We start from the raw sequence: 72,089 nt of genomic DNA on the forward strand, positions 1-72,089 counted from the left end.
GGAGAGGGTACCCCCAACTACCCCAGCGATCCGCTCGGCAGGACCACCAAGAGGGTCAGCGTCGCCGCAGCGGGAGGCAAACGGCCTCCCACCTTCGCCTTCCACCACCAGCTCGGCTGCGGCGCTACCCCTGGCTACCAACAGCGCAGCGGAGATGATCCATCAAACGGACCTAGGGCCTGCATCCCAGAGGTCCATAGCAGCGGCCCATCGAACTGGGCTGCCTTTTTCCTCAAAGCTAGCTAAGTATAGAAACCCTGTAATCAAAAGACATCGATCCTTAAAAATATTTCGTACACTAAATCAAGCAAGGACAATTTGGGACCCTGTATGTAAAAAGGGGGGGTTGTTTGGGGGGCATCTAAATGCCCGTAGCATGCTACCTAAACGGGAGCAATTAGAACACCTGCTATGTAACTCTAACATTGATTTTCTGGGGATATCTGAAACTTGGCTAACTAGCTCCTCACCAGAAGCTGCTATCTCACTACCTGGATATACTAGTTTTAGAAGGGATAGGGGGGGTCAGGGGAAGGGTGGGGGGGTAATTTTATATGTTAGGGAACATCTGAAATGCAACCAGATAATATGGCCCAATGATTTTAGTCTAGAATGTGTTGGTGTAAATATCTCTCTGTCCGATGAAATGTCGCTGGTGATTGTCTGCATCTATCGCAAGCCTTCGGCTAAAATTGATTTTTATGATCATCTCAAGACGCTCCTCAATTCATGTGACCACAAAAAAGAAATTATTTTGATTGGAGACTGGAATATAAATTGGGACGTGAAAAAAGATAGAAAAAGCCTGAAATCAATTATGGATTATTTTAATTTTACTCAGTTAATTGACCAACCCACTAGAATCACTCATCGATCTCAATCAAAAATTGACTTAATTTTCTCGAACAAACCTAGAAGTGTTACTAAAATACACAACCTGTTAACAGGAATCTCGGACCATAATGCGATTTTCTTTTCCAGAAAACGTAATAAATCCCGCTTCCAAAACCCATTCTCTAGTACTTCTGATAACCGTACAAACACTTTGACTGTCCCTAAAAACGAAGAACAAAATCTGGCAAGAGCTCTAAAAGATATTGAGTGGGATAATCTCACCACGTGTGATGATGCAGACATCAGTAGTGATATGTTTCACTCTAGGTTGAAGGATGTAATCCTCAGTTTCTCCAGACGAGGGAGCCACAGGAGGAGGAAATCCACCTCCCTCCCCTGGCTCAACTCGTCGTGTTTGAAACTGATGAAAGTCAGGGACTTGTTGCTTAAAAAGTAAATTACAACTGGGCTAGGTACTGACCGACAATTGTTTGTTTCAGCTCGAAATAAGGTGATTGCTGAATTAAGGAAGGCTAAAGCCAACTTTTTTATCACTGTTATGGAAAGTGCAAGGGGGAACAGCAAAAAAATCTGGCAAAATATTAATAAACTGACAGGTAAACAACTGAAACAGGACACTAAAGCTATGGAATTAAAGGTCGACAACCGGCTGGTGAGCAACCCTGTCACCTTGGCAGAAAAACTCAACACCTTCTTTATAAAATCTATTGATGACATCTCGAAACAGTTTAGCGTATCCACATGCCCTGTAAATATGGTGAATAACCCTACAGTCAATGGAGTACCAATTTTCACCATCCAGGAAATTTCTGTACCTGAGGTCATTGATATAATTAGTGCTCTGAACAGCTCTAAGGCTAAAGATGTTTATGGTCTTAACACCAGCTTCTTGAAGTTAAATAAAGAGACATTAGCGCCACCTATTATGCACTTAGTTAATTTATCCATCAAGCACTCAACCGTCCCAAAGGCATGGAAACTGGCCTCAGTTACCCCAATCTACAAAGCTGGTGATAAATCTGACATGAACAACTTTAGACCCATCAGTATTTTACCAATAATTTCTAAAATCATTGAAAAATGGGTTGCTAAACAACTTATAGAATTTCTTGAGACGAGCCAGACCCCCTTGCACCCCATGCAGTTTGGTTTTCGTCCACATCACTCAACTGACTCTGCTTTGGTCCTGCTCTTGGAGAAAATAAAAGGCTCCTTGGACAGGGATGGTTGTGTGGGAGCTGTGTTCCTCGACCTTAAGAGGGCGTTTGACACCGTCAACCACAGTGTGCTCCTCTCTAAATTGTCCAGCTTCAATTTTTCTGTTGCGGCCATTAAATGGGTTGAATCATATCTGTCTCACCGGGAGCAGTGCACTGTGGTTGGCGGTGTCAGCTCCCCTTACCTGAGCTGTCCAGTAGGGGTCCCCCAAGGGTCAATTTTGGGGCCAATTTTCTTTTCTTTGTACATTAATGATCTTCCTGATTACTGTTTTAATGTAGATGTCCAGCTTTATGCTGACGACACAGTTATCTTCACAAGGGCTAAAAACCCAGGGGAGGCGGCACGTGTCTTATCTTCAGCTCTCTCTCATATCCAGGCATGGCTAACTAAATCTTGTCTCATGCTGAATGCAAAGAAAACAGTTTGCATGTTCTTTTCTAAAAGAAACATTGCACCTGCGCGCTCCAATGTCTTCTTGGGGTCAGAGGAATTATCTGTGGTTAACGAGTTTAAATACTTAGGCGTGATGTTGGATTCCAACCTAACGTTCAGCAACCACATCAAAATGATCTCCAAAAAAATTAAATTCCACTTGTATAACTTCAGACAAATAAGGAGCTGTCTGTCCACAGACGCTGCGTTTTTATTTTTACACTCGATGATCCTCTCGCATCTGAATTATTGTATAAATAGCTGGTCGTTGACAGGAGTAACTACTCTCAAACCAGCCGAATTACTTTATAAAAAAGCCCTGAAAATACTAGATAAAAAACCCTTTTCTCATCACCACTGTCATGTCATACGTAAATATGACATGCTAAGTTTTGAGAACTTTAGAAATTTCACCTCTGCCTGTTTAATATACAAAGTTCTACATGGACTGGCGCCGCCTCCTCTAGCTGACTTCATCAAATATCGTTCGACCGCCAACTCGACCCGTGTCACTCGGGCCATTACAAACAAGGTCTGTGAGGTCCCCTTTAGAAAAACTTGCTTTAGCCAGAGGACCTTATCCTACATGGGAAGCACCCTCTGGAATAATCTACCTCTCTTTATTAGAGAATGCCCTAGTCTCGCCACCTTTAAAGGCCAATTGAAATTGTGGCTCAGATCAAACCAACAATGTGATCATTTTTAGCATATTGTCTGTCATGTTTTGCTGCATGCTCTGTGTGTTTTACTCACCTTGTGTTTTACTAACCTTTTATACTATTCATTTTTTGTATTATTAATTTTTTTTTTCTTTTCAAGATTGCATCAACCTGCCATGGGACTACAGGTGGAAACTAGCCCTTGGGCTAAAACCTGGCATATTTACTGTACGGCTGTACTGTCCATTAATGTGCAATGTCCCATCTTCTAAATAAATGAAACCCTGTCCAACACCTGACGGATCAGGGGGATCGGTGGAAACGCATAGAGCCCCTCCCGTGGCCACGCGTTCGCTAACGCGTCGCGTCCTAACTGGGGACTGTCCTCCTGGATCGAGAACCACAATGGGCAGTGCGTTGCGCGCCGCGATGTGAAGAGATCGACGTGGGCACGACCGAACCTGGCCCAAATCTGTTCCACCACCTGAGGGTGGAGGCACCACTCCGTATGACGGGGGTAGCCTCGAGACAGCAGGTCGGCGCCGTAATTCAGCCGTCCCGGCAGATAGACCGCCGACACCGACAGGAGACGGGGATACGCCCACAGGTGAATCTCCGCCGCTAACTGGTTCAGCGCCTTCGACCGCACACCGTCCTGTTGTTCAGGTGGGCGATCGCCGCCATATTGTCCGAGCGAATCAGCACATGGCGTCCATGTATGATCCGCTGGAAGTGAAGCAGAGCCAGGCGAATCGCCTCCAGCTCTACCACGTTTATGTGGCGAAGCTCCTGAGCCTCCCACCGGCCGTTTGCCAACAAATGCCCGCACACCGCACCCCAACCCCAGATGGAGGCGTCGGTGCGAATCACTAACCTGAGCGGGACCGGGCCCAATCGAGTGCCCCTCGAGAGGTAACGGGGGTCTGCCCATATGGCCAGCGCCTGGCGGGCCTGACCTGTCAGAGGAACCCTGCAATGATGGTCCCTGGCCGGATCCATGCGCAACCCGAGGAACCAGATTTGGAACGGACGCATGTGTAGCCTCCCCAGAGGGAGCACATGCAGTGCCGAGGCCATCAGGCCCAACATGACTGTGCACTGATGCACTGACACCGAGGAGTAAAGACTTAATGTCCTCGCTGTCCGCACCGTGCGAGCCTGTCGCTCCGGCGAAAGGCGGGCTCGCATGGCCCGGGAATTTAACTCGAGCCCCAGGAAGGTCGCCGTCTGCTCTGGGGCGAGGCAGCTCTTTTTCCATCTCACCAAAAACCCTATGGTTTGTAGGTGATCGGTCACCACCTTGGTATGTTTCGTGGCACCAACCCTCGAGTCGGCCACAATAAGAGCGTCGTCGAGATAAAGGAAGATGCGAATCCCCCTCGCGCGGAGGGGGGCCAAGGCCGTCTCCACGCATGCCGTGAAGGTTTGCGGGCTCAAAGACATGCCGAAAGGCAAGACACAGAACTCGTAAGCCTTCCCTAGGAAGGAGAACCTCAGGTATTTCCTGTGCCTCTTGACCACGTGGACATGGAAGAATGCATCTTTCAGATCCATGGAAGTAAAGAAGTCCCCCTGTCTCAACGCGTTGAACAGGTGGGAAAAGGAGAGCATTCGGAACGGGAACTTCCTCAGCGTCTTGTTGAGATGCCGAAGGTCCAGAATTGGACGCCTGGAGCCGTCCTTTTTGGGCACGACAAAGTACCTGTGGTAGAAACCCGAGCGCACCTCTGCCTCGGGAACCGAGCGGATCGCCCCTTTGGCGAGGAGCGAAATAACCTCCTTGTGGAGTATGTCCATGGACTCCCCTTCCATGGCCGTATCGTGGGTCCCGTCGAACCTGGGCGGGGGCCTGGCAAATTGCAGGGCGTATCCCTTTTGGAGGGTGCGCCGCAACCATGGGGACGGGGAACACAGACGTTCCCAGGCATCGAGCCTGCTGGACAGAGATGGTCTCTTGTGGCCGAAGGGGTCGGAACCCGCCCCCTTGGTCATGAGTAAATTGTTGGGTACCGGGTTCTGACCCGGTATCTTGGTTGGGGAAGAAAATGGGGGGGGCAGGACAGAAGAGGCAATGCCCCCCTGCCGGTTTTTTACTCGGGCTCCGCCTGTGAGCGTGTTGAACCGGCATAGCCCCCCCCGCCGTGCGGCTTTCGCAGGCTGGGGGGGCCAAGGAGGCAAGGCTCTCTTTCGACCGCCGCGCGCGGACCAACAATGTGCCCATGGCACCATTGATGGTGGGCTTGTCCCGGGGGCCTCTTGACGGTGGGTATGAGACCCTGGGAGAGCTCCCGACCGAACTCGGGCCCGTGGGCACCGAGGACGGTGGGCTTGTCCTTAGAGCTACAAGCCGAAGGCTGGCCCTGAAGCCAAGCCTTGGCGAGCTGCCGTCCCCGCCGGGCGTAACGCACCGGCGAGTGACGGTCTGGGTAGGCCCCTGCTGAGTCCCGGCCCGAAGTTGAGCGCTGAGCTCCAACGACGGTGGGCTCATAGCCCCCCCCCCCTTCCCCCGGGAGGAGACTAAGTATGGGACTGGTCACCCGCTCCCCGGGCACCCCCCCCGCTTTGGGGGGCGGGGGCCGCGCACCCTGGCCTGCCGTGGGACCCAGGACGAGCCCACTGCGGCTGGGTGGGGTGCCTCCAGCAGAGGTGCCCTAGGTGGGGCCCGTACCCGCGGGCGTGGGGTGGCTCGCGGCGCTGGAGGGCCCGGAGGGCGACTCTGTGAGCGCGCTTGCACCTGGAACCGGCGGTCCTCCCCTCTTCGCCTAGGCATGAGGGTACTGACCGCCACGGAGTCCCGCTGCCGCTTCTCCAACCGCTGTGCCAAATCCTCCACGGAAGGACCGAACAGTCCCTCCGGAGAGATCTGGACCCCTAGCAGCCTCCTCTTATCCTGCTCCGGGAGCTGGGTGAGGTTCAGCCACAGGTGACGGTGAGTCATAACGGAGAAGGCCATGACCTTCCCGCTGTTCTGCGCTAAGCAGTCGACCATACGCAGGGCGTAGTCCGTGGCCATCAGGGCTACCTGCCATGTGTCAGACAGGCCCACAATTTCGAATCGGCCCAATTTTTCGAGCTCGCGCTCGCATGGGTTGGGGATTTACTTATAAAGCCACATGTTATGACCCGGTCTAGGGGTTTTAGGTGTAATGATGTTGCAGCATTGAATAAACGTGCCCAGTGAGAACTCAACGTTTACTTATTAAATAGACATAAGTACAGTACTGTTGTTGAGGCTATAATAAAGGACTGTATGATACTATAACTTGCTGGTTCTGATTGGATTTAAACTTCGCTCCAGGTGTGTCTGTTAAAACACGGAATCAGACAACTTATCTCCTTTCAAGACTTTTACTTGACTGAGCAATGGTCAGACATGGGCGTGGTTTACATGTGTATGTGGTTCTGTAAAGAAATAAAATATATATATACATTATTATAATTACAGTAATAAACTAGTCCACCACAAAGCCTATAGCATCAGTTATACATATATCCATCTATGCATACATACACACAGTATATACACTATATACTGACATAAACTATTGTATGTTCACTACATACATAGCCAGCATATCAGCCTCCATATCAACATACATGTACATATATCGTGGAAATAACAATCACTAATAATTACTATTACTTGCCTAAGCTTGATACAATAAAACTATTTAAATGTGCACCAAACCACAAACCACTATGAATTATACAATACTAATGCAGGGCAAACATCTATTTCTAATATAATCTTAGTCATAGCATAGTCTCCACAATGCACCCGACAGGCACGGAGTATGGCATTCCATCAATTATTCAATTAACAGCCACGTGTACTAGGAGCGGAATCCATCACGCATCCTTCGGGTAACCAAATCTCCAACATGAATATAAACTTATGCTTTACATTAACTGCAATTAACTGATAACTTAAACAGTGACATGACTTACAGGTCTCAGGGACGCACGCACACAGTACTAACTGAGATCAGTCTCTGAACCGCGGACATGAACCATGCTCCTCACTCGCTTTCTTCTCTCTGTCCGCTCGCACTTCACCTCTCCAGCGCGTGCCCGCTACACTACAGCGCGTGCCCGCTACAGCACGAGTCCGTTCCAATCCCCAGAGCGTACCTGATCTGCATCCTCAGCAAACGGCGCTGATAGACGGCCTTTTGAACAAGTACTAAACATAACACTGATTTTTTTAAAGTGCAGACATTTCAGTCGCACACTGTGCGTCTCAGCAGCGCAGCATGTCAGCATGTGTGTGCGCTGCTCTCAGCAGGGTGTGTGCGTTGTGCACCCGCCTATACAGAGACACATAGCCTATTACTATCTTGCACATTGTGGAGTTAGAGGGAGCACCAACAACATCTTTGAACAACACGTCTGTTAGCAGAGTGGGTTAATGCAGCAGTTCTCGCGTGCACTCCCAGAGCAGCAGCAAGACGGAGCAAATAAATATAACACGAGGAACAGTTTCTCTTTCTCTCTCTGTGGTCAGAGACACACACAAACATACATACGTTTTCCGTGCATGTCATTGGCTGTCACCACCTGTGTTGCCTTCAGGTAACATCCTAAATTACAATGCTATACATTAGCATTGGTTAGAGGGCCACTCCAGAGACCAGAATCATTCATTATTGACACCTGAATGGGCCGCTACCGGCCCAATCAAATACATAATACATACTTTTTCACCAACCTGACCGGCCCACTTACCAGCGGCCCAGCGGCCATCGCACCGGTAAGAATACATTGCAGTCCAGCCGTGGTGGCCATCCTGAGCTCTGTAAATAGCTCGGGGGCAGGGTCACCCTGCATCTCCCGCAAGAGTACTGCCTGGTAACCCTGCAGGATAGCCAGGTTGTTGGACATGGCGGCAGACTGGCGGGGTTGGGGGCCAGGTGTCTGGCCACCATTTCCTCGAGGGGAGGCATCGCGGAAAACGCGAGCTTATCCCCCCCTTCTAACGCTGACCACGGAGCCATGCCTGCGCAGAGCGGCTTGGCCTCCTGAGGCTTCTCCCATCCCATCTGCACCGCGCGAACCACGTCTATACAGACGGGTAAGAGGGGCTTCGGGTGGGGCGCCTGTGGTGCCTGGCGTGGCTGGAAGTAACATCCCAGCAGCACTGACTCGGGGGGCGGGGGTGGTTCGGCCCGAGCGATGCCGAGCTTCGCTGCGGCCCTAGCCATCACCCCTTGAAACTGCCTCTGGTAGGGCTCGTTGACGCTCGTCTCCGAGCGGGCCCCTACCAGAGAGGTGACAGTGGTTACACCGTCCCAGTCCTCCCCGCCTGACATCTCCTCTTGGGGGGTGTCTAGGGGGGGGACGACTATGGGGTCGTACGGGAAGAGCCCACCCCGTTCTAACACGGGATCGATGGGCTCATCCGCCCAACTCAGAACGGAGTTTCGCTGCGTCTGCTGCTCAGGTTGGACCGGAGAGACCTGCTCGTCAGGTAGCTCCCCTTCGACCGAGTGGTCTGAGCCAGCAGTAGCTGGCTGAGGGTTGGTCCCACCTGGACAAAGAGCAAAGCTCTCTCCCGCAGCTCGCCCAGGGCGAAGCCGTTGCAGGTCTGACAAAAGTCAGCCTTCAGCAAGGCATCTGTAGCATGGTTGTGCCCGAGGCAAAACACACACTCCCTGTGACGGTCGAAACTCGCCAGAGTAGCATCACAACTAACACAGCTCCTAGCTGTCCCCCCCTTTCTCATGGTCGCCGCCCCGTCCATGCGCGAGTTCAGCGAAGCTAACTCGCAACAAGCCCCACCGACTGTAACCAGGAATTAGCGGGAGTACACCGCGTAAGCTTTAACTTTTAACAGTAGCTTACAACGGTGAAGATAGCTGGAGTGCTACAAGCTAGTCCAAGCTAACTGCACTAAGCAACTAGCTAACTATCTGTCTAACGCTACTCCAGCCGGAGTAACGCGCGCGCTCTGACAATATAGCCGGCGCCTAAATAACAAGCACACGGACGCTAACCACAATCCGCAACAATTGGGCTAACTAGCCTATTGTTCTAGTGCTACACTGTAAGCTAACAGCACGTATGCAACCTAGCCTAACAGTTTTGAGCGCAGACCTAAGTCAGCCCTCAATCGATAACGCTGCCCCAGCCGGGGGAACGTTAGCACAGCTACACGGCGGTAGCAATAAAAGTGTTAACTAAAAGAAGATACTCTTAGCTTTTAGATGACTTGATCCGACGCCGCCGGTGGAGAGAACAGGATCGGGTCCCCGAAGCCTGTTTTACCCCGTTCCACGCAAACCTCTTAAGGTGGGCAAATAAGATGGAACGAGCCTAGTATCTGAAGCTATGTAAGAGCGCTAACTCAGAGTTAACCACGGAGCTTTTGAAAACACGTCTTCTCAGTGGCTGGAAGAAACGTAGAGTGGCGGACCCTGGGGCTGACAGGACGTGACGTAGTCACGTGGGTGAGGTGGGTGGCCACGTCAGCCCCAGGGGGGCACCACGCCACCTACGGGTGGGTGGTCGGTTTTAATGAAAAGTAATTTTGGAGCAAAATGACAGTCTTCCATAGTGCTGCGTACGCAGCGTTGTAGGCACTAGTGAGAGCTTGAGTTCGAAACGAAGTAAAACATGACGCTATCTCCCCGAGTCATGGGTAGGCAGGTGCAAAGCGTGTTTTTTTGCCTTTAACGCCAGTTTAGCGCCTAAGGCCAGGAGGAAGATAGAGCCCCATGTCTAAATACGACTAAAAGCATTCATGTTTAGAATATTTTTAGTCCTATTTAGAACACTAGCAATCGCAATTTCTAGGGTGGAGATGATCTAGCAATCTTGCGCACTCGATTTCCATGGTGGAGACTCTGGAGACAATGTGCCATGGGTGCAACATGTTGTGGGATTTATGACATCACTGATGATGTCACTGATGATACAATGTTCCTTCACGAAAACGTGACCAAAATCGTGACTAACAGGCGAAGAATAAATAAATAAATAAATAAATAAATAGAAATCCTGGCAAAACACCTTTTTTCACCTGTTCTTAAGCCATACACAGGGAAAACAATTTAGATAAGAGTTTTTTTCCTCACTTGCCTCTCAGGGCTTCTGTAGCTTCGTCAGCGTCATTCAGCCAATCAGACGCTTTCCTACGTTTGTTTTGGGAAAACTAGCAGTGAACACAACACAGAGACGACCCAAAACAAGGATAAAGCAGAAAGCCTGGTGGAGCGTTGGGATGACCAGATGAGATGTTGGTCAGGATCGATCGGTATGATGAAAAGACGTTTGTGAAGTTTGTGACCTAATCATTATCAATCCTTCATGTTGTTCCTCATCTCCTCTCCTGTCCCCTTCTCTCCTCTCCTCTGTCCTTCTCTCCTCTCTCCTAGGGGACCCCAGGAGCCCCAGGGGCCACCGGGACCTCCGGTCCTCCAGGAAAACACGGGGAACTGGGACCGCCGGTGAGTCTGTCAGTCCATGAAGCAGACAGAGACAAAGCAGCAGCCTTCAGTGTGTTATGCCTACACTGATCCACAGGGAGAGGGCTCAGCCATGCTTGCTGTCTCTCTTCAGTTGATCTCCTTTTTCCTCCTTGTTCCTGCTCAAATCCCTGTTTTGTTGCAACCATTTCACTGTTACTGTATTATTCAGGGAGCAGATTTTTTTTCAAATCTTCATTTCAGTTTTTAAAGACCCATTAAAGTCCCCATAACTCATTCTTTTTCTATTTGGCGATTTATTTATTTATTTTTTGCATGTGTTTAGATGGGGGGTCCTATCTGGAGGAAACCCCAGGGGAGTGCAGCTGTGGTCCATACAGGAGCACTACAGCTTCTTCTGGGCTCGCAACACAGTAGCTCATCAAGCTGTTTCTACTGAGATTAATCCATTCAAAATGTCAAAGTGAACCGTCCATTGTGATTAAATACTTCAATTTTAGACATTTTAGACCGCGACTTACTGTGAGTTCAGAGGTGGAATAGTGTTTTTGTTTGTTTGTTTGCGTTTGTATTTGTTTTTTAATTGAGGCATGTAGCTGGGTCCCTAAAAGCCGAGCAGGTTGTCTCAGGGTTAAGTCCTCATGTTGTTCGTCTCCTCTGTTGCAGGGCGTTACAGGAGGCAAGGGGGATAAAGGAGAACGGGTAAGTACAGTAGCTCCGTCTCTCAAGAAGGTGAAACTATTAATTTTGTCACCAACATCTTGTCTTGCCTTGATAAAAGCACACAAGTCGACCAAAGCATCTTGGTGAGAGAACTCTCTGGGCACCCAGAGTCCATCAGTCTGATAAGTAAATAGACTCTGGGACAGACGGCTGATATTTCGGGGGTGGTAGAGCGGACAGAAAGAACTGGAAATGGAAGCGATGCAGCGCTAACGGTCACGGAAGCGTTGAGCAGGAGCCTGGTCATTCACACCATAGCTCTGTTTTACTCCGCGCCGCTCACAACCAGAGCATGTGAGCGGAGCGGAGCGGTGATAATTACCGCTCCTCGCTCCCGGAGCGGCCCTTTCCACGCGCTCCAGACCGCTCCCCGCTCCATACAGATTTCCCCCACTCACACTCACCGCTCCACTCCGCTCAGAAGAAGAAAAAAGAAAAAGAGGCCAGGGTGTTTTTATTTGCGTTTAAATGCCTGGGCAATGGACATTGCTCACTACAAATAACATGAGCTCAGCAGAGTCGGCTGCATGTTCATTTCTCTTCCTTCTCGTCTCGCCGCAGCTGGCAAGAAAATAGTGGTCGTGCACATGGCCACGCACCGATGCATTCTGGTTCGAACATGTTGTGATCGAAACTGGAGCGGGACTGAGCGGGTTGATCGGTGCCGCTCCAACTTTCGCTCCGGTACCGCTCTGGTCCCCGCTCACCGCTCAAGCCAAAATCCCCCCGCTCCGCTCCGCTCCCCGCTCGCTTCACGCTCCGCTCCGCTAATATGCTCTGCTCACAACTTGCACTGACTTTATACCTGGCTGCAGGATGCGACTCAGACGAAACATGGCGGGTGTGATCGGTCTAAACTGTTAACACATTCACTGCTAGCCGTTTTTTCAATACTGTAGGTAGGTTCTGCCAAGGTTTTTTTTTGAGGATTCTGGCTCATCTTTCAAGAGCCGAGGATTCTTTTCTGCTAAGATTTTGTGAACACAAATGATCTCAAAAGAACTAATAGAATGTGTGCTTTCTCTGTCTAAAAGAGTTAGTTTGTAGAGTTAGTAGTTATGTAGGCATTAGCAGTAGAATACAGCATGGTTTCAGCGTCTGAAAATTTATTCTGAGATAAATGGCTTTTTGTGAAATTCGATAGAACAGTCACTTTAACCATTTATTTTTGGCGTAAGACGTCAGACATCTAAACAATAGTTTTGAACAGTAATTTCCTCCATAGCAGCAGGAAACCCCCCTCTCCTTCAAACTCCTCCCTCCGTGGGTGTGTCTCTGGTGGCTTTGCAGCGTTTGTCACAAGCGAGGCTCTGCCTGTCTGTGCTGCCTGGCTGCTGGCGGCTGCTCTTTGGGCGAGTCTGCATGAGTCGTTTCGGTTGTGAGCTCAGCTGCAATGAAGCTGCATGCGATTGTGGGCTTGTGCCGGTGTTTCAAAGTGTGTTGCACGCATAATCTATTATGCAAATTTGCAATCCCCCACCGCCAGCTCCCAGCGTGATAATGCGCGAAAGCGAAAGCGTTTTCGCCAATCCATTTTACAGTATGAGAATGGTTTCCTCGCGCGTTCCCCTGCAGTTTTGGCTCGGCTTTTTCTAGTCTGGAGAGCACTGTCGCCACTTAGTGGGTCGGTGGAATGGGTTGTACACGTTCGGTGGCTCCAATATTTTTATAGGAGACGTGGGGGGCGTTGATCCACGTCCCACCGTCAAATTATTATTATTATTATTTTTTTGACGAGTCAACTCGTCATTGGCAGTCAACCGTTGGATTTTTTTTGACGAGTCAACTCGTCATTGGCAGTGAACGTGTTAACAAGGAGGACGGAATGAAACTGCCTCCAAGTCGCGTCGCTTCCGTGTCAGACACACATTTGAAAACATTTGAATGTCAGGTGTAAAGGGAGGCATCCTTTATGGTTCTGATTGTTTTGGGGTTAAGAATGGAACCCGCCTCTCTCGCTTGCTCTCTCAGTTGAAAGACGAGCACGCTGCCACAGGTCCCCCCCCAACCCACCTCTACGCCCTTACATGTCAGCAGCCTAGTTCAATATCAGGCTCGTTAAGTTCAGTTAAGTCGTTAAGTTAAAGACCACCAGAGGCCGCTGCTACTTCCTGGTTACAGCTCCCGACGCTGCCATATGCACTGCATGCATGCAGATGACCACAAGAGGTCACAAACGACAACATTTGTTGTTTTAACACTGTGGAAAATAGACCATGTTGCCATTTTCCTTGTGAGGATGGTCTGGTTCAGAGTCCTGCACAGGTCCAATTTTGCAAACCCGTCAATATAAGAACCGTGGCCCGCCCCGTTACCCGCGATTATCTCAAAATCAAAACCGGCCCCGCCCAGACCCGTTAATATAAGACCCGTGGCCCGCCCCGTTACCCGCGATCAATGAATCACACAGTCGCTCACTTTGAACCAAACTGCCACCGTTTCACACAGGAGGCGAATAATTAGCAGTCTCTAGCTGAGACTCATCACCTCACCTGTAACGTTAGCAGTAGCACTTAGCAGCAGCAGCTAACGTTAGTTCAGTCACCAGCTGCTCAGCACTATCTGTTTACCCATGCCCGTGAATTTATAGAAGTATTTTTTTTACCCGTTACACAAGCTTTTTGCGGGTAACCCGCGGGTACCCACGGGTACCCGACCCGTTGCAGGACTCTGGGTCTGGTTTCCACATGTGTGCGTACAGTAGATATATCTGAATAATGTGAATGTGAATGTGTGTGTGTGTGTGTGTGTGTGTGTGTGTGTGTGTGCGCGCTGTGCCCTGTGTGTGTGTGTGTGTGTGTGTCTCCAGGGTGACCTCCAGTCAACAGCATCAGTCCAGGCCATCGCCAGGCAGGTGTGTGAGCAGCTGATCCAGAGTAAGTACACTGTGTCTGTGTGCGTGTGCGTGTGCGTGTGCGTGTGCGTGTGCGTGTGCGTGTGTGTGTGTGTGTGTGTGTGTGTGTGTGTGTGTGTGTGTGTGTGTGTGTGTGTGCGTGCGTGCGTGCGTGCGTGCGTGCGTGCGTGCGTGTGTGTGCAAAGCCTCTCATCCAGACCTAGACATTTTCTCCGGGGTTGCCAACAGACTTGAAACAACTTGAAATCTTTGATTTTATTTTTATTTTTATAGTAGGAAATAGGTTTAACACAGCACAGTATGACACATCCAAACCTCTCTCTCTTTCTAATAGTTACTTTACATCATAGATTGACTACAGATGCCATTTTAGGCTTTACACACAAAGCTGCTGTGTGTATTATTGATACGTATCAATACTAAACAAATATGGATACAATATGGATACAATATGGACACCAGTGTTTTTAGTATCAAAGGTTCATTTTGGCTGCCAAAGTGTACAAAGAAAATTATCAAACTGTTAATTGTGGTTTGAATGCTGTGATGCCCCCTAACAAGACAAATGGGCTGGTGCCCCGATGCAATACACAGTATATGAGTATATATATGAGTACAATACACAGTATATGAGTATATATATGAGTACAATACACAGTATATGAGTATTTATAAAACGGCTCTCTCAAATCAAGCAATCTGATTGGTTCACAGCCATTGTATAAATACCGTAACCCACTCTCGCCATGGCAACTCTCTTACTAAAAGGCTTTGGTTACCTCAAATAACAATGAAGGAAAAACAAAATGGCGGAGACAGCTGTCAGATCCTTGTGAATCGATCTTCGCTTATAACTTTACTAATACTTCGCAGAAAATTATGTTTTATCCAAGAATAGACGCGGGCTAATGTCTTCTTTGCAAAAAAAAGGCTGTTAACCCCGCATTTAACCCCGTAACGTTAGTTGGTGTCGGGCTTTGCAGAAAGCTCTCAGCTTCTCAGCAAGCGCTGAGAATGCAGCGCTGCGCTCGAGCTGCGTGTCGGGCTTTCCAGAAAGCTCTCAGCTTCTCAGCAAGTGCCAGGATTGGCCAATGTCAACTTCAGTCTCCAGAACGATCCAATCAAATCACCCGCACGTCTATCTTCTTGCTAGAGGTCCCGCCTTACAGTAGTGTTTCAACTGACTCTATCAGAATGCCATGCCAGTCGGACTTATAGTATTATTATTATTATTATATTATCATACTTGGAAACCGTTTTATAAAAGCAATATAGCACTCGAGCTGCGTGTGTTGTGGCATATATCCCGCTGCTCAGCAGTTATCGCACTCGGCCTGCGGCCTCGTGGGATAACAGCTGATCAGCGGGATATATTTGCCACAACACACTGGCTCTCATGCTATATTGCTTAAATATATGAGTACAATACACAGTATATGAGTATATATATGAGTACAATACACAGTATATGAGTATATATATGAGTACCATACACAGTATATGAGTATATATATGAGTACAATACACAGTATATGAGTATATGAGTACAATAGACAGTATATGAGTATATATATGAGTACAATACACAGTATATGAGTATATATATGAGTATATATATGAGTAAAATACACAGTATATAAGTATATATATGAGTAAAATACACAGAATAGGAGTATATATATGAGTACAATACACAGTATATGAGTATATATATGAGTACAATACACAGTATATGAGTATATGAGTACAATACATATATGAGTACAATACACAGTATTTGAGTAATCTGGCCCAGCATGTTGGGTCCTTGAATTTGAGGGGATTGGGCCCGGAAAGTCCTTGAAAAGTCCTTGAATGTGATGTTTAACTCATTCATGGCCAATTTAGGACTGCCAATATTTAGCTCAGGCCAAAGATTTTCATAATTGTTGGTCATCATTCAAGACCCACAGTAAATGATCTATTAGCACCAAAGTGATTTGCAATACCTCAAAATGAAGATGTACGTCTTTGGGTTCACCAGAAAAAAAAAAGTGAGCTTTTAGCATGTTCTGTACTCTACTTATAGCCATTTATATACACCCTGTTTTCACCAAAAAGGTCTCTCTGAGAAGAGAAATAGGAGAAAAGGGCATTTTTGTAAAGGACACAATCTCAGGCAGAACTCGCTCTCAATTCTTTTATTTTGAACTGTATTGACATCAGACATGTAAATACTATTCGTTATGACACAAATGACAAAAATATATATATATATATCTATATACATGAAGTGCTTTTTTTACATTCAACAATACAGTTTACTTAGTGTGAGTGAGTGTGAATGTGTGTGTGTGTGCGCGGGGCCCATGTGTGTCTCTTTACATTACATTACATTTCGTCATTTAGCAGACACTTTTATCCAAAGCGACTTACAATGTCACATTCTGTCAACATTAGTGGAATCAACTGTGGAACATCATCTACACCCTTGCAGCAGTAGAGTAACTGAAAACTAAAATAAAAAGTTGAAAAAAAAAAAAAAATGAGTTTTCAATCTTCGGCGAAAGATGGGCAGGGATTCGGCCGTCCTGACCTCATTCTGAGATGTGGGCTCACAATCGGCTCCTCATCTGAAATAAAAGCAACATATCCTCAGTAAACTATATAATCACATTTAGTACAGAGACAGTGTAGTGTACTAGTGTCTCAGTAAACTATACGATCATAGAATGCAGAGAGACAGTGTAGTCTCTCTCTCACACACACACACACACACACACACACACACACACACAAATTACTCCTTACCGCGAGATCATCCGGGTCCTGTCGCATTCAAGATTTATTAAGTGTCCCAAAAGGGCAAATTGGATTGCAGAAAGTGTAGTACGAAGTACATACATAAAAACAAATAAGACAAAAAAAACATTGTAAAAACAGTCTAGAGCAGCAGTTTAAAGTGCAACACAATAGTTAAAGTGCAAATGACAACAGTAGCAACGATCTAAAGTGCACAGTAGAGATATAAAGTGCATAGTAGCAAAGTGCAGTTCGCTCACAGCAGCACATTTATATCACGAGAAAGAGCTACAATGTATCATTGTATTAAAGCACAAAAGAAAAACCTCAGTCCAGACCAAAGGGCAGACAAAGTATATAATACAGATATACTGTACTGTACCCCTAAGAATAAATAAAGATAAAAGAATAAAAGAATAAAAGGATAAAATAAATAAATAACAAAATAACAGCAACGGCAGATGGGGAGACATTACATTTGTACCCCAGCAGCGTTCAACGCTCTGATAGAGACAGGCACAAAGGAATTTCTGTATCTGTTCTTTTTAACTATGGGGGCACGAAGGCGGAGCCCGGAAGGAAGCAGCTCATATTCGAACCTCAGAGGGTGGGCATCATCTGATCGGATGGACACTGCTTTTTTCAGAACCTGGTTATTACAGATCTGGTCCAGGCTTCTGAACTGGGTTCCGGCTATTTTCGAAGCCACCTTCACTATTCTCCCCAGGGAGTTCTTGTCTTTAGTACAAAGATTACCATACCAGCAGATTATGGAAAATGAAATGACAGACTCCACAAAAGCACTATAGAAGTCCATTGGAGTCCAGTCTTCCTCGCATTCGACATGGAAAGTGGCCGTGCTGCTTGGCTCTGTGTGAAAGCAATTTCTGTGGCGAGGCTGCTCGTTCTCCTCCTCCTCACAAAGTTGTGACTCCGTCTCGTCTCTTTCGGGCTGGCACACAGGAACGGGGTCCCCGGCTTGGGTTTGAGACCAGGATCGATCATGTTGGTCACGGGTTTGACTACCGCGAACAACTGATCCATGTTCGCTGCCCTGCAGCAAGGCGACCAGCTCGGGCAGCGCGCCGAGGGGCGTTTCAATGGCGTTTCTCCTCTCTGCAACAGGCAGCGTTTCTCCGTTTTCTGTTCTTTCCTCCTGCTCCATTTCAAAACAACAGCTGCGGTAGTTGTTTGTTCACGTGTTGTCGGCTTGACTTTGAGGCCAGGGACCTGATACCATGTCACAGGCTGGGGAAGTCTTTGAACTACGCTAAACAGTAAACACTAATAAAAACAAAAACACGTCAAACACGTATTTGGCGGGGAGGCACATTCCTGATAAGACGTTAAAGACGTATTTGGCCATGAATGAGTTAATGTTTAAGGGAACCTGTGTTTCTCCTCCAGGCCACATGGCGCGCTACAACTCCATCCTGAACCACGTGCCCAGCCAGCCGGTGTCCGTCCGCACGGTGCCCGGACCCCCCGGAGAGGCCGGCCGACAGGGATCTGCGGGGCCCCAGGGAGAGCAGGGGTCTCCGGGCAGACCTGGCTTCCCCGGATCCAACGGAGAGAACGGCCAACCAGGAATCAGTGGTAAGACAGTACAGAGATAGGAGGAGTTATATCAACCAGGAGTCAGAGGTAAGACAGTACACAGATAGGAGTTATATCAACCAGGAGTCAGAGGTAAGACAGTACACAGATAGGAGGAGAGTTATATCAACCAGGAGTCAGTGGTAAGACAGTACACAGATAGGAGGAGAGTTATATCAACCAGGAGTCAGTGGTAAGACAGTACACAGATAGGAGGAGAGTTATATCAACCAGGAGTCAGTGGTAAGACAGTACAGAGATAGGAGGAGTTATATCAACCAGGAGTCAGTGGTAAGACAGTACAGAGATAGGAGGAGTTATATCAACCAGGAGTCAGAGGTAAGACAGTACACAGATAGGAGGAGAGTTATATCAACCAGGAGTCAGTGGTAAGACAGTACACAGATAGGAGGAGAGTTATATCAACCAGGAGTCAGTGGTAAGACAGTACACAGATAGGAGGAGAGTTATATCAACCAGGAGTCAGTGGTAAGACAGTACACATATAGGAAGAGAGTTATATCAACCAGGAGTCAGTGGTAAGACAGTACACAGATAGGAGGAGTGTTATATCAACCAGGAGTCAGTGGTAAGACAGTACACAGATAGGAGGAGAGTTATATCAACCAGGAGTCAGTGGTAAGACAGTACACAGATAGGAGGAGAGTTATATCAACCAGGAGTCAGTGGTAAGACAGTACAGAGATAGGAGGAGTTATATCAACCAGGAGTCAGTGGTAAGACAGTACAGAGATAGGAGGAGTTATATCAACCAGGAGTCAGTGGTAAGACAGTACACAGATAGGAGGAGTTATATCAACCAGGGGTCAGTGGTAAGACAGTACACAGATAGGAGGAGAGTTATATCAACCAGGAGTCAGTGGTAAGACAGTACAGAGATAGGAGGAGTTATATCAACAAGGAGTCAGTGGTAAGACAGTACACAGATAGGAGGAGAGTTATATCAACCAGGAGTCAGTGGTAAGACAGTACACAGATAGGAGGAGAGTTATATCAACCAGGAGTCAGTGGTAGTACACAGATAGGAGTTTATCAACCAGGAGTCAGTGGTAAGACAGTACACAGATAGGAGGAGAGTTATATCAACCAGGAGTCAGAGGTAAGACAGTACACAGATAGGAGGAGTTATATCAACCAGGAGCCAGTGGTAAGACAGTACACAGATAGGAGGAGAGTTATATCAACCAGGGGTCAGTGGTAAGACAGTACACAGATAGGAGTTATATCAACCAGGAGTCAGAGGTAAGACAGTACACAGATAGGAGGAGAGTTATATCAACCAGGAGTCAGAGGTAAGACAGTACACATATAGGAAGAGAGTTATATCAACCAGGAGTCAGTGGTAAGACAGTACACAGATAGGAGGAGAGTTATATCAACCAGGAGTCAGTGGTAAGACAGTACACATATAGGAAGAGAGTTATATCAACCAGGAGTCAGTGGTAAGACAGTACACAGATAGGAGGAGTTATATCAACCAGGAGTCAGTGGTAAGACAGTACACAGATAGGAGGAGTTATATCAACCAGGGGTCAGTGGTAAGACAGTACACAGATAGGAGGAGAGTTATATCAACCAGGAGTCAGTGGTAAGACAGTACAGAGATAGGAGGAGTTATATCAACAAGGAGTCAGTGGTAAGACAGTACACAGATAGGAGGAGAGTTATATCAACCAGGAGTCAGTGGTAAGACAGTACACAGATAGGAGGAGAGTTATATCAACCAGGAGTCAGTGGTAGTACACAGATAGGAGTTTATCAACCAGGAGTCAGTGGTAAGACAGTACACAGATAGGAGGAGAGTTATATCAACCAGGAGTCAGAGGTAAGACAGTACACAGATAGGAGGAGTTATATCAACCAGGAGCCAGTGGTAAGACAGTACACAGATAGGAGGAGAGTTATATCAACCAGGGGTCAGTGGTAAGACAGTACACAGATAGGAGTTATATCAACCAGGAGTCAGAGGTAAGACAGTACACAGATAGGAGGAGAGTTATATCAACCAGGAGTCAGTGGTAAGACAGTACACAGATAGGAGTTATATCAACCAGGAGTCAGAGGTAAGACAGTACACAGATAGGAGGAGAGTTATATCAACCAGGAGTCAGAGGTAAGACAGTACACAGATAGGAGGAGTTATATCAACCAGGAGTCAGTGGTAAGACAGTACACATATAGGAGTTATATCAACCAGGAGTCAGTGGTAAGACAGTACACAGATAGGAGGAGAGTTATATCAACCAGGAGTCAGTGGTAAGACAGTACACAGATAGGAGGAGAGTTATATCAACCAGGAGTCAGTGGTAAGACAGTACACAGATAGGAGGAGAGTTATATCAACCAGGAGTCAGTGGTAAGACAGTACACAGATAGGAGTTATATCAACCAGGAGTCAGAGGTAAGACAGTACACAGATAAGAGTTATATCAACCAGGAGTCAGTGGTAAGACAGTACACAGATAGGAGGAGAGTTATATCAACCAGGAGTCAGTGGTAAGACAGTACACAGATAGGAGGAGAGTTATATCAACCAGGAGTCAGTGGTAAGACAGTACACAGATAGGAGTTATATCAACCAGGAGTCAGAGGTAAGACAGTACACAGATAAGAGTTATATCAACCAGGAGTCAGTGGTAAGACAGTACACAGATAGGAGGAGAGTTATATCAACCAGGAGTCAGTGGTAAGATAGTACACAGATAGGAGTTATATCAACCAGGAGTCAGAGGTAAGACAGTACACAGATAGGAGGAGAGTTATATCAACCAGGAGTCAGTGGTAAGACAGTACACAGATAGGAGGAGAGTTATATCAACCAGGAGTCAGTGGTAGGATAAATATTGCATAATTACACCTCAAATTAGGTCAACAAACACTTTGATGACGTCAACTCGGACAAACCAGAGATCTGAAATTATACCCAAATTTCCGACCGGTAATTCGAGTCAAAAGAAAAGCACAAATGGATCTGCTGTTCCTGCACAATGGATTCAGTTGGAATGTGGAAGTGCCTTAAAACTGCATTCTTTCTAATGGCCAGCAGGGGGCAACTCCACTGGCTGCAAAAAGAAGTCTGATTGTATAGAAGTCAATGGGAAAATGACCCTACCTCTCACTTGATTTATGACCTCAGTAAACACTTTCCTAATGAGTTGATGGTCTCAATCACTAGTTTCAAGTCTTCTTCAAAACAACATGATGCTCATTTAGTCAATTATGGTCCCATTTACAGTCAGATGGATGATAAAGCAGACTATATTTTGGGGTGTGATTGACAGGTGGGGTGTGATTGCCTGTCCAGTGATCACAGACTACCTATGTATCTATCTATGTTTCTGTTAATATGACACCGTAGATTGTATCTATCTATGTTTCTATTAATATGACACAGTAGATTGTATCTATCTATGTTTCTATTAATATGACACAGTAGATTGTATCTATCTATGTTTCTATTAATCATCATACGTCATAAAGGTCAAGCAGGAAATGAAAGAGAAAATAACTGTATATGCTTCCCACATGCTGTGTGTGTGTGTGTGTGTGTGTGTGTGTGTGTGTGTGTGTGTGTGCGTGCGTGTGCGTGCGTGTCTCTGTGTGTGTGTGCCTGCTTGCGTGCGTGTGTGTGTGTGTGTGTGTGTGTGTGTGTGTGTGTGTGTGTGTGTGTGTGTGCGCGCGTGCGTGTCTCTGTGTGTGTGTGTGTGTGTGTGTGTGTGTGTGTGTGCGCGTGTGTGCGTGCGTGTGTCTGTGTGTCCAGGTACACCAGGAGAGAAAGGTGAGAAGGGAGGACAAGGTGCTGGAGTCCAAGGCCCAAGAGGACCTCATGGATCCCCTGGTAAACGACACTACACCATTCATGGAATTTGAAAAAATGTATTCCTAAGATATAAATGTATTATCATGCTTACTTGTGGCTCCATCCTTCATTCAGTAACTAACAGGGTTCCCACGAGTCCTTGAAATCCTTGAAGGTTTGTGAATTTGAGCGAAAAAAGAATCAAGGCCTTCAAAGTTTTTGAAAATAGACATAAATAGACTCATACAATGGAGTGACAATACAAATCTTGAATCTTGGAATCTTGAATCTTGAACCCTGAACTAATGAAGTAAAATAGCCATAAGTTTCCATCTAAATTCCCTTCCTCCCCTCCCCTCCCCTCCCCTCCCCTCCCAGGTGCCCCGGGGCAGGGCAGGACTGGCAGCCAGGGTTCGTCAGGGCGACCCGGTAACCCCGGTTCCCCCGGTCGACCCGGGGTCCCGGGCCCCGTGGGCTCGGCTGGGCCTCCTGGCTACTGCGACCAGAACTCCTGTGTGGGCTACAATGTGGGAGGTACGTAGGTCCCTATGGAAACTAGCCAATCAGATCCTCTAGTCAGCTATCACAGTATAACATGTTGTACTCTATCAGTTCGCCTAAGCCTATCAGTGTTAGTCACATGGAGCTGATCCCAAGTTATGAGCTGTCGCAGTTCAGAACTCTGTGATCATTTATCAGTTTGATAACTCAAAATGATTCAAATTATGTTCTTCAAATTATTGAAATTATGTAATTGAATAGCAATCCAAGTGATCGACAATAACAAGCAGAAAACTCTAGATTTTTCTGTTTGTTATTGATCACTTTGATTGCTATTCAATTACAACCACACCTTGTAGAGATTGTAAACAAAAACAAAAATAGAGACACAAACCTAAAGTAAGCGAGGAAAGTCCATTTATTTGAATTGTAATCTGTAACCTTTTAGATTATGGCTTTCATTGTCAATATCAAATTCCCTATTGAAATATCTAACTTGTTAACTGTTTAAACACATGTGTCTGAATATGAAGGCATTATATTTCTGAATATCTTCTCTCTATATATGTGTGTGGATATATACACATGCATATATATATACACATGCATATATATATACACACATGCATATATATATACACATGCATATATATATATACACATGCATATATATATACACACATGCATATTATACTGTATATACACATGCATATATATATGTAAAGTGCATGGTGAGCGACTGCATGGTAACCAAACCTCTGATCGAATGCTGCATCATAACATGTTCTGTTTGATCGTGATCGAATCACTGTGACGTGCTAACAACAACAGTCACTTCGTCACTTCCAGGTAGACAACTGTCGATTTATTTGAATTACAGAGATATTGGCAAACATGTTTATTGCTTATTTCTGTTGTCATTTCCAGCCGTAACTGTAACGCTTGGAGATATATACCGTAGTTAATCACGGTGGTCTGACCTATGTGAAGTTTCTGCTGTGCTCATAGCCTACTGTGTTAACGTCTTTAATAAACCAAATCAACCCAACAGTGACAGCTTACCACCGGTCAGACTAACTGCTACTTTTGGGTGAACTCGAGCTGTAATTTCCTCAGTCTGTTGGTAAATGACGTCTCCAAACTAACGTTAGTGAAAGTGTTGAAATTGATAAGATATGAAAGCATCAAACATGCATTTTAGACGTAACCATTTTATCTTTATCTCGGTTGTTCTTTGTCCCGTTTGTGTCGAGCCAGTAACTTGGACGTGATGCAGGAGTTTTCTACCTGGAAGATCTTGTAAACAAACACTGTGATTCGGTCTATAAATACTGTGGGTTTAATTGGTCATGGTAAAGATGCTGCATGAAGGGTTTTTCTCATGGATATATATCACTATGAAATATGCCTGTACACAGTAAAAGAACAAGAAATCAGTGTCAGATCAAAGGCTGGAGACATGAATGTCAGCTGTGTTGTCAGCAGCTTTGTATCTGCTGCTGGTTAATCTGTTAATTGTCTCTCCAGCGTCCAAACAGCAGAACTGATGTTTTCTCAGCCTTCCACTGACAGGCCAGAACTGAAAGTTCAATAGTTTGGCAGTCAGCATTGGAGAAGACATCACATTTATGCACTGTGTTTAGACATACACAGGTGACATATTGTATTAGCTCTCACTACATATAGAAAGTAGCCAACATTAAAGTCCCTGGAAACCAGATTTGTTTTTTATTATTTAGCATTTTGAGTTCATCACATCACAGGAACCTATGTTAATAAGCCACCAGCCAAATTTGAACGATGATGAACGTCGCAAAGTATATAAATTTAGGTTTGACAGTCATGACAAAAGTCATGAGAATCAATTCGATTTTAGACTGTCTTTTCTCCCGCGGACTGTGTGGGCGTGTCCCGTGTGTGTGCGTGCAGGACTGCAGGTCTCCTCCGAGAGAGAGAGAGAGAGAGAGAGAGAGAGAGAGAGCGAGGGTAACGGAGAGAGAGAGAGAAGGAGAGAGAGAGAGAAGGAAAGAGAGATGGAGTGTGTGTGTGTGTGTGTGTGTGTGTGTGTGTGTGTTCGTGTGTGTTCGCTCGTTGCTCGGCGCATACTGACAGAGAGGAAGAGAGACTCTGCCGCTGCGAGTGCACAGCGCTACTGTGTGTGTGTGTGTGTGTGTGTGTGTGTGTGTGTGTGTGTGTGTGCGCGGTTGCGTGCGTGTGTGTGATTCGATTAAATCTTATGACGTAATAAGATCATTCATTTTAGCACCGCTCTCTTCAATGAGGAAGTGGAAATCCAGACCTTGTAGAAAAGTGGCGATTTTGGGGGTTAGGGTTGAAACTAATGTCTCCTACTTTCTGAGGCACACAATTACTCACATAAGACCCTACATTTAATAGTTAGAAGGTTTTTGTGGATTTTGGTTTCCAGGGACTTTAAGCTAAAAACACATTCCTATACGTTCTGACAGTGATATATTGAGAGAAAACCCTGCATGTCATCTTTAAACCTTAAATGCATGATTGTGGTTGTGGTGATAATCCACCCAGTCTGTCTCTACCGTGTTATTATGGATAGCAAAGACTGGACCCGCCCTATTCCGCCTCAGAACGCCCTACTCTGCCTCTGATTGGCTTAGCCTGATATTCTTACCCTGACCAACCAATCATCACTCCTCATGCCTAAATTGAGGTGGACCACCATTGAGGTGGTGCAGAAGTACCAAAAACAGCAGTTCCTCGAATGGCCACTTGAGGCTGGCGCCAAAAGGGAGTCATTCCCCATTCACCTCCATTTTAAAATGCCCGACTTAACAGAAGTGAAGAAATAAATGTGCTTACAGCCTGGTACAAAAACATCTCTATAGATATTTCCACATTTCATGACAACTGTATGAGGGGTGAATTTTTATATCCATAACTCACCCGTTTAGAATCAAATAGATCAGTGGTTCCCAACCTTTTTACACCAAGTACCACCTGAGAAAGTAGTTGGCTCTCCAAGTACCACCATATGACCGACGTTAAAATACAGTCTATTCAGCTATGCACAGTTCACGCAGGAGGCAAATTTATTCCAACCTGCAGCCTATGTGCAACCTGCAGCAGCTGCACATGTGCTGGGTTGACTGCTGTCTTCACCTCCTTGTGCTTCATCGTTGCTGCTCTCCTCTACTACAGCTCTTTTACGATTCCCTCCCATTTTGATCCACTTTAGCATCCCTCCTCGTCTTTGTTCACCACTTGTGTAACCATGCAGGGTGGGCAGGTAATTATGCGCAACAGGTATAGTGTCCGTCAGAAACAAATATTTGTTTCTAAATCTCAAGACAACAAAATAAACCTCAATTTCAATGATCACAAGTTTATTTTCATTCGTAGTATTATTTTGATAGATAAACATGTTTTACAATTGATTTTAAAGTTGGGTTTATTTCATAATTTAAACATTGGGATTCCAGGGATCAAGTACCACCAGCAGGGGGGGGGCGCAAGTACCACCTACCTTCAGAAACACTGCCAATAATATTAATAATAATTATTATTATTTCACTTTCACATGTTTGAAAACTACTACTAATGACCACCATGGATTTTGCACAAAAACTAAAAAAAAAAAAAAAAAAAAAAAAAATTCACAGAGCCTTCCAAGTACCACCAGCAGGGGGCGCAAGTACCACCTACGGTACGCGTACCGTAGGTTGGGAACCACTGAAATAGATGATACAAAAAAGACCAATAGCAGGCGGCTCTGGGGCGCCCCCTCTCATCCAAACATGGCTACAAATATGTCACCTCTGGCTCAAAAAAGAAAGAAAGTGGGAGTGGCCTAAATGCTAAACCCAAGGCTTCAAAACAAACCAACGGGTGCTGTACCACTCACTACATCCATATGTTTTACTGTCTATGAACTCAACCCAATCAGAGGCAGAGAAGGGAGGGTCTTGCCAAGAAATGTGATCATGATATCCATAATAACGTGTCTCTACCACCTGTTGAGGTCAAAGGTTACAGTAGCCTGTCCATGCTACAGCTAGTAGCCTGCAGGGTGGTCAGTGAGTAATATCTGCACGTTGTATTGTATAGTATTACTCTGAATGTGCTTGTTTGTGTCCATCTCTCTCTCTCTCTCTCTCTGTCATCCTTGTGTTTTGCAACTCTCCTCTTTCCAACCCAAGACCAAGCAAAGTATCCGAATTGAGCTGCGTTCACAAATGCTACAAACGATAGGTGCAGGGATTACTGCAAAAAGGCTGCACAGTAGCAATGGAAGTGCTACTACTGCATCAACTAATCAAGCTGGCTTCTGCCTTCACTACTCATGTCATATCATGTCATGTGAAATATCATCTGAAGAAGTAACACATGGTAACACAATAGTAACACATTAAATTAATAATTATAAGTTGTATTTCTAGAGCACTTTTGCAGCAGATAGTTATAAAGTGTTTGACAGGGAATAAAACAAAAACTAACAGTTGGACATTAAATGAAAACAGGATTACAGAAGGATAAACTTGCAAATGCAAGAGAGCAACAGGTAAAAACAAATTGATTATTAAATATAAAATGAGTTGCACTGTGGATGGTTTGGCTCAAATTACTCTCATTTCAAACCAGTGAAGTCAAGCTTCTGTCCGTTGGTCAGTCATAGAGATGATTGATTATTGACATTGATTTCAAACAATCAAACAATTAATTAATCAATCAATCAATCAATCAATCAAGCAATTTTATATTTATATAGTGCCAAATTATAACAAGAGTAATCTCAAGGCAGGATGTATGAAGCTTTATTTATATATAAAAATCCAGCAGCTTAACTGGCTGAATAGAAAGTGAATTGACCCTTGACCCTGTGCATTGCTACCAGGTTCAGCTCACCCTGACATCACTGTCCTGATTTCCCTCCTAGATTACGATGGAGCGGTGCCTCTTTTTTAAACCAGGATCTTCATTGACTCAATACTAAGAGCTGTTTACACTCCCATGTAAAGAGATCTGAGTTGGTAGAAGCTCATCTGCACGATGGCTTCTTCATATAGCTCAACTTCTGCACGCTGTTTAATCATACATATCCAGATAGCTGCTTTTTACAATACCAATTGAAGACAGTGGATTGCTTCATCTGTTAGAACAATTGGAATATGAGTTTACACATAACAAACCTAATGAATGCCTAAACCTTAAAGGTTCAATCCGTAAGTTCTAACTATTACTGACACCGGTGGCCATTAGAGTAACTGCAGGCAGCATGTGCTCAAGCTGGCGGTGCGTGCACCATATTCGCACATGCCCAAGCAGCTGCCTGGCAACAGCAGAGGTGTTGGTTGCTTTGTAACGTTCGCTGATAAAAGTCACTTGAAAACAGCAACCTGGACAATTTATCGTCCAGATCAGCCTCGAGATGGCCGGGAAGGATTCTGGATGAATTAGTGGACGTTATTGTGGCATGTTTGGTCGTGTTTTGGCTTGCGTTAGCTGCGGGGAAGTAATACTCATGTTAGCATGCGCCAGGACATAGCCTGCTTCCCCTATTATACCATACAGTCTAATGCCTGGGCTGGTGTTAGCTGGACGCGACCAAACGGAACAGATCTGTTACTGCAGTCAGTCAAACAATGTTTCACGACCATAAGCATAACGCTAGTAACGTTACGCATATTTGCGAGTTGCGACTGTTGCAAATATTCACACAAGACGGTAATGTTATTAGCATCTGACTGTGTGGTAAATCCATTAGCTCTGTGTTAGCAAGCAGCTAACGTTATCTATACCAAAACCACATTATCACAGCAGACTTACGGACTTATGGATTGGACCTTTAAGAGACATTTGCAAGTAGATGACAACTCATTTCTCACCATTATACTTAAACATTGCTTTTCATTTTAACTAGTGACTGTATATCCTAAACCTAACCTTCCTTTTAACTCTGCTCTTTAAGTTGTCACTCTGTAACCATGGTAACACTTGGTAATGCTTGGTAATCCTTGGCTATCAATGACAATCCATGGTAATTGTTGGTAACCATTAGTAATCGATGGTAACCCTTGATAACGCTTGGTAACCCATGGTAACCTTTGGTAATGCTTGTCCCTCTGTGTCTCTTGCTCTTTCCTTCCTGTCCCGCCCCCTATTTCCTGCCCCGCTAACCCAATCAAAAAACACCAAACCGGTCCAAAACGCTGCTTCCTGTGGTGGCCATCTTTGTTTGGGGTTTTGACTGACTGACCTACTGATTGGCTGGCTGGCTCGCTACGTGGTTGGTTGGTTGGTTGGTTGGTTGGTTGGTATCCCAGAGGGCGATGATGTGACTGACCGCGGCGCTATGTCTCCAGTCCGCCTGCCGTCCAGCACCTACCAGAACTACGGCGAGGTGGAGGAGGACGACCCCTACCGCTACGGAGGCGGGGCTTACCCCTCTGAGTACTACCAGCCCAACTACCCCGCCCCACGGCCTGTGGCCCCTGATGACCCCGCGCTCGGCCCGGACCACGTGGAGCTGAGGTCCCCCGGGGTCCACCGCACCTCCAGGAGCCTGCCAGAGGGAGAGGAGAGCGGGGAGGAGAGGGTTAACCTGAAGAGGAGGCTAAAGAGAGGGGCCAAGAAGGTGCCGGGGACTAATTAATCCAGGGGAGGTGATTGGAGGAGGGAGGGCCGCTCGGCGTATCTGATTGGCCGGTGTGGAGCCGTTAAGGACTAATCAACAAGTGCCTGATGTAGAGGATTTCTTATGGACCTTGTCGAGGGGAGGAGGGGGGGGGGCACGGTTGGGAGTATTTTAACTTTTGTTTGTTTCAATTGAAAGAAGGGGATTTATTGGCGTTCCACTTCCTGATATTGATCAAGCTGAACTGGGGTTTAGATTTGGTGAGAGATCAAATGTCTGTTAAATTGTTTCTGTGGTCATATTTCCAAAACGTTTGGTCATCATGTCTTGGGAGACATTTGGACAGCTTACAGATGTTAGTCACTTAGTTTGGCACTACTGCTGCAGCAGTAAAAGTGGGGCTTTTGTTATTTAATGTTTCCTTTGTTCTTACCAAAAGCCCCATTGCCATGGTGTGGCAGCAGTACTGCCAAACTAAATGACTAACATCTGTAGCCTGCCTTCTTTGAGCCCTTTCAGGTTGTTGTTGGTGTCTTTTTCTAATACTTTTTATAGTTTGCCTGGTTGGATAATTGTCCCCTAATGGTTTTGCTAGAATATTCTGGAAGACATTTCAAATGACATAATGAACAGTGATAGGCTGTTCAGATACTCACAGAACAGTGATAGGTCGTTCAGATACTCACAGAACAGTGATAGGCTGTTCAGATACTCACAGAACAGTGATAGGCCGTTCAGATACTCACAGAACAGTGATAGGCCGTTCAGATACTCACAGAACAGTGATAGGCCGTTCGTCTCTTTTTAGATGTGATACTCAGTGATGTAAAAGAGAAGATGTGGTTTGGATGGTTATTTTATGCAGCCTGTTAGCATGTTTTCCAGCTTAGCCTCACCTCTCTGTGTGTATCAAGTAGCATTAAAGTAGCTGCAGACCAGACGCAATTTCACACAACCAACAGAAAAACAAGGACATTATTTATTCTTATTCTGATTCTGAAATAGTCCAAAGGCAATGGAATATTTTGCATGTTTTTGTTTTTCTATGTAATTTTGCCATGTGAGGTATCAGCCCATCATGTTGTTTTAGTATCAAATCCCATTTTAATGTTACTAAGCTTCTGTTTTAATGTTGTATACAGTGAAACAAACACACTCCAACCATGCTGCTCGTTGTATTTTCACAGTGTTGCATCATTGGAGGTTCCCAAATGAAAATGTGTATTATAATAAGACTATAACAGTTTAATATGCAAGAGAGATTATATTTCTTTGTAAATGTATATTGGTTTTATTGCCAGGTTTCTGGATCTTTCTGTGGCTGTCAGCCATCTTGTATTGGGATGGGTTGTCAGGCCAGTATCAGACAAGCAGAGGGCAATTTGGTCACATTTAACAAATATGAGAGAAAAATGAATTTCAATTTTAAAAACTGAAGTTAGTATTTTCTACTTTTTGTATAAAAAAAAGAATTGTTTTTTGAGTGAAATGCCGCTTCTAGTTAATAACGATCAAGCATTTAATTTAAACTAAATTGGATTCAATTTTCATCCTACTTCAAATTGCCCTCTGCATACCAGGACAAAATACAATGGGTCTCAGTAATTAATATTTACATACTGTCTGTGGAAAATAACAAATTGCTGAGGAAAGACTGATTTGATAACAGAAACTCACGTGCCAAATGTTGTTTCACTACATTTTAACTTGGAATGTGTTTGATGGCATTCATGAAATTAAATGGTTACATTGTTTTTCACATGGCTGGAGATCCATGAAATGAAAGCAATCCAATAATTTGTCAGAAATACAGTAGGTGCGCCTGATTTCTTCACCCCTGGATGATTTCTTCACTCCCTGGATGTGATGTTTTCTCCCTCAGAATTAGTTTGGCCCAAAATCAAGCGCACTGTAAATTTTTCAAAGATGTTGAAAGTGTTTCAGTTCAGTGTTGCTGTCTGTGGGAGGAATGAGGAAACCAAGCAGGCTGCAGTGGAACTGCTCATCTCCACCTCTGACCAACCAGGATATGTTGGAACAAGAAAAAATTATAATCAAGGAAGTAATTTATTTTTGACTTGGTATTGATTTTTCTCAAAATAATAAAATTGAAGTACAACCGTTGTGGCTGGCGGAGTCTCTCTGGACGTGTTGGTTTCCCTCAGCAGGGGGCGCTGGAGCGCTCTCTGTACGGTTTAATTAAACTGGGATTGGACTGAATCACAGGCTGATCTGAGTTTATTGGAGCATTGGTCTGTTTTTTAGCGGTCTATCCAACAACATTTTCTGTTGTTTTGATTGAAAAAAATTGCCGCGTTACGCAGTCCGCGCCTGTCTGTGTGTGGGAGAGAGAGGGAGACAGGGTGCTGTTTGTGACAGCCTGTCGCTGTCCATCTGCGGTGGTGCTGAACCATCTGAAGAGGCCTGGCTGGCAACCTGTGTTTTTCTTTTTCTTCTTCAGAACAAGCTTGTCTGTAAAGTGGCTTCACTCTAGGCTTTCTTGGACATAATATTACTTGGCTCAATGAGTGACAAATTGTGTTTTCGGTAGAGGTGCTCCGATCGATCGAAAGGCGGATCGGATCGGCTGATAATGGCTTTGATCGGCGTCCAGACAATTAACTGTGCGCACCTAAAATGACTTCACTCCTCTGTCAATCCCTCAATGTATCAGCAGCATATATCCTCTCTGTCTCTCCCTCCCTCAATCACCCACTCAAGGTATCAGATACACACACACAGGCAGCTTAGATACACACACACACACACACACACACACACACACACACACACGCTCCCTGCAACTGTTTGTTCATTCCAAACCCACCGCTTGCTTCAGTCTCTGTCTCTCTCTCTTCATGCCATGGATCTTGCAGTGCACATGCAAGAGGACCATCTCATTCTGAAATTCCCGAAATAAGAAATAAGAATTGAGTCAGAGTTGTAAACTTTACTCCATGCAGCACGAATTGTGCAGCAGCTGCATCAATGAGCGAGAGAGAGAGAGAGAGAGAGAGAGAGAGAGCACTAATTACTGAGTAAACACAGCTGGCCTGACAGAGCTGTCCAGCTTCTACGACTCCCCAGGGTCCTAAAAGCATCCCTGTTACATAGGTTGTGTTGTCTGAATGGTTGTCCAATTCAGATCAATTTAGATTAATATTGAAATGGTCTTTAAGAGAGAGTGTAATAAATATAATAATATAAAATATAAATATATATACAGATCCTTTCCAAAAAAGTAGAATATCATGGAAAGTTCGTTTTTTCCATATTTCCTTTCAAAAAGTGAAACTTTCATAGATTATAGATTCATTACACACAAAGTGAAATATTTCTAGCCTTTATTTGTTTCATTTTTCATAATTTTTGCCTATAGCTCCAGAAAACTATGGGCTGATTTATGTGCCACCTCAAATTGAATTCGAATTGCTCAACTTGAATTCGAAATTTTGAATTTTGAATTTGAATTGCTCTATTTGAATTCGAATTTTTTCATTTTGAAATTGAATTGCTGTTTTTTATTTAGAAATTTTTATTTTTTAATGTGAGTTGAAAAACTGAATCTGAATAGCATTTTAAACTGGATTTATTTGCTTTGAAATTATTCAGTTTCCACATTCCTATTTCAAAATTCAATTCAAAATTTTCAGAATCTTGTGTTCAAAAATTTCAACATGTGTGTGCGCCATCCGGGTCCTCAAGGAGGAAGAGGAGGAAGGAGGAAGAGCAATCGAGCGGAGGAGGCGTAGCGCCTGCCTGTAACAGAGATCTCCGTGTCTTATCAGCGGAGACCGTTTTGAGTCCTTACCCTCATCGTCGTAACACAGCCAGTTTTCCATCTTTTGAAGCATGATGTTAGATTACAACGAGCTAGTTGTGTGGCTTAGCCTTCCAAAATGTTGCCATTAATTTTTTAGAATTTAATACATAGAATTGGGAACGTTACATTCAATTTCATTCAGACTGTCTTTCTGGCTCAATCGCCGCCATTTTTCCCCCGGAGCGAGGGAGGGTGAGAGGAGGGAGGGTGTTTTACAGTAGTGGCTGAGAGAGCGTAGCGTCCAACAGTGCTCCAAGCAGGTCGCGAGGCACATTTTTTGCAACATCATCCAATCAGGGTGCATTCCCTGGCAATTCACATGGACACGCATTGCTACGACCAGCATAGTTAAGACCAGACGTAAGCCGTGTTGGTGCAACAGGCGTAAATCCACTCTAAAGACTGGTCTTAACTAAGACCGACGTAGGAGTTACGACCAGGCATAGTTAAGACCAGTTGGTGCAACCGTGGTGTAATCTCAGTACATGATGTTGACCTGTTGATGATGTCACGGGGTCGGGGGAGGATCAGTTCCGGGTTCACGAGATTCGCTGTCATGTACTGTTCAATGATATATACTGTATAAACATCCTTGTTCAACTCAAAGTGGTCTTCTATGATTGTAGCGAACCTGAATACAACAAGACCAAATAGTTCTAGCGGGAGTGGGTGTGTGGTGCCTCGGCCAAAAAGGAGTTAGGTCAATCAGCGCTCGATTGCTCTTCCTCCTTCCTCCTCTTCCTCTTTGAGGACCCGGATGGCGCACACACATGTTGAAATTTTTGAACACAAGATTCTGAAAATTTTGAATTGAATTTTGAAATAGGAATGTGGAAACTGAATAATTTCAAAGCAAATAAATTCAGTTTAAAATTATGCTATTCAGATTCAGTTTTTCAACTCACATTAAAAAATAAAAATTTCAAAATAAAAAACAGCAATTCAATTTCAAAATGAAAAAATTAGACCGAGGGGAAGTGCATTTTGGTTCCTCGTGTCCTGCAGCACACATGGATCTGAGCCGCATAGATGCACGGCGCAACCTTGATTGTACACATGTAAAGTGCATAAGGTGCATGTGTAAACAATTGGTTTTAAAAGAGACATAAAAAAAAAATCCATAAAAAAGTGCAAATGTTAGGATGCAGTGTTGTTGGTTCAAGTACATACTACATACATACAGTAAGTAAGTGCAGTTTCTACTTCTCTGCATTCAGCAGCCGAATGGCTGAGGGAATGAAGGATTTGGAGTAACGGTTTGTTCTGCAGGAAGGTGCCCGATAGCGCCGTCCCAGCGGCAGGAGGGCAAATTTAGAGGACAGGATATGGTCAGGTTGGTCCATAAGACCTTTTGCTTTCTGAACCACTCGCTTCTTCCAGAGCGCGTTCAGGTCACTCTGCTGGACTCCAATAATTTTGGGGCAGACTTTGACAATATTGTAATAATAATAATAATCTGTGTGACACAACATACCTCAGTGTTTGTTTCTAAGATGGGGGGGGGGGGGGGGGGGGGGGGTTGGCATGTACAGGACAATGACTTAACTTGATCAAAGGACATAGCATGATCAAAATAATACCAAGATTTCTAAGGTTAGACCATACAGTTGAACACTGAGCAACCTTGGAAATGATTTTGTCTGAAGCAATAGTAATGACGTGAGTCTTGTCTGTGTGAGGTTGTAAAACGTTTTTAACACAATCTGGACAGGAGACACAATCAGGTAGTCACTGTCAGGAGTCGTGCAGGCTGGTCCACGCTTGCTGTAGCAGGTGGGATGTGTGCCCGTGCAGACAAGATGTGGTTGTGCTGGTCGGATGACAAGCAGGAGCTCCTTCAGATACTCCAATGCCTAGGACACACTGTCTGGAGTGTAGGCGCTCAGCTTGAGAAAGATACACAGAGGGAAAAATAAGTCCCAGTGAAATTAAATATGACTAGTTCACCTTCTTGGCCAAGGAGGCATGAGTGGGTGAAGGTGAGGTCATACCTGAAGCCCTGCTTGGAGTAGAGGGTCACCTTGCTCCATCTTGCTGGGATACTTCAGTAATCCCTGAGCTGTGCAGATACCTGGCTGTGGCAGTCTGAAACACACAATGCACATACATTAACTGGACTCAGTACCTGATGTTACAGTGTATTGTGTTAGGGTCATGTTGTTCACTTGAACATGGATAAGCCATATAATCTTACCTTATAAAGGTCATGCCATCTCTCTTTTTTTTGGGCAAGGAGCAGGTCTGTTTCCCTCACTGGATGGCCATACCAGACGCCCCGGTAGAGAGCCACTCAGTGTCACCTGCCATAGCCTTGTTGTTTCGTAATGCCATCTGAAATTATGTACAGTAGACTATATTATACTTACAGTAATAAACAAACATACATTATATACTAAAAACATACAAACAGAAACACAGTCATAGACAGGAATTGACTGTTTATATCAGTACCTGCTGTTACTTTTATCTGTGTATGAGTTTCCCATTATGCAGATTACTGATAACAAGGTTTCCAAATTCATTTTAATCTAACATTAGCTAAATGAAGTTATGATATAACTAAAGTTCGGGAACAAGGCAAACGCCACATCCAAACACTCATTCAATCATTCAATCAGTCAATCCCTCGTCCCACCTGTACAGCAACCATTTTAGGGCGTCCTCGTCCGTCAGAGTATGGGCTATCGTTCCTCAGTCTAAGCGTTGTCAGTTGTCATATCTCCTAGTAAACCCTGTCGAGTGTGCTCTGAATCACCTTCAGTCCTCACACGAAAACGCTGTCATTCTTCCTGCATTACTGTTTCACTCCTCACGCGTCAGTCATCAAAGTAAATGTGAAGTAAGCCAAGTTTTATTGGAGCGGAGCGGACATCACAGTAGAACCGTTGTAGAAAAGGCTCCGTAATGGCCCACCACCAGGCCTGTTCGTGGGGCAATTAACGCCCACGACCCGGAGGAGCCCACAACGCAATGATGATGTCACCGCCGCCTTGTGACGTCATCGGTGATGTCAGAGTTTCCCCTGTGAGGTCATCGGTGATGTCAGACGGTCTAGGCTGTCTCCAGACTGTGTGATGTCAGACGTGACTTTGTGAGGTCATCAATGATGTCATACCTCCCGGGACGTTGTGACATCACCAATGATGTCATACCTCGAATGTGGGAGGTATAAAAGTGATGTTCTGTTATGCTCTCTCTGCACATCATACACAAGTTATTAGGGGTTCAAGCCCTGAAGGGGCTGAAACCCTATTGTTTTTGTGCTGGTTTATTATTATTATTATTATTATTATTATTATTATTATTGTTCATCTGCCTCAACGCAAATTCCCGTGAGTTGGTAAATGGTAGAGACCTGACATTTGGCCCAATGACAGATATTGTTGGCAGGTAGGTGCTCAAAAAAGATTTTTCGAATCGGCCTGAAGGTGGCGCTATAATCGACGGTTTTACGTTAAAGGCCATCACTTCCACGCCGTTGGTCCGATTTTCAAACTTTTTTTTCCCAGATGTTCAGGTGAACCTGCTCTACAAATTTGCCATAAGGACCCTCAATGTCCGCCTGGAAAGTTTTTGAGATATTTGGAAAAGTTTGGAAAACACATTTTTGACATCTCCTCCTAGACCGTTGGACCGATTTGCACCAGACTCGCCAGGAAGCATCTATGGAGCAAGCTCTACAATCCTGAATTTGGAATTTTTGAAAGCTACTTTAGTTTCGGAGATATTGATCGTTAAAGTTGTGAGAGGGCGTGGCCTCACAGCTAAATTGTCATAACTTCATGACCGATTAAGGAATTTTCACGAAACTTGCAGGAGGTCTTCGGAGACCATCCTAGACCATGTGTGTCAAATTTTGTGCAATTCGACCAAAAGGGGGCGCCATAAACGCCAGAAATGGGCGTGGCTTAACATAAAGGCTGTAACTCCACACCTGTTTGTCCAATGATCGCAAAACTTGTCAGATATATCAAGGAGGATGTCCTAGACAAAATCAGAAGTGTTTTCATCATTTGTGAAAGCATGTAATAGCCGTAAATCAAGTCCATTCGCATCATTGGTTCTCAGCTTCATCTGGCAATTCTGGCATGCTATTTTCGCAATTTGACCAAAAGGGGGCGCCACAGATCTGAAAAGTGGGCGTGGCCTAACACAAAATATGCCATAACTTCACATCCGTTTGTAACTCCCAGGCTGTTTCTCCAATTTTCAAGCAACTTTTTTCCACATGTTCACCTGAACGTGCTCTACAAATTTGCCTCAAGGACTATTGTCATCATGGGTGAATGTGGGCGGGGTCTATGGTGTAAGCATATAATAGCGGTAAATCAAGTCCATTCACATAAATGGTAAATGGTAAAATGGTAAATGGCCTGCATTTATATAGCGCTTTTATCCAAAGCGCTTTACAATCAGTAGATATTCTACATTCACCCATTCATACACCGATGGCGGTAGGCTGCCACGCAGGGTGCCTACACACCATCGGGAGCAAGGAGGGTTAAGTGTCTTGCCCAAGGACACAACGACAGCAGCTGGGAGGGAGCGGGGATCGAACCGCCAACCCTTGTGTCATTGGCCGACCCGCTCTACCGCCTGAGCTAAAGCCGCCCACAACATAATTGGTTGCAAACTTCTCGGCCTCATCTAGATGGCATGAACATGCTATTTTATGATCTGAGCAAAAGGGGTCGCCAAGGAGGCGCCGCAGATGCCCAAAATGGGCGTGGCCTAACACAAAAAGGCCGTAACTTCACACCTGTTTGTATTGGATTTTCAAGCACGTTTTTTTCTCCATATGTTCAGGTGAACTTCCTCTACACATTTGCCTCAAGGACCCAACGACTGTCTTCTGCACATCAAACCACTACGTCTAGTCAGGGTCTTATTATATGTCTCGAATGGATAGCGATGCCGCTCCCACAATGGTTATATTCAGAGAGAAAAATGACAACCTGGTGTGGGATTCTATCCTGGGGTGCTGGACAGGAGAAGCAGGTATTTGTTGTTATAGTATCGCCTGAAAAAATCCTCCCCGTCTATAGATCCCACCCAAAATCTATAAATCCTCCCCATCTGAAGAACCTAAGGGGGGAATTCCCCCCTAGTTTGCAAAGTGAATTTTAAGCCCTGAAGCTTGTCATAAATACAATAAGATCCACTTGCTATGGGCACTTACATACGTACAGGTTAAAACATACTATACTGTACTATATGACATAAACGATGTGTTTTCATATTTAAAAAAAATGGCGTTCATTAATAGTAGTCCTTGCACGTGGAGTACACAACCAAATAAATTGTCAATCAAATCTCATGTTATTCAACTAAAACACAAAAGACACCTACATGTGGTGTTTTCAAAGCAATATAAGAGGAGGACTAGTTGTCCGTAAATGTCACTATTCATGCCTTTGGGTGGGTTTGACGGCCCGCCATATTTTCTTTATTCGTACTGGTCGTAGCTGACAGTGTGATGTCATAGATGAGGTCTACCCGAGTGTGTGTATACATCGTTTGTGCCGACACCTTGGACACGGGGGTGTCCAGTGTCCAATAGTTGTCTGGAAATTTTTATTTATTGTAATTCTTTATAATGGGGCCTGTTTGTGCTAACCATTTGTTTCTACATACGGGGACCACAATGGAAATAAGTCCTGGACTTTATTAATTCCTCTGACAATGTGATACTGATGGTGTGGCCAGTGAGGCCTTGATCTATTTGTATTTTAACAACTCTCAAATAAAAATCAATCAATCAATGTCACTATTCGTGCCTTTGGGTGGGTTTGATGGCCATCCATATTCTTTTTTTTTTTTTTTTTTTTTTTTTTTTTTTTTTTTTTTACTCCTACTGGCCTTAGCTGAGAGTGTGATGTCATAGAGGAGGTCTACCCTAGTGTGTGCATATATCGTTTGTGCCAACACCTTGGACATGGGGGTGTCCACTTTCCAATAGTTGTCCCGAAATGTCACTATTCCTTTGGGTGGGTTGTAAACCCATGTGGGCTGGGCACTGTTAGTGCATGACACAATGAATAAAAATAAATCAAATAAATCATAGGTGTGAATGTTACCAGCATCAGCTAATTTTTTACAATTTTTTTTTATTCGTTGCTTATACTTCAGGTAGGCTATAAATGCTATTATTACTATTATTATGTGTGCAAATTCCAAATATCAGCTTTACTGTTACAGCGGGGTGGGTGAGTGGACAGGTAACCTAGATCTTGTGCTGTTCAAAAATGTAAAAGTAGACTACGTCTACATCTAAAGTCTATGTAAAAAAAACAAAAAAACATTGGGCACCCCTGTGCTATGTGCACTATCCATTTAGGCTACATACTGAGAAAAGCCGTTCTCAATGTTATTAAAACAATTGGTGTCAAACGGAAACATAATTTGTATAGTATACCTTCGTTTGGATGCTTTGTTTATTGTTTTAATCTGCAAACTAACCATTTGTCTATGCCTTTTAAAAACATGTATTACGTCGCTTTTACTCTGAAGGCTGAACGTCCAAACCGGAACTCTTCTATTCAATAGCTCCGGCAACAGGAAGTCTTATATTCGTTAACAACGGGGCTCCAAAGAGTAAACACACTTCACTTCCGTATGTAGCCTAAATAAAAGAATAGAGCGCTACGCCATGTCAGTTTCAATTTGATTTTACAGTCTTTGTGACAACTTTTGTATCTCTTCTTGCAAGAACATACTTTTTGGTGGTCACAAGCCTACGTTTATTTTGAAAAGCAACGAGAGGAAGTCCTGGAAGTAAATTCTGCTACGCTTGACTGACGACACATCAGTGATTGCTTTCCCAGAGCTACTAGCTACTCTCAAGGTAAGTCTGTCGAATTAATAATCTTAATCTCATGAAAATCATCTGCCAACATGTTGAGAGTACAATTGGCCTCTGTTGAACAACTGTCAACTCACTTTTGGAACGTAACACAAGAACTGTAGCTGTCAATTTGCGGGCGGCGGGACATGAAAGCTTCGGCAGCGGGGAGATCAAAGTTGACTCGTAGCTGTCTGTCAAAACGTTACTGTCTTATTCATACATAGGCCTAGTTATGTTGTGTAGCCTATAGTGTAGGCTAGCTGTCAAAACGTTACTATACATTACTGTAGTCATGTTGTGTAGCCTATAGTGTAGGCTAGCTGTCAAAACGTTACTATACATTACTGTAGTCATGTTGTGTAGCCTATAGTGTAGGCTAGCTGTCAAAACGTTACTATACATTACTGTAGTCATGTTGTGTAGTAGCCTATAGTGTAGGCTAGCTGTCAAAACGTTACTATACATTACTGTAGTCAAGTTGTGTAGCCTATAGTGTAGGCTAGCTGTCAAAACGTTACTATACATGACTGTAGTCATGTTGTGTAGCCTATAGTGTAGGCTAGCTGTCAAAACGTTACTATACATTACTGTAGTCATGTTGTGTAGTAGCCTATAGTGTAGGCTAGCTGTCAAAACGTTACTATACATTACTGTAGTCATGTTGTGTAGCCTATAGTGTAGGCTAGCTGTCAAAATGTTACTATACATTACTGTAGTCATGTTGTGTAGCCTATAGTGTAGGCTAGCTGTCAAAACGTTACTATACATTACTGTAGTCATGTTGTGTAGCCTATAGTGTAGGCTAGCTGTCAAAACGTTACTATACATTACTGTAGTCATGTTGTGTAGCCTATAGTGTAGGCTAGCTGTCAAAACGTTACTATACATTACTGTAGTCATGTTGTGTAGCCTATAGTGTAGGCTAGCTGTCAAAACGTTACTATACATTACTGTAGTCATGTTGTGTAGCCTATAGTGTAGGCTAGCTGTCAAAACGTTACTATACATTACTGTAGTCATGTTGTGTAGCCTATAGTGTAGGCTAGCTGTCAAAACGTTACTATACATTACTGTAGTCATGTTGTGTAGCCTATAGTGGAGGCTAGCTGTCAAAACGTTACTATACATTACTGTAGTCATGTTGTGTAGTAGCCTATAGTGTAGGCTAGCTGTCAAAACGTTACTATACATTACTGTAGTCATGTTGTGTAGCCTATAGTGTAGACTAGCTGTCAAAACGTTACTATACATTACTGTAGTCATGTTGTGTAGCCTATAGTGTAGGCTAGCTGTCAAAACGTTACTATACATTACTGTAGTCATGTTGTGTAGCCTATAGTGTAGGCTAGCTGTCAAAACGTTACTATACATTACTGTAGTCATGTTGTGTAGTAGCCTATAGTGTAGGCTAGCTGTCAAAACGTTACTATACATTACTGTAGTCATGTTGTGTAGCCTATAGTGTAGGCTAGCTGTCAAAACGTTACTATACATTACTGTAGTCATGTTGTGTAGTAGCCTATAGTGTAGGCTAGCTGTCAAAACGTTACTATACATTACTGTAGTCAAGTTGTGTAGCCTATAGTGTAGGCTAGCTGTCAAAACGTTACTTAACATTACGTTACTATACATTACTGTAGTTCGATAAGGCGAGGTAGCCTCAACGCGAGACTCTTCAGTCAAGAGTCTCGTGTTGAGGCTAAAGGCGATTTTGTTTGTTTTTATCAATCAATCACATGTAGACCTCCTTCTTCTAACGGTTTTATTGTATCACCTTTTCTAAGATAGTGATTTTTATTTCTCCAAATAAAATTGAAAATCTTTTGATTAATTGATTTGATTAAGTTGTCAGGAATGGCTAGTGAAAAGGCTGGGTATATAAACCTAGATAGCGTTTCAATTTTAGTAATCAAGATACGTCCAAAAATTGAAAGATCCCTCTGTAACCATGAATTAAGAATAGACTCACTTTTCTTAATAGTAGTCACAATATTTCAGTCTTCTCTGGCTTTACAAAGGCTAAAGGCGAGGTAGTCAAACAACGTTACCCAACGTCCATTCAGATCCCTGTCTTGTGTCCCAGCGTGTGGCATACCGGTATACCAAGTAAAATAATGTGTAGCTATAAGCAAAGCAACATTATTTACATTTTTGAATGGAGTGTGGCGTGACGGTCTCTATACAAGAGAGAACTTAAGGGGATACCATATGTAATGAAGAGAGGATGTAACTGGTAACGTTATGACCACTGACCTAAGTTATTACATCAACTTGTATCTTTAATGGCTAAACATTAACGTTACCTGGGGAAAACTTGATCAAAATGTCAGGAACTGAGATACAGACCAAGTAGCTAGGACTTGGTCAGATAATTAATCACTGCCCCCCCCCCCTTATTTAGACAAATTTTTAAGAAATAAATAAATAAAATAAAATCATCATATAAAAGGGAGTAAGTGGGTTCTGTTTGTTTGTTTCTCTGCCATTTTTGTCCCACATTGTGTGAGTTGTGATGATTTTGGTCAGTAATGATGACACTGATGATGTAGTCTCGATGCCAGTCCCATGAGAGTTCTTAGGCTGATACACTACGTTACTGCATGCTGCAGAGCTCTCTCTGTTATGCGGAGCGCAGCGATTCAACATAATATTTGAGTCTGGGGAGAGACTACTGATGATGTCACAATGTCTATGACATGCGGAGTTAAAGAGCATGGGGCAGGTTAGAGACCCCAATCAGTCAATGTGTAGGTGAATTATGGAGGAACTCGATTTTCACATTAACACACTTACATATACACTACAGTGACTTCTGGGGTCGTTTTACTTTTTGAGCTTTTATTTTGACATCTTGGATCCCAAAACTCTGACGTCACAGTGGGGAGTCGCCAGGCATGACCGTCTGTCCCTCTGTCTGTCCCTCTGTCTGTCGTCACTTAGGTCAGGGCTGTCAGTCACACACTATGGATGCTAACGCCGGTTTTCAGGAGGAAGAGGAGGTAGCAAATGTTTATGCACATGCATATGATGGCCTCAGCCTAATTTTGACAGTGAAAGAGAGCAGGAACAGCCCAGCTACGAAACAATGGACCGCGGAGAGAGTTGAGATAACCTCGCGTCACCAGGCTCTTTTAGAGTTGAGAAAGCAAGCGAGCGGAGGCGGGCCGAGGTGCGGACTGTAATTCGATACACACACACGCAGGCACACACACACACACACACGCGCGCAAAAGTGACGTATCACTCGTGTCCAGCCATCTGGCCGAGTTAGAGCCGAAGTCCCGAACACAGTGAGAAAACCTCCCGAAGCTGCTGCTGCAGCGGGGTGCATATTGTCCGGCCAGCCGACCGAGAGGCATGCGAGCCGGGCACTATTAAACAGTTGGGGTGTGTGAGGTGGCTGGCTGTGGAGGTGGCGGTTTCACAGCCCGGCCATTCCTTCTCCTCCTCCTTCTTTCTCCCGCACAGCAGAGCGGACCCCAGGCTGCAGACAGCCCGGCGCAGAGCAGAGCAGAGCAGAGCAGAGCAGCGGTGCTGTGCTGTGCTGCTTGGGGAGGAAGGAGCCGCAGCCTCCCCCTCCCTCGAGTGAAGAGAGACGAGAAAGAGAGAGATAAAGAGAGCGTGTCACACAGCGTAGACACACACACACACACACACACACACACACACACACACACCGAGAGAGCGAGAGAGAGAGATAGAGCGTGTCTGCGCAGACAAGCACAGTGGGAGGGGATAGGGAGACACGCACGCGGGAGCCACTCCCCACTGTGACGTAGCAGGCTTTTTCTTGTCAGAATAAAAGTCTGTTATTTCCTTCTGAAAAAGGAAGGTGTTTTTCTCCATATTTTTTTTCAAACTTTTTTTTTTTTTTTTTTAATGATGCATTAACTTTTCAAATGGACATAGGGACAAGGTTAAGTATACATTTAGCAAAGGAATTACCCTGCTCCATGCTCTTTAAGCAATTGTGCACGGGGTGATGTCACTCTAGCACACCATGATGTGACCAGTGATGGTCACTTGAGCAATTTGTGATGTCATCAGTGAGTGATGTCATCAATGATGCGAAATTGGGCAAATGTGCACAGTGCATGCCAATAGCGCAGAGCAGGCGAGGCCACGCAGCAGCCGAGATGCAGGCGACGCCGCATAGCGGCTGAGCTGCGTATGCGAGCCCGCACGAGCTGCAGGGTGGGCGAGGAATCGAGCACTGCATAGTAGGCTATATAAAATTATCTCCTTCCAACTTCTTAAATGTGAATATTTTCTGGTTTCTTTAGTGATCTGTGACAGTAAACGGAGAATCTTTCGGTTGTGGACTGTTGGTCAGGAGTCAGGACATTTAACGAAGTCATCTCGGACTTTTAGTGGGGCAGATAAGCAAACCAATTGTGCATTTTATGACTAAAGCATGAAACTTTCAGCATATAATCTACATACCCCAAGGTTTTATTTCAGACGTGGAAACACTTTCTATCTGGTGACCTTGAGAGGTCATTGACCTCAGCATTGCATTTTTCAAGTTTTTGCCCCATCACTCTCCATTATAATAATGTATATATATCTTTGCTAAAATTCCAGTTCTGTTCTAATAAAGCTATAGTTATTTTCTCAGCCATCGCCTTGTGTCCATGTGTGTCAGTTTGTAGCATGATAATAATACCATTGCAGACCAGCATAGTGGGTGGGGGCAGATAAGCTTGTATATGGAAGGTATTGCGCATTTTATGAGTAAAGCATGAAACTTTCTCCAGTGTTTCTATACACCATGAAGCAGGCACAAAGGCAGTATAGAGACAACAAAATACAACAACAAAAAGGAGAGTTCTGGAGCACACTGATAATGTTCAAATTGCTTTAATAGGTGAAAGCAGACTGACATTTCAACAGCAGTCTTGGCTATGTCAATTGTGTTTTATTTTCCAAGCATGAACAAATGGGGGAAACACCCACCACACACACAAAAAAAACTGTTCAATCCTGCTTCTTTCATCTGCTTAATATTGCAAAAATTAAATCAGTCCTCTGCTAAAAATATGGAAACACTCATTCATGCCCTCATTTCCTCACGCCTTGATTACTGCAATGCCCTCTTTATGCCTCAGCGATGCCAACTTGTCCAGGCTTCAACTGGTCCAAAATGCAGCTGCAAGGCTTTTAACCAGGACAAGCCGTAGGTCTCACATCTCCTCCATTCTGGCCTCCTTACACTGGCTGCCAGTGAGACAGAGAATTTATTTAAAATACTTTTAATCACTTTTAAAGCTTTGCGAGGCCTAGCCCCTCGCTACATCTCTGAACTCCTGAAGCCATATAATTCAGTAAGGCCACTCAGGTCATCGGACCAAGGACTGTTAATTGTCCCCCGAACCAGACTCAGAACAAAAGGTGAGCGGGCTTTCTCGTCCATAGCGCCGACACTGTGGAATCGCCTCCCCCTAGGTATGAGATTGGCAGACTCAGTGTCCACTTTTAAATCGCTTCTTAAAACCTATTTATTTAAACAAGCTTTTTATTAATTGTAACCCACTCGCTGCTTTTTATTTTTTATTTGTTGCCTGATTGGTTTTTATTTTTGTTGTTTTATGTGCTGTTCCTGCACATGCTATTGTTGTGTTATTTACCTGTTGCAGTTTTTGCCGGTTGACGTTTTTAGCCTGCTTTTGTGTACCTGTTGGCTAAATTTTGAACGAACCTGGTATAAACCTGTTTTTATTTCTTGTATGTAAAGCACTTTGTGATCCATGGATTTGAAAAGTGCTATATAAATAAAGTATTACTTACAAAAACAACTCAAAAAAGTGGACTTCACACAATTTGTGTTAAATTTGACTCAACAGTGTTGTCATGTCGGCATCTCTTAACCCACCCCACGATGACATTATTAGTTCAGTATGATCATGTGTGTCCTTTCTAAGCCTAACAGTCTCCTGAGCATGAGCAAAGGGCAGTACACTTGAGGGCAGCCTGTTTGCACTTGCAGCGTGTAGTACACCCTTTCTTGCAGCCACAGTGGATAAGTTTGCTGCTCCACCCTCTGCCGGTCTGGAGAGAGCAAAGACAGCACCATGCTTCCCACATGCTCCCTTTTATATAGATTATAATGGAGAGTGATGGGGCACAAACTTGAAAAATGCAATGCTGAGGTCAATGACCTCTCAAGGTCACCAGAGGTCAGATAGAAAGTGTTTCTACGTCTGAATTAAAACCTTTGGCTATGTAGATTATATGCTGAAAGTTTCATGCTTTAGTCATAAAATGCACAATACCTTCCATACAAGCTTATCTGCCCCACTATTTGGGGGAAAAGTGATTGTCATGTTTCACCAATTTTTGACATTTATAGACCGAGAGAAATATTTTATTATTTTTATTAGGTCGTCCTCAGACGAGCCCAACTGAATTCTCCATTATCAGGCTTTACAATGATATGTGAGGATATGGGCTCTGTGCATGACATGACCACTTGAATGCCAAGCATGTCGTGTACACGACTTCCAGTCTCGTAAACACGGGTTCACGACTTTCATTTGAAGGCAGAAAAAGTCTGGCAGTAGCGCCGTCGCTGGAAGCGTGCTGACGTAAGACGTTGGGTCTGACTCTGACCACGTGAGAATAATGTGAGGAGGACTGAGGGGCGCAACTCCTCTCAGCCCTGACCAACTCTTTTTGCAGTGCCTTGCTCAGGGGCACTGACAGGAGTATTAACCCTACATCTCTTTGATGTTAGGAGGAAACTGGTAAACTAAACTGGCAGAGTCAGGCTAGGAAGCTGGAGCGCCTGGATGAAACCCACACAAAATAATCGCTAGTTGCAGCCCTACTCGATGGATCAAAATTAATTGCCAGCTAGTTTTATAATCGATTAATTGTTCAGACTATTTTTCTTTTGTCTTCTAACGTTATGTCAGTAAACTGATGATCTTTGTGTTGTGGACTGTTGGTCAGGACAAAAGAAGACATTTGAGGATGTCATCTTGGGCTTTGGGGAAAAAGTGATGGACATTTTTCACTGTTTTGTGACATTTTATTTACCAAACGACTAATCGATTATTAGTCGAGAAAATAATCGACACATTAATCTATATTTGATCATGAAAATAATCATTAGTTGCAGCCCCACTCTGTAAAATAATGACTTTTCTGATTAATCTTTCAATGTCCTCCTACAGGGAAATATGACTAGTATGACCTGGTTGTTATCGGTGGAGGCTCAGGGGGGCTTGCCTGTTCCAAAGAAGGTGAGTTTCTGGCTCATCTACTGTGCAGAAGAATGGAGTTTGTGGATGCCTTGCAGGGCTCAAAGGCATGAATATACACTGCAGGGCCTTTTGGGCAACTAATAGCCACCAGTGGCCATTTGATTGAGAAGTTCCATCAGCATAGTTTTTTTTTTTTTTTTAAGTATGTTTATTCATTTTTTAGTTATCAGAGGGGCAAACAGTCAGTGAAGAATGCGATAACAAATAATATGCCCTCCGTCCCCAGTCATCCACAACACAACACACACAATCTCCACAAAAATAATAACAGCAAAACATAAAACCAAACACACAAACAAAAACAAACGCACAGAGCATCTACAGTAGGCAGAAGGTTAACACTGTAAAAAAAAAAAAAAAAAAGTACAGCAGGGGTATGCAGACACAATAAATAGATAAAGGCCCACCACATGTCATACGTCAGACCATGCCAGTCCACAGAGACCACTCCGAAGGGCCCGGGCCCTATCCTCTCCAATATAGTCCAGAAAGGGGATCCAGATTTGAAAACATTTGAATGGCCTATCCTTGAGCCAAAAGCTGATAGCTTCCAGAGGGAGAAGTTCCATAACACTCCGAATCCACTGCGAAACTGTTGGGGCTGAGTTTGAGATCCACTGAAGAAGAACACATCTTCTTGCACTATAGAGAAGCACTTTGAGCAGCTTCAATGAAGAGGAGACAAGGTTTAATGCTGCTGTATGTAGTCCCAGAATGCAGGAGATAGGGTCAAGTGTAATTTTCCCCCCGAATATGGTATCAACTTCTTTACACACTTTGACCCAGAAGTCATGAATAGCAGGGCAAACAAAAATACAGTGGAAATATGAACCTTCAGCGACCTTACATTTATTACAGAATTTAGAGAGAGAAGGATTAAACTTGTTACGTTTCACTGGAGTGATTTGAAGCCTGTGTATAACCCTGAATTGCATTTCCCTGGCTTTGTTGGTGGAATTTTATAGTGTATGTTCAGCTTAATTTGAAGAACCTGCTATCATAGCCTGATATTTGCACTACTACTATGCTTTGTATGCTGATGTTTTACAGTGTAGTAAATTATATACACTGACAACATATCCATTGTTTACAGCGGCACAGTTGGGACAGAAAGTTGCTGTTTTAGACTATGTGGAGCCATCTGTTAAAGGTAAAATAAGTTTCTCTGCAGCTGCTCTATCAGCTGACTACAAAAATGGACTGAACACTGCATGTGGATGGGAGATTCAAAGGTACTGTTGACGAGTATTTAGGCGATGCTTTTCCCTAGAGGTACCAGGTGGGGCCTTGCTGGCACATGTGTCAATGTTGGCTGCATTCCTCACACTCAGACGCTAAGAAGTACGGCTGGCAGATCACAGGGCCCATCTCCCATGACTGGTAGGCCTAACTGAACAGTAACATGGCAGTGGTTCATCTATTGACATACGGTAATATTCATGAGTGGCTAAACAGCACCATCTAGTGATATAAGTGCAGTAGGACATATAGAGACTGCCTGCAGTTCTAAAATAATTCTTTCTTGACAATTTTGATGCGAGTGCTCTGGTGTTTACTCAAGGTGCACAGAGAGAGTGCATTCATCTTTTGCTCCAAACTCTCCGCTCACTTCATGTAGAGGATCTTGTGGTGAATTTCTAAGAATACAAACATCAAAAGGGAGAATGAGACCACATGCACGCCACGCACGCACACACACGCACACGTACGTCACACGCGCACGCACGCACGCACACACACACACACACACACACACACGTCACACACACCACGCACACACACCAGCCAGTTGGGGCATCATGCCTCAAAAAAAGAACATGAAAAGCTAAGTATAGTATAGTCAAATAGTTTTAATTTGACCTGGCTCAAAACCAAAGAAAAGAACACCATGGCTTTATGGGATGAAACTTCTGCTTGTGTTTTGTGTTATTTTTTTTGTTTCTTCATTTGTTTTTTTCCCCCCCAGAGAAATACTTTGTGTTTGTACCATATCAAAAATGATATCTATTTTACTACTTCAGCTTTTCAATGTCCTTTTGTTGAGGCTTGATGCTCCAACTGGCTGGTGTGTAGACTTTTGTTTGGGAGCTCCTTTTCTCTTTTTTTAATGATGCCTTTTTAAGCCAATGCACCCAAGTAATTAATCGTGTGCCTAAAGCGAAATTTATACCTGGGCATCAAAGCTATCGGCGGCTACGGAGCGGCACTGCTGACATGAACAGGTCAAGTATACTGTATAATGTAGGTGGTGAGATAACGGGATAGAGTGAAATCTATGACCACATATATGCATGACTACATTCTCTCCTTGGGCTAACTTAGTCATTGAAATCACACTGTCATTTTGCTGGGCACTCCCCTGGGATGCCCTCGTGAAGGTGATGTTCGAGTTTGTATGTCTAGCTGCCGACGACGAGCTCCGAAATTGAGGCCGACGTTGAAACATATTTCTCGCTTTAGTTAACACAACAAGCGCAGTATTCTAGTAGCAAGTGTTTTTACTCACACTTCTAAGAAGATCCACTCTCTCTAGCCTGAATGTGATCAGGATTGCATGTTGTCTGACAGCAGTCTGGTACAGTACTGTGGTGTCTCTTGTATGTTTCCAGGGCCACCATGGCAGAGGCGGTCCAGAAGCACGTCAGGTCCTTAAACTGGGGTCACAGGGTTCAGCTCCAGAGCAAGTGAGTGACGCACACTCCATGTATTTGATTCCAGTGCTGTATGTTGTATTGACATTGAAGAGATTAGATATCAGGTTGATGTTAGTCGTTAATGAAATGACAGATACTGGCCATTAGTCCCGGTGGTTGCTCCACCCCCTCTGCTGATCCAGGGTTGTCCCTGGCTCAAAATGAGGCTGAGGTGGTCCTAGAGCCCTAGCCTGGTAAACCATCCGGTCACATGAACTCACATTCTGTTTTATTCTGCTGGACCGTTTGGCCTCCAGCCCTGGGTGGGCGCTTTCAGATTTTTTTTACAAAGGGCACTAGCTAATCAGGCACATGTCGAGTAGTTGACATCGGAACCGGCCAATCAGGAACGGCGCTGGCAAACAAAACAGTAATAGCTGCTTCCGTGGCCGTCCGCCTCGAACAGTAACATCAACGTTCGTCGAGTTTAAACAGCCATAAAATGCAGTTATCACAGAATTAGACTCAATAACAACAATCAAACAAGTACAGGAGTATGTACCAGTGGAGTTTCTCGGCGGAAAAGATGTCTTTGCCGTTCTCCCGAGTGTATCATGGGTAACTGCAACCGGGGCATTATTGACGGATGATGAAGTTGTGTGAGCTAGCTTTTCAAAAACTGTGCGTTTCTCCGTTTGCACCTATTTGATGCACTTTAGTGTTTAGACAAATTGCTCGTGTTTCCACCGTTACTAGCAAACGATTTATTGCACTTATGACGACATGAATTGTCAGCATCAACTCGAGTGAAGTACAACCAGACTTTTGATCGCTCCGCTCTTTCTTAACGTGTTGCGGTCATTCCTCGGCTCAGCTGCCTTCCCTTCAGTGTGTGTAGTGTAGAGCTGCAACGATTAATCGATTAGTCAATCAACAACTATTTTGATAATCGATTAATCGTTAGTATGAGTACAATTTTAAGAGAAAAGGTCAAAATTATCTGATTCCAGCTTCGTAACACGTTGACTGCCAATGACGAGATATCTCGTCTTACAGAATCCAACCGTTGAGTGCCAAAGACGAGATATCTCGTCTTAAAAAAAAATAATAATTTTGACGGTCGGGCGTGGATCAACGCTCCCCCCGTCTCCTATAAAAATATTGGAAGTATTGAATGTGTATAATCTATTTTACCGACCAACTAAGTGGCGACAGTGCTCTCCCGACAGAGAGAAAGCCAACCAAAAACAGCCGCGGGAGCAAGCCATTCTCAAGGAAATGGCTTGGCGATTTTACAGTCATCAGTCACCAGACTCGCCCGAGAGCGGCCGCGCCAGCAGCAGCACACCGAGAGCGGAGAGCGGTGCTGGCGTGGGGGATTGCAAATTTGCATAATAGATTATGGGTGAAACACACTTTGAAACACCCGCAGAAAGGCCAGAATCGCACGCATTCCGAAAACCCAGAAACGAACGAGCCTCATTCTCATACTGTAGGCGAAAACGCTTTCACGCTGCTGCACACCGGCGCACAACGGTGGGGGGTTCCAAAAATAGACTGGGTGGGCAGCATAAAGCCTAGAATCGCACAAAGCTTCATCAAAGCTCTCAACCGAAAATCCAAGAAACGATTGAGTCCCATCCACAGTCCACACTCGCCACACTCGCCGACGAGGGGCCGCCAGAGAGGGAGGCTGCTCACTGCTCAGACAGGCAGGAGAAACTGGCTTGTGACAAACGCCACCAGACACGCCCACGGAGGGAGGAGTTTAAAGGAGAGGGTGTTCAGAACTATATTGTTCAGATGTCTGATCTCTCACTGATGCCAAAAATAAATGGTTAAAGTGACTGTTCTGCCTGTTTGATTGAATTTCACAAAACTGCGATTATCTCAGCTTCCTGTCTCACAAGCTGAAACCATGCTGTACTCAATGGCTAATATCTACATAACTACTAACTCTACAAACTAACTCTTTTAGACAGAGAAAGCACACATTCTATTAGTACTTTTGTGAACTTCGTGTTCACAAAGTCCAAGCAGAAAATTATCCTCGGCTCTTGTAAAATGAGCCAGAATCCTCAAAAAACGGCTTGGCAGAAGCTACCTACAGTAAAAAAAAAAATGGCTGGCAGTGAATGTGTTAAATGTGAATATTTTCTGGTTTCTTTACTCCTGTATGACAGTAAACTGATATTATCTTTGAGTTGTGGACAAAACAAGACATTTGAGGGTGTCATATTAGGCTTTGGGAAACACTGATCGTCATTTGCTACCATTTCCTGACATTTTATAGACCAAACAACAACTAATCGATTAATCGAGAAAATAATCGACAGATTAATCGATTATGAAAATAATCGTTAGTTGCAGCCCTAGTGTATTGTGTGCATGTGTGTGTGCTGCCCGCCCCACCCAGCCCCTCCCCTCTCTCCTCTCATACCACTTTCAGACAGACACGGTTCTGGTTCTGGCTCCGGCTCCGTTCTGGAGTCTCAGAACCTTGGTGCTTTCTGGCGAACTAGCCCGTGTTCACACCAGTTTAAGCGGAACCAAAGTGGGAGGACATTATTCGGTAGTCCTCCTTCAATTTATTTTTATTTTTTTAAGTTTATTAATTATTTGGTCTGGCGTTCGAGTGAACCCAGCCTTGGCCCTCTCTTCTGCAAGTTTGGCATATGACTTGCTCTTTCTTGTACTGCTTTCTAGCTTTTCTTGAGATTCGGTAGATGCCCAAATCGCCACTAAACATTTGGTTTCCTCAGGAGACCACTGCAAATTATTTTTCTCCATGTTGTCACTGCCTTCTTCTCCTTCCTGCTCGTTTTCACAGCCTAGAATGAGACACGCCCACTGATGAGGTCACGGTTACCAAGGAAAACCAACTATTTTTTGGTTCCGCTGAGAACCAACTTTTCAGGTTCCGAACCAATTAGTTTTTTGGTCTGAACGCGCCGGCCAGTTCAGATTAGGGTTCTGGAACCGGAACCGGTACGGAGCCCTGCCGGTGTGAAAGCCCTAACAGTCAGACTCGGCTCCTCGATGGCAGCTGCTGCCTGTCTCTCGTCTGAGACAGAGAAAGCAACACGGAAAAGAGGATCTCTTTTCTCGTTTGGAAATCGCAAAAAACACATCACATCATGTCTTACAGAGTTGACCATCATTCTCCATCATTTTCACTGAATACTTGTAATGTATTTGGCATGAAAATGAGGGTGGGGGGATATTGAATATAGGCACAACATTTCAGCTGCAATACAAAAATATTGGTATTGTTTTTCAAAAACCTTTCCAATTTTTTTTGTCTAATTTATTTATTTATTTATTTTTCCACTCATTCTCCTGGTTATGAGACATTGCTGAAGGCTGCACATGCAGCTGCATGACTGATAGGCCAGGACCACAGGTAAACAGGTGCTAACCTCTGTCTGGATATGCCCATGCTCAACTAACAATACACTGCTATGCAGTGGGAGCCTTCGCATGGTCTCGGCCTATTAGAAAATGGTTCTGGCAGAATTTCATTTCATTTTGAATAATAAGCAATTAGCCATGACAGGTCGGAACAGCTGAGAGGCATCGTTAGGAATGATTGTGAAGCAGTGGTAACGCGTCATAAAAAAAGAACACAGATGTTCAGGTCACTATTTATTTTTAATCAGCAATTAAATAATATTACCGTAGTTAAATGATATTCTTCTGGGAAGCAATATAGTTATGTTGGTATGGATATTTAAATTGACAGTTTTGTGGGCATAGATGTATGGAAGGAGATTAATGAACTTGTCTGCTTTTTCTCAAGTCTATAGATGTGTCTCTGAGAACTCAGTATCAAATTTTAGAGCTGAATTTGAAATTATGGTAGATTTATTTTATTTTTTAGGTCAATGGTTCAGTATGAGCATGATACATTCACAATTAGACTATTGAAATGCAGTCTCTGCTGGCACTAATGGCTTTCCATATGGCTGTGTGTTCATCAGGTATTGATCAGGTATCAAATGGATTTCACTCTAAACTGAGGACTGGAGTTACCTATTCAATAAAGTGAAGTTTGAAAGAGTCAATGTATAACAACAAACTTGATGTCTGATGCACTGTACCAATGGTTCTCAAAGTGGATAAAGGAGTTTCAGGCATTCCTCCATGCAGCAAAATCAGCAAAGATGAATTTCTCTCTTGTTGACTCAAAAATATTCCCAATTAGAATATGTACACTACAGTAGTGAATGACTACACTATTATAGTCATCCGTTTCATTCTCACCACTCTCTATAGCTCACTATATGTCGCTGCATCCAGAGGAGCACCCAGTGACTGTATTTACTGTATCTTGTGTTCTCCAGGGAGGTGAAGTATCTGAACATCAAAGGAAGCCTGGTGGATGAGCACACGGTTTAAGGGCTGACTACCGGTAGTCTCGCTAGCCAGCCTCCCCTCCCTTCACTCCCTTCAGGAGGACTAAGGGCTGACCAAAGCAGGGAATGAGGTGAGATGATCGTTTACATAAAATGCATTTATTTATTTAACCAATTAGTCCCGCTGAGATTGAAAATCAAAGATTTGCATAAATACAATGACTAAAATACAATCAAAATGGCATAAATCACTTATCAATTTTGTCACTCTGTTTGATCCCAGTGACTTTTAACCAGTGATTTTGATTTCTGCTCTTGCTAGTTCTGTACCAAACAAACTCTGACCTTAAACCAAGACGTCCGTGTATACGGTACTTTAGTTGATTTATTTTGCTGTAGAAGGAATCTCCTGCGCTTCAACCCCTCCACAGAGGGAGGTCGGTGCTCTCAAAACAGGACAAAACAATAGGGTCTTTCACACCGGCCTTGAAAGCCGAAAAATGCACGGAAATTAGGATTCGCGGCTCCGATGTGAAAGGCATGAACGCGCGTTGGTGGGTAATTCTTGTACGCCTTTTGTCCCGGCACCAAAGGTTGTCACATCGCCGTATTGGCGGACAACCCGCCTCCACCTGAAAGCGTCGTAGCGCCCAGCTGGCAAGAGGTGCGAATGGGCGTGACATCCTGATGACGTACTGTTTCATAAAAAATTACTGGGGAAATCACCTCATGCAGCAAGGACAGTGAAAGTAAAAAAAGTAGCCTATACAATCATGCGCCAGGAGGAATGCTCCGTGCCTGTGTAGTAGGTTATATAGCTGTCTGTGGCGAGTTGGTCTGACAATATTCCCTCTGGAAACCAGCTCCAGAACGGCAATCTGTCTAGCTAATGGCTGGCTCACACTACAGGATTTTCGGGCCGATTTATGCAGCCTCATCGGGGCTGTCCCGATCATATCAAACATGTTTGATATTTAGGACTGAAAATCTGCGCGAATACATCATCCTGCTGCTGCACAAGACTCGTTAATTGACGCAGCTCATTTGATGCGCTGCACTGCAGGCGGAGCACAGAACCATGAGTAGCCTATTTGGGGGAAAATGTCACTAATTTATATCACAATGAATGACCAATGATTAAAAAGTTGTTATATTGTAGTTTTGAGCCCCTGCCAGTCAGAGGCTGTCCTACCTGTTTATCGAGCAGTGTGGGGAAAAAAGGCATTGCTGCTGCGGGAAGCAATCCAGTCTATCCAAACTTTAGCCGATCTCATCATGGCATGCAGCAGGGGAATATATTTTGGTAGCCTATGTTTGTGTTCTCACTTGTACAGACAATAGAGTCGCGTTGTTTACACGCATGCTAACTACCGTGAGATTCATTTGTTTGGCGAGACGGGCATGAAAATGAGGAAAGAGAGAGAGAGAGGTGAGGTGAGGGCGGAGCGCTTTGGTCACTGCTGGAACCCCAAAAACGATCGATCTGCTTAGTAGGTGAATTTACTTCTATGAAATGTGTTGTATAAATAAAGTTGGCTTTCCTTGAATGCAATTCATGCAACACTTCGCTGCCAGAAAATCGGCAGATGCACTCCGCAGCGGAGCCTGTTTTGGCAAGTCCGCCCACCATGCGAGTGCACCTATCCTCCCTGCTCAGCGGAGAAGGAGGGAAGTACTGTAAATTCCGGACTATAAGCCACACCTTTTTTCCCGTTTTTTGGGCTTTTTTGGCCCCTGCGGCTTATATAACGGTGCGGCTTATCTATGGATTAAAAAAAAAAAAAAAAATCTCTCTTTTTTAGCACTCTTTCTAACTATAAATCCACTTCTGTTTTAATTTCCTCTCTTGCCCTCTTTTCACCACACTGTATGACACTGTATGACACTGTATGACACTGTGTGCACTGTAAATAACAACACAGGTGGTGTTGTGTTATGTTGTTTTGTTGAAATGTTAATAAATGGGAGCATTACATATGGTAATTAAACATTAAAACACAATAAAAAAAAATAAAAAAAATACCATTAAAACACCCGCGGCTTATAGTCCGGTGCGCCTTATATAAGAAAAAAATAGTCAACTTTGCAGGTGCGGCTTATACACCGGTGCGCCTTATAGTCCGGAATTTACGGTATTGTTGTTGAATGAATTCGTTCATCATACAGTAGCCTATAGGCTACACTAACCTATGAAAATATTAATTTGGGCTAGGAGGAGCAGGAAATCCCTGCGCTCGCCTTTCAATCCGGGAGCGGGGGATTTCACCTGAAAGTACAGAGCAGCACGGTAATGTGGCCGTGCTGCTTGGCTCGTGTGAAAGCAATTTCTGTTGCGAGGCGGCTGGCTTTACGGGACTCCTAAACGGCTATTTTTGCGCGATCTGTGTATGAAAGAGCCTAAAAAGTGTTTTGACTCTGAAGAAGACGCAGTGCACGTCGAAACGTCAGTTTTGTACCTTTATTAAATTTATTTAAGTGACTTCGTGTGCTCCAGCTCACTCATTGGGTTAGTCCTTTTGGAAGTGGCCCATTGACCTGTTTACATTGATTTATTTTGCATTGTATATATATTCCGTATATTCTTGTACTATAACAGCCATTCTTAAAACAGACTGGAATCTTATTGGCTGAGAAAAGAAAAAAACTGGCTTGGCAGACCAGTAAGAGGATATATTTCATCTGTTCATGTTTTCCTATGTAATGTTGATTTATTGCAGAACCTTTTTTAAATGCATTACAAAAGCACTTTTTTTTTTGTAAGTGCAAAAACACTCGTGTGAGTAAAAAAGTACCATAAATAATAATAATAATAGTATTTTAAACGACCTTAACGTCTCGTGTCCTGATTTATAGCCTCTTAGGGTGACTGGTGCTTTTGTGTGCTGTCATTGATTCCCTTCTGGGGGGAAACTGTTGTTTGAATGTGGTGGGACGCTTGAGTCAATCTGGCCGGGGGCCAAATTGGGGGTTGAGCGATGAGGAGCGGGCGGGGTGCAAAAAGTGTTCAGCAGCTCTGCACGGCATGGAGAGCCCAGTGAAGTGATGGAGAGTCCTTTAAGAGTGGGAGGGCGGAGCCACTCCTTTTAGTGTTGTCGTTAATTTCCCAAGGGCAGGGGTTCTTAAAATCTGCTGTCAAGCTCCGAGAGCAACAGTCGTTAAAACTACTGATGTGCCTGTCATGTGACTGATGTCATGTGACTGATCTGCAGTGGGTCAGCGACCCTTTTAAGGCCCCAAATCACAATATTTAACAATAATTGTAGCCCATAGCTCCAAGATGCAGTTTGTCCATTATTCTGGCATGAAATCACCGTTTTAATAGCGAGTGAGTTTGACTTGATACATGAAGAGAAGACTCAAGACTTGGGTTCTGGTGACTTGGGACTTGTGCTTTGATGACTCGAAAAGGTTTTTAAAGTCTTGACTTGAGATCTTGAGTCTGTGTGTAAAATGACTCAGATTGAAAGTGATGAGATTTGTTCCAGCAGACGACTGGATTTAAATTCTGATTTCTGAATTTGTATGGAATGAGTGAAATTGAAAGTGATGATAGAAATCAAGTTTGTATCCTATTAAAACCATATTGCATTGAAAAGTCCTAGATATTTAGTTTTCTTTACAATATTAACTTGATTACTGGACTCTTGATTTGTTCTGGCTTGACTTGCTGGTCTAAAAGTATACTTGGGACTTGACTTTGTAATCTACATTTCGGCATAACTTAACACAATTAGCTCAGGAAGAAGAATGACTATTTTGATCATAGTTTCACTGAATTCTGGACAAAATCATATCTTGGACCAATGGGCTTCTTCTGTGACCCTAATGTGGACTGAACTGGGGGTCCTTGATATGAAAAAGGTGGAGAATCATTGCATTAGATTTTTCTTTTTTCTTTTTCAAAATTGCATTTTCACATCCCATCTTAGTTAAAAACCATTTCACACACCCCTGTTATGTTAGGACGATAACACACGTGCATCTATCAGAACATTAAGAAAACCAATCAAATCTATCAAATCTTATCAAATCAGATGGTTCACCAGGCTGGGGAATATTCAGCCATGTTGGAGTGGTGTGTTGTGTGTTGGGGGGGGGGGGATGTTAAAGAAAACAGCTGTCGTAAAAGTGAAGAATCTGCGTTTTAGAGCAGTGAGGGAGCACATTTTTGACCCAGACCTGAGAAGAGAGACGGGAGTGTATAAGGAGAGACAGGAGGAGAGAGGGATGGGAGAGACCAAACACAGGGGCGTGAGGAAGACAAGAACAAGCAGAAGAGTTGACCCAGATCTGAGAATAAAGAGATAGGAATGTAAGGAGAAATGGACAGAGTAAAAAAAGGTATGAGAGAAACATGAGGATGTGGGGAAATGGAGAGATTACCCAAGAGGAGGACCAGAGGGTAGGAAGGAAAGAAATTAATGGATGGCCTAATTATTAGACCATTAATTGACTCTAATACCCATGTCACCAGGCCAACAACTAAACCCAAAAACCCAAGAAATGCATGTACATTACTAGGAATAAATCACCACTCTTTGCCACCCGCCCAGTCATAGAAATATGAAGTTAGATGAGAAACTCACAGAAATCATTCCTGAGCTCAGGGCAATCAAGGGTTCGGTCAGCAGCAGTTGATATGTGTCTGGTCTTCTTGACACAAGCTGGGGCCGTGGCTTGACTGGAGAGGACTTTCACATTGTTCCGCCGATAGCCTGTAAACTTGTCCTGATAGCCTGTAAATGAGAGGAAAACGAATTATACACCGTTCACTTTCCCTGCTCGGGTCGTCATACAGTTGCACGACAGCATCAGTAATGTAAAATGCTATACCTCCTGGATCAAACAGTGGCTTCCCTTCCAGGTTCAGGATCTTCGCCTCTTCAATGTCGAACCCATTGAGTGCGACAGACCAGGCTTTCCGGTTCTCCTGCAAAAGACACATAGCCTAGTCAATAACATGCCTATAAAATACAGGCCAGACATACTGTAAACTTTAAAGTATCAAAGCAAACTGACCAGTGCTCCCATAGGATCTTTTGTGTCGACAGGATCAGCCTCCTTTGTCAGAAGGAAGTTTGCCACCTCCATTTGTTTGGGATTTCTGGTGGGAATGAAGCGGTCGCCTCCAACATTGGAACAGGTGCGTTTTTTGCCTTTACATAGGAGAAGTATTTCATTGGTTAACAGTTTTCAGAAACTTTTACTAAAAGAGATCCAACACCACAATCTGTTTGACAAGTCTGCTGAAGACTAAACATTATACTGGAAGGCATCCATACAAATTATATTTCAATCATGTGAGCAAGTTACCTGGAGTTTTCCTCCGCGTTTTGGCAGGGGACAAAACATTTGGAGGCGTTGAGTCGCTGGCCTCCTTTCGCCACCTCGCCATGTTGGTGATCCTCATGTCGTTATGCAGCAGTCTGAAAGTAGCGTAAACGTTCGCTAGCATGAGAGACGAGGAGAGCAGTTAACGCTATTTAACATGTTCATTCACATTTAGCTCAAATGTAAACAGTAAACTGGTGGGCTTAACCAGTTGACTTAAGTTTCATTTCATGAAAAATAGCAGCAGTTACATTCGTTAGTTAACCGTAAGGTTCATTAGCTAACCATACTGCCCTGCAAAGCTAAAAGGGGGTAACTCGCCAGAGTGTAGAACTGAGAAAAATGACTTTAAAGTTTTGTTGTTGTCCAGCCAAATGTATTGTAGGAAGAAAACTGGAAATGTGTTAATTATTTGTTTATTTAATGTAGTTATTTATCTAAAAAAAAAAAATTAGCTCAAACTTGACCTTTGACCCTTATTTGGAAGTTACCTTACTCTGGCTTTGCATTGTCTGCAAAATAATAAGGGGTGATGCCAAGCAAAAAGACAGTAACTTCAATTTGATCCTTCATTTGGTTGCTTATCACTATATACAACCAGTATTTGATAATAATGATAACAGACATGAAGTCTCATGTTCATGGCACAATTACGCTTAATATAATATACCTATAAATATAATATAACTAGATTATCAGGCCGCTACACATCCTTCAAGCCTAGTTTGGTGGGACTCTTGTTGGCCCGTTGTGTGTCTGTGTTGGCGCCTCGGGGGTTAATGTTGTATGAGCTGGCTCCTCGGGGGTTGATGTCGTATGAGCTGGCACATCTGGGGTTAATTTCATATGAGCGGCACCTCTGGGGTTAATGTTGTATGAGCTGGTACCTCAGGGGTAATGTCATATGAGCTGGCGCCTCGGGGTCAATGTTGTATGAGCTGGTAGCTCAGTGGTTAATGTCATATGAGCTGGTGCCTCGGGGGTTAATGTCATATGAGCTGGCACCTCTGGGGTTAATTTCATATGCGCGGTGCCTCAGGGGTTAATGTTGTATGAGCTGGTACCTGGATGGTTAATGTTGTATGAGCTGGCACCTCGGGGGATAATGCCGTATGAGCTGGCACCTCTGGGGTTAATTTTATATGAGCGGCACCTCAGGGGTTAATGTTGTATGAGCTGGCACCTCTGGGGTTAATTTCATATGAGCGACGCCTCGGGGGTTAATGTTGTATGAGCTGGCACCTCCGGGGTTAATTTTATATGAGCTGGTGCCTCTGGGTTAATGTGGTATGAGCTGGTGCTTCGGGGGTTAATGTCATATGAGCTGGCGCCTCAGGAGTTAATGTTGTACGAGCTGGCACCACGGGGGTTAAATTTGTATGAGCTGGCGCATCAGGGTTAATGTGGTATGAGCTGGCACCTCGGGGGTTAATGTCATATGAGTTGGCGTCTCTGGGGTTAAATTTGTATGAGCTGGAGCCTCAGGGGTAAATGTGGTATGAGCTGGTGCCTCGGGGGGTAATGTCATATGAGGTGCCTCGCGGGTTAATGTATAAGGGTTAGGGGGTTAATGCCGTATGAGCTGGCAACCTTGGGAGTTAATGTGGGTGGGGTGGGTGTCTGTGTGGGTGGGGGTGGTATCGGTCTGATGTCATAATCGTGATATTAGGCCTGCCCAGTAATGTAACTCATACCTCAACTCAACCTGAGCATTCTGGTGAGTTACCCCCTTTTTGCGTTGCAGGGCAGAGCATTCAGAGTGCAGTCAAACCAAACCAAACAACTGTAACTGATGTTACCTTAGTCTTGCTTGGCTTTTCTAGGGCTTTTGGAAGTTACTGTAAATGTGACCCCCTATTTTCTCCATAAAACAACACAATTGACTCAAGATATTTTTCCACATGATAAAGCAGATCTTCAATGTTCCAAAAATGACAAAAACTCATTTTTGACAAAAATTGAGTTACCCCCTTTTAGCTTTGCAGGGCAGCATACTACTCAATGTCAAATTTGCTAAACTACATTATGCTACCGTTGTGTGAAGAAGACATGGTCGTCCGTCCGCCTCGAATTGGAGCCGTCTCGCCGTCTGGCGGCGCCAGCGAGCCCTACATGCTAACGTTAACGTTAGCATAGATGTAGCGTTCGTTAGCTCACAACTTACAGTAACATACTGTACAGATTTACTGATGACATTAATCCACTATTAAATGCAATGTTTTGTCTTTTAGCTTGTAGAATTCACTAACCTCTCTGAGAAGAAATGTGCTCCAAGTCGTTTGTCAGTAGTTTGTTGTTGATAGTATGATTACTCGCTCTCTCTCTCTCTCTCTCTCTCTCAATTTCCAACACGTTATATCAAGAGTTTGTAATCATATGACGGGGAAGGCTTGCGCCAGCGTTTATATCTATTTTTTAAATGCCGAAAGCGGTGCGGTGATTGGTTACTGTAACAACGGCGAAAATGCATGTATGTGATTGGCGTAGAAAACCTCGTTGGTTCGCCTCCTCGGGACGGGCCATGGAGACGCGAAAAATGGGGTAGGGAAAATTTGTATCGCCATCTAGTGGCAAGTTAAATCACAACAATAACATGGCATCATTCAGCAAGTAATCAGCAGCTACCACTGACTCCCATTCATTTTTCATAGCAGTTTCAGATTTGCCCGATTCAAACTAGCCTATCAAAAAATGTCAAAGAAGCATTACACAGTTGAATCCAAGAATAAAGGAGTCCAAAGTCTAAATTATAGCTGTATGGAGGCTTTAGAGTGCATAGTGTTTATGTAGGCCTACCTTTAAAATACTGATAATAATATGTAGGCTATAATGTGCATTTGATAGGCTAAATAAAATCAAAGACTTCTGACACTGAGTGTTTAACATTAGGCCTAGCCTGATCAATCAATCAATCAATCAGTCAGTTTTATTTTGAGTGCAAAATCACACCAAGGTGTCTAATTAATAATCAATTAAAAGAAAATTAACAGTGAATAATTAATAATAGCCTACAATGAACATAACAAAAAAAGTTAATGGTTGAATATAATGATGAATACAACTCGATCATAGGCTACTAGGTTTATAAAATGCTGGGCTTTAGTAGGTTCTTAATCATACAGGTCTTCATTAGATGTGATCTCAACAATGTTAATAATTAAAGGTGATAAGAGACTGATGATACATTTTGTTTCCATGCTGTAGGGCCAAGAGTCGTTGATCAAGTAGATCTACTTGATCCAGACTCGAGTCTGGCAAGCGAGAGACTATTGAACTGATCCCTATAATAGAGGATGACTGATAAATCGAGCTGCTCCTCTGACCCAGCTGGAGAGATTACCGTAGCTCATGACTCGACTGATTTTCCTGGCATGGGAAACACATCCTGCCGTTCAGCTCCTGCAATGCAGCTATACAGACCGAAAGTTACGTTTGCCTTCAAAATAAAACTAACGTTCACCGCGTAAAACATTGACCTCAATGTTAGAAAAAGGAGAAGGATTAGCTATGGTACACACAGAACACCAAAAGTGATAAATATTATGATGCTAATCGGACGTTTAGATTATACGTGAAATGAAGCTAAAATAAACGTCTTCTTTTTTGTTAAAGATAATTCGCATAAATACCGGTTTTATTTTGAAAGTTCTGATCGGAATTCTCATTATCAATCTCATTCGTTATTTCGGCTAACTTGACAGTAGTCTGACGTCCGCACAGAAAAGCTGGCAACTTTACAAGACAAAAACAAGGCGGGGAGTGGATTACTTTACGCTGTTTACTCATTGTACGTGTCCAAACAAAGTAGTTTATAGTGTAACGCTGGAGGACGGACTGGTGGGGGTATATGCCGGTGGGTCAACGGGGTGGGACGAGGGGGAAGCTTTTAGGTGTAACACCGTTCTGTTGTTGTTCCGGTAGAGTCTGAAAGGAGAGACGCGCTACAAGTAGCATGCAGGCTACCGAAACTGGCTGTTCTTAACAGTACACTTGGGATTATGGGAAAGCATGAGACTGGTAGGTGTGAATATTGCGATAGGCAGGAAACAGTAGAACATGTAATGATTGATTGTCCATACTATCAACAGGAGAGACAGATCCTCAGCAACAGATTGGAGAGCAATAGTATCAAGCTGGATTTAAAAACAATATTGCAGTTAAATTCAGGGAATGTGGGATATAGGGATATATTTTCATTTCTAGAAGAAACTGGACTAAGTAAAAGAATATAGTCAGGATAATGTAGTGTTTTAGGAAACCATTCCGATCCACACTCCATTTCAGAAGGTGGCGGTAATGCACCATAAGTTGTTTGCCAACCGCCATAAAACACTAGAAGAAGAAGAAGAAGAAGAAGAAGAAGAAGAAGAAGAAGAAGAAGAAGAAGAAGAAACTGGCTGTTGTCTATGCAAGTTATCGGAGCACCTCCAACTCCCGGGTTACTCTGTGAGCTGCGGCAGGGAATAAATAACACTCACGTGAGGTAAAAGTGTAACTTGTCCGTCTCTGTCTATCGGCTAGCTTAGTTAGCCACACCGCAATGCTACAATATGATGGCAGGCTTTAGAGCAGCTCATGGGTTTTAAAAACCGTCGTTTTCGGAGAGAATGACGCAGGATTTCCGAGGAGCAGTCTTCAGTGGAGCGAAGACATAACTCTGCTCTGTGTTGACATAACAAGCAGCAGCCTACAGTAAAGACGACGCTGAGGCTAATCACAGTCACAAGATAGACTTCTGAGTAGAGCAAGCTAACGCCTGGGCGACCGCTGCTTCTTCACAGGTACCGTCAGGCCTTCTTTTCTTATCTCTCGGTCTTATTACTCGTTTTAACGCCAATACCGCCGTCGTAGCTAACAACAACAACGGTTATTTTGTGAGTTTGTTTGACGGGTAACGTTGTCGTTTTGCTCTCACGAGAATAATACCGGTAGCTAGGCTAATAACGATTCAAGCTAACGATAGGCTTTGAAGCAGCTAACGTTAGGTTTTCATCAGCTGGTGTGGGTGACTTATTGCGGAAACTCGAATATTGTAACGTGAGTTACTAAAGTAACGTGTTGAGGTAACGTTACTTGTAATTCATTTGACCACTCTTTAACTACTTGGGCATTACCATTTTATGCTCGGTGATTTTTTTTTTTTACTCCACTACCTTTGTTTGAAAACGTAGTTTAATAACGTTAGCTACTTTACAGATTCAGATTAGAGTGCAAAATTAATTCAACTAGCTAATCAGTTGTGATGCCTTCATTATAGATGACTGTAAGCTAATACAGTTAATGTTATGTGGAAAATCAGCCCACCTTCCATCTAAACATGAAATGCTTACACACGAATAAACCAATCATTATAATTCAATTATTATTCTGAAATAATTCTGCATCGTGAGCCTGCAGTTGCTTAAAGTACATTTTGATGCCAATAACTTTTGTACGTTTACTTAGCATTTTGAATGCAAGACTACCGCATACCTCTGTTACTTGTGTAACAGAGGTATGTTTATACTGTGGTGTTTCTACTTTTACAAGATCGAAGAAGAAGAAGTACTTCTTCCACCACTGCCTACCACCTTGAAGTAGTATAGTAGTAGGTTTTCATCTGGTGTGGGTGCTGTCAGACACCGGTTACTTACAACAGAGGCACTATATTAATAGCACTTCTGCAGAATAAGAGCGGAACTAGTTGCTAAACTTCCCTCGAAGTAACTGCCTTCATCATTACTGTCCGCCGAGTTGGGGGCTTGTTTTGGTGACTGGGCCAGCTGTGGTCCGGAGGCTGTTTCACAAGAGGCGGGGGAGGCTGTTTCACAAGAACCCGCTGTCATTATTTTCATCAATACAGAGGAAAGACAACTAGTTTTTCCCTGCAGACAGTCGCTGTTTGCTGAAGCCGCACAACCTTTTGGTGACAATGTTTAAATATTGGACGAGTTTGTATCAGAAATACACGTCTGAAATCATAGGTAACGTTACAGTAAAACTACTGTGTAGAGGCAAGTCCAGATGCTGCTTCACAAAATGACCCCCCTTTTATTTTGTAAACAGAATTCAGAAGGATGGACAACTCCGGATACAGCACGGGGAGTTTTGACGGCCTTCATCACCCCAGTGACGATGACGACGATGAGATGGTGGACATTGCTGGAGCCACGCTGGACTTCTCCGGCACGGACGACGTCCCTCCCCTCAGCTCAGCCTCAGGTAAGCCGGCTGCGACCAGGGGTTCACTACGTGGATTTGCTTCATTCAAATATTGCGGTGGGCTTTTGGGATGAACGACTTTTGGGATGAACAGGTTCTCTTATCAAACCTGTGCAAACAAGTGAGTGTGAATGCTGTAACATTGTGAAAACCATTTTAGAATGATCCTATGACTAAAATGTCACAGAAAAACGATCCCAGTGCCTAGGAATATAACAGCATAGTGACAGCATAGGAGAAAACAACAACATATCATTTCCTTTAAGGTCATTGTAGCTTCAGTATTGAGTAGCACAGTTTTGTTGCACTACATTTGCATATTAAAACAAGCATAAAAAGGCTGTTTTGTAGGTTGACAGAATGTCTGCAGGTCCTTAAAAAGTTGGATAAAGTACTAAGTTACCTAGATTTAAGGCATAAAAAAGTATTAAAATGCATTAAATGCAGCCATGCCGGTATTATCTTTTCACCATGCAATGGCAGGTTTCCTAAGCTGCATGTCTACTCTTAGCATAGAGAGAACAGGGTTAGGGGTTCAATAAATATGCATCGTATCCGTTTTGCTAATCACAAATTAATTGGACTTCATATCCATCAACAACTAATGACCAGTTACCACTTGTCATTTATAGTTTCAGAACTTTCAAAAGAAGTAGGCTGGTGGTTACGGCAGCCTTGTTTCTTATTTGATTATTTATTTTCAATTGGTCTTAAATTAAAAGGGTCCAGTGTGTCTATCTATTTGTTGTTTCTAGTGGAAAGGCCTGTTGCAGGCTAGGCGTTTGTGGCGTAGGCTAGTGGAAAGGCCTGTTGCAGGCTAGGCGTTTGTGGCGTAGGCTAGTGGAAAGGCCTGTTGCAGGCTAGGCGTTTGTGGCGTAGGCTAGTGGAAAGGCCTGTTGCAGGCTAGGCGTTTGTGGCGTAGGCTAGTGGAAAGGCCTGTTGCAGGCTAGGCGTTTGTGGCGTAGGCTAGTGGAAAGGCCTGTTGCAGGCTAGGCGTTTGTGGCGTAGGCTAGTGGAAAGGCCTGTTGCAGGCTAGGCGTTTGTGGTGTAGGCTAGTGGAAAGGCCTGTTGCAGGCTAGGCGTTTGTGGCGTAGGCTAGTGGAAAGGCCTGTTGCAGGCTAGGCGTTTGTGGCGTAGGCTAGTGGAAAGGCCTGTTGCAGGCTAGGCGTTTGTGGCGTAGGCTAGTGGAAAGGCCTGTTGCAGGCTAGGCGTTTGTGGCGTAGGCTAGTGGAAAGGCCTGTTGCAGGCTAGGCGTTTGTGGCGTAGGCTAATTGCTAAATATGAGAAATGGAGTAGGAAGGAAAGGATGGCTCGCTGCATTGGTGGAACTTGAGTTAATTAATTTCAGAGTCCAATGCGTGTCCGTTGGTTGTCCAAGGTAGTTCTCTACTGATAAGATATATCTCCACTATTGCAGGGCTGTGTGTGTGTGTGTGTGTGTGTGTGTGTGTGTGTGTGTGTGTGTGTGTGTGTGTGTGTGTGTGTGTGTGTGTGTGTGTGCGTGCGTGCATGTGCGTGTGTGCGTGTGCATGCGTCAATGAATTGCTTGCAGTCACACATCTTTGAATCATCAGTTACTCCACTCACTTTCTTGCTGTCTCTCTCGCTCTCTTTGTTTCTCTCTCTCTCTGTCACACACACTGGGGGAACATACTGTCACGTGTGTCAAACCGATTTAAACTATTTTGTCATGGTCTGACATCAAATCAGGAACTTATTACACTGTGACATACTGTCAAAACAACCATTGAAAGTGAGTACCGTAAATTCCGGACTATAAGGCGCACCGGTGTATAAGCCGCACCTGCAAAGTTGACTGTTTTTTACATATATAAGCCGCACCGGACTATAAGCCGCGGGTGTTTTGATGTTTAATTACCATATGTAAGGGTTCGTGCACAGAGGGGATTGTCGGGAAAGAGATGGCTGTTTGGGGAAGCTCCCATTTATTAACATTTCAACAAAACAAGTTGCATATTTGCATAACGTATTCAAGTGTTACCATTTAGTGCAATAGTAGCTACAGAACATGTACTGTGCTGTGTAAATTTAGGGGTCCTTGGCATGAAAAAGGTTGAAAACCACTGATCTACATTATAGCCTACAGTAGTACCATAACAAAAAACAAAGCTTACAGCGCTTGACGAGGCAATATCAATCGCTAAATTAAATGTGTTTTTTTTAAAGTGCAAAATAAAGTGCCTGTAACACGACAGTAAGCGCGTAAGCCTAAAGTTGCAGTAACACGGCTGCTTAAAATATACGGTAATCAGCCTACCAGAAAAGTCATTAATCCTCGTCTTCATCTTTTAGGCTAAGGTGCAGTACACGGCTGTAACCAGAAAAGTCAAGTCATTAATCCTCATCTTCGTCTTCTTCCTGCGTACTAAAACCACCAAAGTCCTCATCTTCAGTGTCGGAAACGAACAGGCTCAGGGTGGCTTCGTCAGCCACTCTCCTCTCTCCTTCGTTGTCGCTCTCAAAACCAACGAACTCCTCTTCGTCACTGTCGGAATCGAACAGCCTCTGAAGGCCCTCAGCTGTGGCGGCGTCCTCCTCTTCATCACGCAGCAGTCCAGCCTTTCGGAACCCGTTGGTGATCGTGGATGTTTTGACACTCCTCCACGCTGTCAGGATCCACTGGCAAACTTGAGCCTTCAGTCGGATCTGAACGGCACCTCGGCCGTCTGCTCTCTGTGTCAACACCCTGATGCCAAGGTTATGTGCTGCTGCTCGATTTCCTTCTTTCCTTCTTCTTCTCGCCGCCATCGTCGTAACACAGCCAGTTCTCCATCTTTTGAAGCATGATGTTAGATTACAACGAGCTAGTTGTGTGGCTTAGCCTTCCAAAATGTTGCCGTTAGTTTTTTAGAATGTAATACATAGAATTGGGAATGTTACATTCAATTTCATTCAGACTGTCTTTCAGGCTCAATCGCTGCCATTTTCCCCCCGGAGCGAGGGAGGGTGAGAGGAGGGAGGGTGTTTTACTGTAGTGGCTGAGAGAGAGTAGTGGCACAGTGCTCCAATCAGGTCGCGAGGCACATTTTTTGCAACATCATCCAATCAGGGTCTCGCTCTCGTAATGTCTGTCTTGCTCTCGTTCTGCCTCATACCAACATCCATAGATTTTGGAGGTTCCCGAGTGGCCGTTTGCTGAAAAAATCCATAGATAAGCCGCACCGTTATATAAGCCGCAGGGGCCAAAAAGGCCAAAAAACGGGAAAAAAGCCGCGGCTTATAGTCCGGAATTTACGGTAGTACTAGCATTATAGAGTAGCATTTGTATGAGTAGCCTGGTTAAGTTCCTCTTATGTAGAGCCCGACCGATATGGGATTTTTGAAACCGATACGATACCGATTTTAGGGAATAAAAAATTACCGATACCGATAATATCGGCCGATATATATATTTTTTTTATCATCAAATGTTTATCCCCCATTAGTGCTAATCCCCCATTAGTGCTAATTTTTTATTTATTTATCCTGGTTGCTGCTCCACCCTCTGCCGATCTGGGGAGAGCCGAAAACTGGCTCCATGCTTCCACATGGGCAGTTAGCCAGCCGCTTCTTTTCACCTGACAGGGGAAGCTTCACCGGTAGGACATAGCACGTGGGAGGATCACGATATTCCAACGAGTTCCCCTCCCTCCGAACAGGCGCCCTTAACTCATTCACCGCCAATGACGTCTTTGACGTGTTATCAGAAATAGCCCTCCCCGCCAATGACGTGTTTGACGTGTTTTTGTTTTTATTGGTGCAGCGCCTGCAGCAAACACTTGCCCAGCCTGTGACACAGACACAGGTCCCTGCCTTCAAAGGGTAGCCGACAGCACGCGATCAAACACATACCGCAGCTGTTGTTTTGAAATTGAGCAAGAGGAAAAGCAGCAAAACGGGTAACGCTTCCTTGTGCAGACAGGAGAAACGCCATTGAAACGCCCTCGGCGCGCTGCACGAGCTGGAGTCGCCTTCCTCTGTGCCAGCCAGGAGAAAACGGGAGAAAGTAATCAAGAGATGTGTTTGATCATCGGAGGAATGAGGAAATGATCGATCAGTTTGCGAGGGCGGTGAGGACGTGTTGAATAGCCGAGGGGAAAACGGGAACGATCATAGATATGACAGGGAGACATGGACGAGGACGGGTGTACCAGAACAAATCAAAATAAACACAGGAACAGCTAGGCAGCAGCGGGCAGAAGGCAGTCACAGCAGCCCGCTGTCCTTCTCAAGAGCTCTTCAGTTGGTTCATGAAATCGCTGGGCTGCGTGCCCTCCAGTGTTGCTCCTGGCCAATCCCAGCGCCACAGGGCGTGGTTATTGCTTATCCTATGTGGGGTTAGAAATCTAAAAGGATCGTGTGTGTGTGTGTGTGTGTGTGTGTGTGTGTGTCTGTCTGTCTGTCTGTCTGTCTGTCTGTCTGTCTGCACACTCACACCGAGTAAACTGTATTGTTGAATGTAAAAAAAAAAGCACTTCATGTGTATATATATATATATATATATTTTTTTTTTTTGTCATTTGTGTCCTAACGAATAATATTTACATGTCTGATGTCAATACAGTTCAAAATAAAAGAATTGAGAGTGAGTTATGCCTGAGATTGTGCCCTTTTACAAAAATTGCCTTTTCTCCTGTTTATTTTCTCTGGGAGACATTCTGGGGGAAAACAGGGTGTATATAAATGGCTATAAGTAGAGTACAGAACATGCTAAAAGCTCACTTTTTTTTTCCTGGTGAACCCAGAGACGTACATCTTCATTTTGAGGTATTGCAAATCACTCTGGTGCTAATAGATAATTTACTGTGGGTCTTGAAAGATGACCAACAATTATGAAAATCTTTGGCCTGTGCTAAATATTGGCAGTCCTAAACTGGCCCTGAATGAGTTAACGACCAGAGGAGGCACCACATCAGCAACCCTCAAATATCAAACACTTGACAAAGATATGATTGAGTTGACATGAATTGAAATATGTGATGTAGGCAGGATATTTTACAGCTTATTAATAAACTCAATGCAATGAAACAGTAAACTTAACTGGGAATTTAATAATTATAAATAACTAGAAATACAAAAACACAATAGAACAAATAGTTAAGAAAAAATATCAAATATACACAACATGCTGTCCATGCTGTCTATAACTTATATATATAAAAAAAAAAAAAAAAAAAAAAAAATCGGCCGATAAAAAAAAAAAATATCGGCCGATACCGATATATCGATAATCGCCAATATCGGCCGATAATATCGGCGGGCCGATAATATCGGTCGGGCTCTACTCTTATGTGACTTCTGTACCAGAGCTGCGCGGTTCCTGCTGATCGTAATGTCAAACTCCTATTGGCCGGAGTTTTCAGTAGAGAAAAAAGGTTTTGCAGTCACTAGAGACGAGCTGCGTCTGACCGCTTTGTGCTTGTGTCATCATGATGTAATCCATATTTTCTTATTCCAGTGAACTGCTGGACTTAGAGTATACAGACTTACAGTATATACTGTATGTAGAGTGATATGTCGTTTACTACTTATTGTATGTTCTGCACTTGAAGAGAGCCATTTTCCATGTCAAAATGAATTGTGTTGTGACATATCTCCTGGCACCAAGACCACTTCCTTCCTGCATATTTGCTGTACTTGTTGTACTACCCACTTTAAGAATTCACATGTTGGGGCGTCTGGGTAGTGTAGCGGTAAAAGAACTTGCCTACTACAGCGGAGACGCGGGTTCAATTCCCGACAGCGGTACCTCCGGCGTTCCTATAGACACAATTGGCCGTGGGAAGCCGGTGGGATATGAGTCCTGGTCGCTGCACGAGTGCCTCCTCTGGTCGGGTGGGCGGGCGCTTGTTCCGGGGGGGGGAGGAGAACTGGGGGGAATAGCATGATCCTGCCGTGCGCTACATCTTGCCTGGTGAAACTCCTCCATCATCCTTTCTGTAACAGGGACCGGTTTGGAACAGGGCTACTGTCTTTCATGATGTCACACCCTGGTGGTTGCTGCTGGTATTGTCATTTTGATGCATCTCTCTTTCCTCATCTACATGTAAACAGAAAGAGACCTCCTCCACCGAAGCCTAATACAACAACAACAGAACATTTCCCCATACGCCTTTTCGGTCTCCTAAAACACCACAAAGTCTACATTATTTCTTCTGCCA

At 44.1% G+C, this 72,089-nt stretch overlaps 1 protein-coding gene and 1 long non-coding RNA gene across 2 annotated transcripts; one reads left to right on the forward strand and one right to left on the reverse strand.

The window, feature by feature from the left end:
• Positions 1-8,887: 8,887 nt before the first annotated feature.
• LOC310770994 (uncharacterized protein) lies at positions 8,888-31,600 on the forward strand (the record flags this gene model as incomplete). The annotated part of the gene is made up of 8 exons (XM_083663683.1): positions 8,888-8,950; positions 10,541-10,612; positions 11,258-11,293; positions 14,124-14,190; positions 18,357-18,545; positions 22,327-22,404; positions 22,744-22,899; positions 29,205-31,600. 8 exons carry the CDS (start codon positions 8,888-8,890, stop codon positions 29,492-29,494), a joined length of 951 nt encoding a protein of 316 aa, XP_083519809.1. The 3' UTR covers positions 29,495-31,600.
• Positions 31,601-35,124: 3,524 nt separating this feature from the next.
• Positions 35,125-35,543, reverse strand: LOC310770993. The gene is made up of 3 exons (XR_014552373.1): positions 35,494-35,543; positions 35,291-35,384; positions 35,125-35,185 (listed from the first exon to the last, which is right to left on the reverse strand). It is a non-coding gene; the product is annotated as an uncharacterized lncRNA (long non-coding RNA).
• Between the last annotated feature and the right edge of the window lie 36,546 nt (positions 35,544-72,089).

The sequence above is a fragment of the Poromitra crassiceps genome (assembly GCF_964638095.1).
Source record: "Poromitra crassiceps genome assembly, contig: HAP1_SCAFFOLD_290, whole genome shotgun sequence".
NCBI lineage: Eukaryota > Metazoa > Chordata > Actinopteri > Beryciformes > Melamphaidae > Poromitra > Poromitra crassiceps.